At 40.0% G+C, this 72089-nt stretch overlaps 2 protein-coding genes across 4 annotated transcripts; one reads left to right on the forward strand and one right to left on the reverse strand.

Annotated features, from left to right (window-relative positions):
- The first annotated feature begins 4006 nt into the window (after nucleotides 1–4006).
- On the forward strand, nucleotides 4007–45951 carry slc38a7 (solute carrier family 38 member 7). 2 transcript variants are annotated; one of them, XM_034189574.1, is made up of 13 exons: nucleotides 4007–4080; nucleotides 21876–22291; nucleotides 22711–22764; nucleotides 27698–27842; nucleotides 29839–29965; nucleotides 30067–30165; nucleotides 30302–30359; nucleotides 30490–30604; nucleotides 31141–31288; nucleotides 33279–33478; nucleotides 37571–37622; nucleotides 38581–38685; nucleotides 45933–45951. In XM_034189574.1, exons 2-12 carry the CDS (start codon nucleotides 22037–22039, stop codon nucleotides 38681–38683), a joined length of 1356 nt encoding a protein of 451 aa, XP_034045465.1. In that variant the 5' UTR covers nucleotides 4007–4080; nucleotides 21876–22036; the 3' UTR covers nucleotides 38684–38685; nucleotides 45933–45951. The 2 variants fall into 2 exon arrangements, with proteins under 2 accessions (XP_034045465.1, XP_034045454.1); XM_034189563.1 differs by lacking the exon at nucleotides 45933–45951 and adding an exon at nucleotides 38804–40453.
- On the reverse strand, nucleotides 45133–57569 carry si:ch211-122f10.4 (lysosomal protective protein). 2 transcript variants are annotated; one of them, XM_034189542.1, is made up of 11 exons: nucleotides 57305–57569; nucleotides 56240–56351; nucleotides 56024–56161; nucleotides 55777–55935; nucleotides 55157–55248; nucleotides 47440–47524; nucleotides 47184–47348; nucleotides 46966–47111; nucleotides 45613–45775; nucleotides 45443–45532; nucleotides 45133–45344 (listed from the first exon to the last, which is right to left on the reverse strand). In XM_034189542.1, exons 1-11 carry the CDS (start codon nucleotides 57460–57462, stop codon nucleotides 45246–45248), a joined length of 1407 nt encoding a protein of 468 aa, XP_034045433.1. In that variant the 5' UTR covers nucleotides 57463–57569; the 3' UTR covers nucleotides 45133–45245. The 2 variants fall into 2 exon arrangements, with proteins under 2 accessions (XP_034045433.1, XP_034045441.1); XM_034189550.1 differs by having other exon boundaries at nucleotides 46966–47114; nucleotides 47199–47348; nucleotides 57305–57568.
- Nucleotides 57570–72089: the final 14520 nt, after the last annotated feature.

The raw sequence follows: 72089 nt of genomic DNA on the forward strand, positions 1-72089 counted from the left end.
CATGATTTAGACCTGGTTTGACTATGCATTAGAAATTTGGTGTTTGCGTTAATAAAAAAGAACTTAACAGTGTGTGTGGGGGGGGGTCTTCAATATGGCTAGTACCTAGGGCCCAGAATTTGGTGCTACACCCCTGGAGAGACCACACATGTCCTGTCTGAGCTGGGAATGTTCATGTGTGAAATCTGTTTGTGTATGGTGTCGTTGTCCTTACCATGTGGCTGAACGCCACAAACTGTATGACCAAAACTGTCAGATCTATGATTTTTATCTGAGAGACCACACGCAAACAGATTTCACACATGAACATTCCCAGCTCAGACAGGAAATCTTGCAAACTCTCTCGTGATTAAACGTGACTTCAGAGTAAACAAACGGAGATACTTTGTGGACTATTTAAAACAGAGGGGGAAAAATACAAAGAGAAAAAGAAAAGGCGTTCTTTAAACGAGTGGAGACAGCACGACCACCGGACTTTCTGGTAAGTCAGAACAGCTGTTTTGATTTTATTTTCCACTCCATACGTCCGTCACCTCGCTTTCTGGTTGGCTGCACATCACTTTCAGCAGGCTGCGTGCTTGTTTTGGTCAGAGGACACAACACACGTTGCGATATCGGGCCAAAAAAATCCAACATATATCCCCGATTTGCGATCGGAGCCCTCCTGGCATCCTTCCGAGCAGATCAGACCACTCTTAACACACCACACATGGCAGGAATATCTGATAAGATTATCTTTAGCACCATCACAATTGTTGGGGCATCCTTAAGATTGTCGGAAAGGGAAAATCGGGTCCGAATTATCCTGCCATGTGAACCAAGCCTAAAGAAGGTCCTCAAAGAACCCTCCATTGTGACTTGTTGCTACCCTATGGTTTTCTTCCCACCAGCACAAAGGAGACAGAACAACCAATCAGAGACAAAACCCCGCGACCCAAAACACATCAACAAACAGAAAGTGCTGAACAAGAATCAGATTGTGAAGAATCAGATTCTGGGTACTAGCAGAGAGACGCAGAGCACAGAGCAGCAGTTTGCTATTAAAAACACTCAGAAAACTACAAAAGTAAAACCTGGCCTGTACGGAGGAGGAGTGCACTCTGGTTTTTAAGTAGCCTTTTGGAGGCAATTTGGTGAGTTTTGTTTAAGGAATACCACTTTTCTCAGAGTTTTCTGTTAAGTAGCTTACTTTAATATGTGTCTTTGAACAGCGGTGTCGCTGCACTGGTTACAAAGAGGCACTTAAACCTCCGTCTGAGACTGAGGAGAGCATAGAAATGGTAAAACATTATTTGCCCTTTTATTTTCTGCTGTGAAAGTTACTCTGTAAATCTATTTTATGTGAAGAGAAACTTCATTTTTATTTAACTGTAAGCAACTAGTTTACCGTTAACAGCTACAGTTGCTACCTAGCAACCGTAGCTTGTGAAGCGGCTTGATTTAGGTTTTATCTCAGATTTATTTTATTTTTGTACTAAGAGTAGTTTGTTTGTTTTGTGTATTTATTTATTTTGGCCTGTTTAGCAGGCCAGGTTTCTTACTCCACCTGAGAACCACCTCATTCCCTGGACTTGCACTCGGACCTGAGTTGATGAGCAAGGCGAGCCAACGGACAAATCCCTGGATCCATTAACAGACAAGGCACAACGCACACGCGCTACCCTTTGAGCATCAGAAAACCTTACTCATTACAGGACAAAGGTTTGGGTAGAAACAAAAGGATTCTGCACTGGATTACAGAACATTTAAAGAGACAAGTGAGACCTTGCAAGCTTTTGGACATTTACGGAAAAGTATTTATTTGTTTTTGCTCTGCAATAACTGGTATCATTTGAATGTTTCTGATTGATTGTTTTGTGTACTTTAAAGGGTACATAAGGTGTCATTTCAAAGTGACAAATACTGTTTTGAAATTGATACAATCAAATAGTATAAACCTAAAACAAAGCTTAAATGTAAATTAAAGCAACGTAAAATGGGTTTAAACTGCAAAAACTTGAAATAAAATGACTGGTCATACATGAAAGCTAAACATCTTTGACTGAAACAAGAAAAAGAAACAAATTAAAACCTTAACAGAACTTTATTTCAAATAGTGAGGTAAAAAAAAGTTTTATAAAGGAAACTTTGATTTTTAAGTTTCATTAATGTTAATGATGTGTCTCTTATTGCTTGTATTACATTTTGCTGGCTTTTCTGTTTAAAATTTCCTGTCATTGGCTCTATCTTTGAATTGCACACCACTGCATTAAGAATCTAGAACTGGTCCTAACCCATTGCCCTTGCCTAACAGCACAGGTGTTACAATTGTCTCCTTCAGGTCAGGTGACAGTTATTTCCCAAAGTGGAGGAGTTCAGCTTTCTCAGGGTCTTGATCATGAGTTGGGGTTAAGTTGGAGCATAAGATGAATAGACTGATTGGGTTGTGTCTGATGTTCTGTGCATGCTGTAACAGACCATCATGGTGAAGAAAGAGCTGAGAAAGAAGGCAAAACCAGTCGATTTACACACCTATCCTCAACTACGGTCATTAGCTTTGTTTAATACCCTGCAAGAACAAGGTTGTGGGTATCTAGGCTTAGACTTGGGGACGGGGTGAGAAGCGCCGATATCCAGGGGGGACTGAGTAGAGCCACTGCTTTGCCTTGAAAGGAGCCAGGTGACGTGGTTTGGATATCTGGGGAGGATACCCCCTGGTTGTCTCGCTCGGGAGGTCTTCAGACACTTCCACCTGGGAGGAGGCCTTGAGGAAAACCAAGGATAAGCTGGAGGGATGATGATATTTACAAACTGTGTATGTGGCTTGCAGCTATGTTTGTCAGATCAGCCTCAGCTTTCGGATATGGCTTGTGCATGATGTGCATCATTTATTATGAAAATTTTGGGGATTAATTTTCAAAACCTTTATTTTGAAGTCATCATTATTGGCATAAGGCGGAATGTTCTCGGGTGAGACTAACGCATGGGTTGAGTGTGCAGGGTTGGCACAAACTATTCGGAGGAAGGGGGTGTCAGCGGTTGGTAGGCGAGTATGCTGTGGCCGAAAATAGCCGGTGTCAGGGGCTCAGCACTCATACCGTGTCCGACAAGATGAGCTACTTGTCCCAACAAAATAGCTAGAAAGATCTGTGGAGAAATATCTCCTTTCTTGCTTATTTGAAATATACCCAAGATTTTAATTTCTAGATAGTCCTTTCATTTTCTTCTTTTTGTTTTGTCATTATTACTTTATATTTCTCTGTATTTTGACAACACTTTTATTGTATGAAAATGTATAGTCCCTATAAGATGTACATTTTTCTATATTGTTTTAATGTGTTCAATAAAAAATCGTCTTGCCGATGGCCACAAGCATCAGGAAAGAAGAACCAGGCTGTGAATCCTCCAGAATGACATGAACAGTGCCATAAACTTATGTTAATTCACATTACAAGGGGAATTTCCCAACTTAAAAATTTTACTGTATTGTTTGTGCTGTGTTTCTAAGAAAAAAAATCCCTTATCACTTTCTTTCTGACATCAAGGATGATAAACTATATCCTTGACGTCAGAAAATGTCATGAGGGAGGTATTATTATTTCGTTAGAAACAGCTTCATCCATCATCTGAGAAATATGCGAGCCACAGACACACAGATGCTTCTTGCTTTATCATCAAAATGCAGAACGTTCTCACATGGCTTCGACAAAGATCATCAACAAAGCTCCGACTTTTCAACGGGCACTGCACTGCCCCAGTGTAACAAAGTAGGAGTCCACAAACTACTCTTATACATGGAGTATTTTATATATATATATATATATATATATATATATATATATATATATATATATATATATATATATATATATATATATATATAATTTTACAAAATTACTTTGGTAGAAATGGGCAGAGGCGATATTTATTACTTTCCTTGAGATCAGGAAAAAGGCTTTCGTCACACTTTGAGAGAACTACATTACCCACAAGTCTACACTGTCAGGTGATGGTGATGGAGTCATGTGCCCTTCTGGGCTCTCAACCTGCCAAAACAGACGCTCTGTCATTCTGATTTTGCTGGAGGCTGATACGCTGAAGGTACAGTCGTCTTTAAATAATCGACTTATCGGTAAATTGTGTGGAAGCAACTGTGAATATAAGTAATGGGTGTATTTGATTTGTGTGGGGTTTTTGGTGATTGTATTTTATCTTTATCTGCTTGTAACATCTGGCAGCTAGCTTAGCTACAAGAAGATATTCGAACAAAAGGGCTGAGTGCGCTTATTTTAACCTCAACGAAAAATATAAAAAAGTAACGCCTATTAGCCTGTCATCGGTTTTTATAAATCTCTGAAACGCTACCTCAGAGACATACGGTTTTTCCATTTGGAGTTCTGATGGTGGTGTAGAGCGCTCTTTGACGCCTCCATCCAAACCGGAGTGAAGTTGGTTACCACTTACTAGCTACTTATTCAGACACTTAATTCAGCCAAAAAAAAAAAAGTGAAGTTGGCTACCAGTTACTAATTACTTGTTCAGATACATACTCGGAAATTTTTTTGTTTGTTTGTTTTTTGGGACGGGGGGATTAATGACATCCAGTGGATCCATGCAGAGATGCATAATATAAGAAATCAGCCTGAAATTGCAAATATCTGTCTATTTGTCCAGTCTGATCCAGACACTTATTCGGCTGAAAAAAAGGTTTGTTTATTTTTTGGTCAAAATGGCATTCTTTTCATCCAAGAAGATGATTAGTATAGGTTTTGACTGAAAAAAATGGGGATACAACTGTAAATCGGGCTGAAATTGTGAATATCGGTCTGAACATCTGTCCACTGGACAGAAATTCAGACAGAATAATCTTTGCAATTTGAGCACATTTGGACCAGCGGAATGCCACTCTGACCAAATAAATCAATGGAATGTTTTTTTTTCCCGTTGAATAAGTGTCTGGACTGGACTGAACAGAAATTCAAACAGATATTTGCAATTTCGGCCTGATTTCCAATTGTACCACAATACTTTTCACGTAAAATCTATATAACTCATCTCATTGGACCAATTGAATGACATTCTGACCAAAAAATAACTGAATTTTTTTTTTTGTCTTTTTTGTCAGAGTAAGTGACTGGACTGTTCAGACAGATATTCACAATTTCAGTCCAGTTTCCTCTATTGCGCATCTCTGTGGATCCACTGGATGTCTGGACAGATATTCAGACAGATATTCGCAATTTCAGCCCGATTTGCAGTTGTTAGCTCAATTCTTTTCAGTCAAAGCCTATATTAATTATCTCCTTGGTCCATATTAATGCCATTCTGACCAAAAAAAAAACCCTTTTTTTCAGCCGAATAAGAGTCTGAACCGGACTGGACAGATATTCACAATTTCAGGCCGTTTTCCTATATTATGCATCTGTGTGGATCCATCAAATGTTATTCATACCAAAAATAAAATACAAAAATAAAAAAAAAATTTTGCTGAATAAGTGTCTGGACAGATATTGAGACAGATACTCACAATTTCAGCCCAATTTGCAGTTGTAACCCTTTTTTTCAGTCAAAATCTATATTCATTATCTCTTTGGACCAAAATAATGCCATTCTGACCAAAAAATAAAGGAAAATTTTTATCGGCCGAATAAGTGTCTGGATTGGACTGCACAGACATTCAGACATATATTCACAATTTCAGTCCAATTTCTTCTATTATGCATCTCTGTGGATCCACCGAATGTCATTCATACCAAAAAAATGTCAAATAAGTGTCTGAATAAGTAAGTGGTAACTGAATAAGTGTCTGGACACATACCCCAACAGATATTTGCAGTTTCAGCCCAATTTGCAGTCATAACCCAATTTTATCAGGCAAAACCTATATTAATTATCTCCTTGGACCAAATTAATGCCATTCTGACCAAAAAAAAATAAATAACGGTTTTGTTTTGTTTTTTCCGGCCAAATAAATGTCTGCACTGGACTGCATAGATATTCAGACAGATATTCACAATTTCAGTCCAATTTCCTCTATTATGCATCTCTGTGGATCTTTCTGTGTAGGCTCTCAGTTGTCCAGGTGGTTTCCATAGTAGAGAAGCTTGAATCTTCGACTGGACTGGGTTACTTGATGCGAGGACGTTTCGCTTCAAATCGCAGAAGCTTCCTCAGCTAAAATTCTTGCTCTGGTGGTCTGACTTCTGTCTTGATTCTTGTAGAGAAGAATAATCAAGAAGTCACAAAAGCTGGAGTTTTAAACTTAACCAGATCCCTCCTACCGAGAGGCAGACTGCTATAGGCTAGTGACTAAACAAAGCTCTAATTAGCACCTATTGTGCTCTAGTTAGCACCCTCCTAATGACAGGGCAGCTGTCCCTCTCCTGATGGCTCCCTTGATGACTCTGCTGATGATGTGAATGACTCATTACCATGAACAAAAGACTGAAACTGCTTTGATCTGAGTACCCCATTGTAAACAGGGGATAAAGCGTGTCTCAGACCCCCTCCCCAGTTAAGGGTGGGTTTCAGACGTTTCACAAAGAATGCCTCCTTGACCCCTCTCTCAAACCATTTCTTCTCTCTGGCTAATATTTTAACTTCCTTGTCCTCAAACGTGGTTAGTGTCTTTAAGGTGGAGATGAACTGCAGACTGAGGTCCACTGGCGCCCTCTCTGCGGTGCTAGTATAGCCTTTTGTGTAAAGGTTGCTTAGTCTCACCTATGTAGTGTTCGTTACAGTTTTCCTGACATCTGATAGAATGCACTACATTGCTCTGTTTGTAACTAGGGATCCTGTCCTTAGGGTGAACTAATTTCTGTCTCAAGGTGTTAACCGGTTTAAAGTAAACTGGGATTTTGTGCTGTCTGAAGATCTTCTGTAGTTTTCCCCCTACTCCTGCTAAATAAGGGAGAGACACTCCTCCTCTTCTTGTCTCCGTCTCCTGTCTATCTGGTCTCTTTGTTCTCTGGGACTTTTGCACTTTGTCCAGGGACCATCGTGGGTACCCACATACTGTGAGGGCTTTCCGGACAAGTTGTTGTTCTTTAGCCCTTCCCTCTGCAGTTGTGGGCACCTCAGGCCTATTGTATGTAGCACAGATTCCATCACGTACAATTTGGCCAAGCACCTCAAGTGGATCTTGGCTCCTCTAGTGGGTAACTCAGAACACCATGTGGAGAACACACAAGAATTTGTGAACAAGATCAAGGACCTGCAGCTGGAGGCAGATGAAACCATCGTGTCATTTGATGTGACTTCATTGTTCACCTGCATCCCCACCGCTGAGGCCGTCTCAGCTGTGAGGCAAAGACTGCTGGAGGATGTGTCTGTACTTGAAAGGACCAAACTCACACCAGACCACATCTGCCAACTCTTGGAGATCTGTCTTAACACCACGTATTTCCTGTTTAGGGGGAATTACTACAGGCAGATTCATGGTTGTGTGATGGGGTCTCCGGTATCCCCCATTGTGGCCAATCTGTACATGGATCGAGTGGAGAAGACAGCCTTGACGTCTTTCACGGGCATCTCTCCCAGTCACTGGTTCAGATATGTTGATGACACATGGGTTAAAATCAAGCAACAGGAAGTTGAGGACTTTACAGAACACATCAACTCGGTGGACGCCAATATCAAGTTCACACGTGAGGATGCCAGAAACAACCATTTAGCCTTCTTGGACTGTGATGTTACAGTTGGAGAGAACAGGCAGCTCCAGACAGGGGTTTACAGAAAACCAACTCACACTGACCAATATCTGCTCTTTGGCTCAAACCACCCCCTTGAACACAAGCTCGGGGTGATCAGGACGCTTCAACACAGAACCCTACAGGTGCCCACAACTGCAGAGGGAAGGGCTAAAGAACAACAACTTGTCCGGAAAGCCCTCACAGTATGTGGGTACCCATGATGGTCCCTGGACAAAGTGCAGAAGTCCCAGAGAACAAAGAGACCAGATAGACAGGAGACGGAGACAAGAAGAAGAGTGTCTCTCCCTTATTTAGCAGGAGTATGGGAAAAACTACAGAGGATCTTCAGACAGCACAAAATCCCAGTTTACTTTAAACCGGTTAACACCTTGAGACAGAAATTAGTTCACCCTAAGGATAGGATGCCTAGTTACAGAGCAATGTAGTGTATTCTATCAGATGTCAGGAAAACTGTAACGAACACTACATAGGTGAAACGAAGCAACCTTTACACAAAAGGCTATACCAGCACCGCAGAGACGGCGCCAGTGGACCTCAGTCTGCAGTTCATCTCCACCTTAAAGACACTAACCACACGTTTGAGGACAAGGAAGTTAAAATATTAGCCAGAGAGAAGAAATGGTTTGAGAGAGGGGTCAAGGAGGCATTCTTTGTGAAACGTTTGAAACCCAGCCTTAACCGGGGAGGGGTCTGAGACACGCTTTATCCCCTGTTTACAATGGGGTACTCAGATCAAAGCAGTTTCAATCTTTTGTTCATGGTAATGAGTCATTCACATCATCAGCAGAGTCGTCAAGGGAGCCATCAGGAGAGGGACAGCTGCCCTGTCATTAGGAGGGTGCTAACTAGAGCACAATAGGTGCTAATTAGAGCTATTGTTTAGTCACTAGCCTATAGCAGTCTGCCTCTCCGTAGGAGGGGTCTGGTTAGGTTTAAAACTCCAGCTTTTGTGACTTATTGATTATTCTTCTATACAAGAGTCAAGACAGAAGTCAGACCACCAGAGCAAGAATTTTAGCTGAGGAAGCTTCTGCGATTTGAAGCAAAACGTCCTCGCATCAAGCAACCCAGTCCAGTCGAAGATTCAAGCTTCTCTACTATCTCTGTGGATCCACTAGATGTCATTCATACCAAAAAAAAAAAGTTGAATAAGTGTCTGGATAGATATTCACACAGATATTCGCAATTTCAGCCCAATTTGCAGTTGTTATCCAATTTTTTTCAGTCAAAACCTATATTAATTATCTCCTTGGATGAAAAGAATGCCATTTTGACCAAAAAAAAAACTTTCAGCCAAATAGGTTCCGGGCTGGACAGATATTCAGACAGTTATTTGCAATTTCAGACCGATTTTCTGTATTATGCATCTCTGTGGATCTACTGGATGTCATTCATACCAAAAAAAAAAAAAATAGCCTAATAAGTGCTAGAATAAGTAACTGGTAACCAACTTCACTCTGTGTGTCGGGTTGAGATCTAGTTACTATAACGAACATAGCGTGTCATTGACATAATTTATTTGCTCATCAGTCCGTTCAGTGACACCCTTGTGTGCTATGGATGCAGCACAAATCCATCTACGTATCTGCCATTTATTGACATTTCTTATGGCATGTCTCCAGTCCCAACTACTGTACAGTGTACAAATGGAGCACTTGTGTACAGTTGATATTACTAAAATTTAAATAGTGTGAGACTATTTTCCATGGGGCACCTGCTGGGCTAGAAATCAGTATGTACTTGGAACCATTCAGTCAGTCATGCAATATTTCACTTGTGAGTGAGATTACCTCAGTTGTACTGGTCCAGTTCTCACCAAACTTAGTATGTGTTTTAGCTACAGTATATTGATCCTAAGACATCTTACTGTCTTTATGGTCAAGGTCACTCAAGCATAGTTTGTAATAAATACGAGGGCTGTCCGTAAAGTATAGGTCCTTTTTATTTTTTTCAAAAACTATATGGATTTCATTCATATGTTTTTACGTCAGACATCCTTGAACCCTCGTGCGCATGCGTGAGTTTTTCCACGCCTGTCGGTGACGTCATTCGCCTGTGAGCACTCCTTGTGGGAGGAGTCGTCCAGCCCCTCGTCGGAATTCCTTTGTCTGAGAAGTTGCTGAGAGACTGGCGCTTTGTTTGATCAAAATTTTTCCTAAACCTGTGAGACACATCGAAGTGGACATGGTTCGAAAAATTAAGCTGGTCTTCAGTGAAAATTTTAACAGCTGATGAGAGATTTTGAGGTGATTCTGTCGCTTTAAGGACTTTTCACGGTGCGAGACGTCTCGCAGCGCTCTCAGGCGGCGTCATCAGCCTGTTTCAAGCTTAAAACCTCCACATTTCAGGCTCTGTTGATCCAGGACGTCGTGAGAGAACAGAGAAGTTTCAGAAGAAGTCGGTTTCAGCATTTTATCCGGATATTCCACTGTTAAAGGAGATTTTTTTAATGAAAGACGTGCGGGCAGATTGCAGCGTCGGCTCGCAGCCGCCGCGACGCTCCGCCACAGGAAAAACACCTCTGTTGGAAGACTTGAGGAAAAGTTGGAACATCTCCAGCTGATAAACAATTTCTCATATACTCACTCCACTGAAAGCCATCAAAAGACGCCTGGATTTTACAAATGGTTATCAACACGGAGGTGTTTTTCCTGTGCCGCCGCGTCGGCTGCGTCCCGACACGCGGACCCGTCCGCACGTCTTTCATTAAAAAAATCTCCTTTAACAGTGGAATATCCGGATAAAATGCTGAAACCGACTTCTTCTGAAACTTTGTTCTCTCACGACGTCCTGGATCAATAGAGCCTGAAATGTGGAGGTTTTAAGCTTGAAACAGGCTGATGACGCTGCCTGAGAGCGCTGAGCGACGTCTCGCACCGTGAAAAGTCCTTAAAGCGACAGAATCACCTCAAAATCTCTCATCAGCTGTTAAAATTTTCACTGAAAACCAGCTTAATTTTTCAAACCATGTCCACTTCGATGTGTCTCACAGGTTTAGAAAAAAGTTTGATCAAACAAAGCGCCAGTCTCTCAGCAACTTCTCAGACAAAGGAATTCCGACGAGGGGCTGGACGACTCCTCCCACAAGGAGTGCTCACAGGCGAATGACGTCACCGACAGGCATGGAAAAACTCACGCATGCGCACGAGGGTACAAGCATGTCTGACGTAAAAACATATGAATGAAATCCATATAGTTTTTGAAAAAAATAAAAAGGACCTATACTTTACGGACAGCCCTCGTGTGTGTGTGTGTGTGTGTGTATATATATATATATATATATATATATATATATATATATATATATATATATATATATATATATATATATATATACACACACACATACAACCCCAATTCCAGTGAAGTTGGGACATTGTGTAAAATGTAAATAAAAATAGAATACAATGATTTGCAAATCTTCTTCAACCTATATTCAATTGAATACACCACAAAGACAAGATATTTAATGTTCAAACTGATAAACTTTATTGTTTTTATGCAAACATTTGCTCATTTTGCAATGGATGCCTGCAACACGTTTCAAAAAAGCTGAGACAGTGGTATGTTTAACACTGTGTTACGTCACCTTACCTTCTAACAACACTCAATAAGCATTTGGGAACTGAGGACACTAATTGTTGAAGCTTTGTAGGTAGAATTCTTCCCCATTCTTTTTTGATGTACGACTTCAGTTGTTCAACAGTCCGGGGTCTCCGTTGTCGTATTTTGCATTTCATAATGCGTCACACATTTTCAATGGGTGACAGGTCTGAACTGCAGGCAGGCCAGTCTAGTACCCGTACTCTTTTACTACGAAGCCACGCTGTTGTAACCTTGACCTTGAAATGGGAGGAACGGTGTTTGGTAAGATGGCGCCTGTGTGTTTGGCATGCCGTCAGCCCTGCCGCTCGTCGAGTTTTTTGCTATTTGTTGCTGTGTTTTTGCTCTGTGTGTTCTGCCGGGACACTTCAGCCTTGCTTGTGTATGGTCGCCAGTCTCTCTTGGACATTAATGCTCTTTATGAGCCACTGCTGTCGTCTGGGTCCGGGCTTGGAGGGCCCCGCCCTGCTCTGCCACCTGTGCTCGCGGACGTCCCACTCCACCTGCTCCGTTTTCCTTGCGTTCCTCTCCGGAGGAGGCGCTTTAGAAGGCGCAGAAAGCGGAGCGGTGTGTTGGTGAAACTTAAGTTTTACCTGGCAGCCTTCACTAGAGGGTCTGATCCTCACCTCCTCTGGGATGGACGATATTTTTGGGCGTGGGAGCGCGCGCTGCGCACGAGAGGCTGCTGGATTCGTCCTGTTCCTGAACTGATGACCGGACCGGCTCCACTAAAGCTGTGCCCGTTTGTGCCACAGCTTCCCGCTGCTGCCTCTCGCCAGGCTGCAGAGTTTTTACGCTGGTGCTGTCGTCTGTGGGCTCGCAGATGTGGCGTTTCACCTGAGCTCCTCCGGCCGTTGAAACGCGCTGCGTCACTCGCTGCTGAGGAGCAGAACTTCCGCATGACCGCATTAAAACCTGCTGATCCCACCGAGATCCTTAGTTTGGGTCTCATTAACATCAGATCATTGTCTCTGAAGTCATTGCTGGTGAATGACTTAATTGTGGATCATCGTCTGGATATGCTTGGATTATGTGAAACCTGGATTAAATCCACAGCTGTCCTTCCTCTGAATGAGGCCTGCCCACCGGAGTACACTTTGTCACGTTTCACGTGATGTGAAGAAAGGCGGGGGTGTTGCTTTTATTTATAAATCCAGGTTTACTTTAGTAACTGTTGGGGGTCAGAAATATAATTCATTTGAGCATCTGATTCTCCGTTATGCCCATGATGCTAAGTACTCTCAAGGTCATAAAACTGGAAATCAGCTATGTTATATTGTCACTGTCTACAGGCCTCCTGGCCCATATTCTGATTTTTTAGATGAATTTGGCACGTTCATCTCTAGTTTTTCAACTAGTGTTGACAACATTTTGATTATTGGTGACTTTAACATTCATATAAATAAGCTCTCTGATCCCCTCGGTAAATCATTTATGGAAATCATGGATGCACTAGCATTTCGGCAGTTCATTCATGGTTCAACGCATATCAGTGGTAATACTCTGGATTTGGTTCTTGCACGTGGCCTTGCTGTCACAAATATCGACATCCTGCCTCTTGCATCCACGGTCTCTGACCACTCGCTTGTTAGGTTTACAGTTACGCTGCCGCGTTTAGTGGAGCAACAACCTTGCCTATCATTGCAGCGACAAATTAAACCTTCAACTTTGACTGAACTCGAAGCGAGACTACCTGAAATCCTAACTTCAAGCTTGATGAAATTTCAGTCAGTAGACAGTCTTGCAGATAGCCTGAATTTAGTGCTAAAAACCACACTTGATAAGATTGCACCTCCTCTATTAAAGCCACGCCTTCCCAAAGCACAGACACCCTGGTTCAACAGTTATTTGCGTGACCTTAGGAAGAAGGCTAGAGGGTTGGAACGGAAATGGCTTAGTTCCAAACTAGAGGTGTTTCACCTTGCGTGGCGTGAAGCTATTTTAGATTATAAGCATGCTTTATTGGCTACGAAGCAGGCGTATTATTCTGAATTGATCAACAAAAACAAGCATAACTCAAAGTTCTTGTTTGATACGGTGGCATTTCTTATTCATGGACAGCCACCTGTTGGTCGTTCTCCTTTTTCAGCACAGGACTTTCTGGACTATTTCGAAAAGAAAATAGAAGATTTTAGGTTGAGCACATCTCAGCATACTTTGGTTGAATCATTGTATCCAGCTACTGAGCTGGGGACTACTACTGAGGTGCTACCTAGATTCACGGAATTTAACAGTATCTCACAAGGTGTGCTGACGAAACTCGTGATGTCTACTAGAAGCACAACTTGTTTATTTGATCCTATACCAACAAAATTTTTTAAGGATCTTTGGCCCATTCTTGGGCCGACTGTGCTGGAAATTAACCTTTCTTTAAACTCTGGATCTGTTCCAAATTGTTTTAAATCTGCAGTGGTTAAACCACTACTCAAGAAATCTAATCTTGATCCTGGTGAATTGAAAAATTATAGGCCGATATCAAATCTATCATTCTGCTCTAAAATTCTGGAAAAGGTGGTTTCACGGCAGCTTGTGGACTATCTTACTGAGAATGACCTTTTTGAGCCACTGCAGTCTGCTTTTAGCAGACATCACTCCAGAGAAACAGCACTTATTAAAGTAGTTAATGATCTTCTGCGAGCAATGGACTCGGATACTACTACAGCATTGGTGTTGTTGGATCTCAGTGCTGCGTTTGACACAGTTGATCATCATATTCTACTTGATAGGCTAGAAAACTGTTTCGGGATTACTGGAACTGCTCTTGTGTGGCTGACGTCTTATCTGTCTGGTCGTTCCCATTGTGTTTTGTGCAATGACACTACCTCTGACTTTAAGGGCATGAAGTTCGGGGTTCCGCAGGGATCCATTCTGGGTCCCTTGTTTTTTTCCCTGTATATGGCACCCCTTGGGAACATTTTGCAGTGTTTCGGGGTTGCTTTTCATTGTTATGCTGATGATACTCAGTTGTATATGCCGATAGCTGCTGGAAATCCTGTCCACATAAAATCTTTACAGGACTGTCTTGCAGCAGTGAGAAGTTGGATGTCTAGCAACTTTCTACTTTTGAACTCTGATAAGACTGAAATGATGGTTCTTGGCCCAGCAAGACATCGGCACCAATTTGATCAGCTGGCGCTTAGCCTAGGTTCATGTGTTATACATCATACTGACAAAGTGAGGAACCTTGGGGTAATCTTTGATCCTATGTTGTCCTTTGACCTCCACATTAGGGACATTACGAGGACTGCTTTCTTTCATCTGAGAAATATAGCAAAGATTCGCCTCATCCTGGCTATGGCTGATGCTGAGACTCTGATTCACGCATTTGTCTCTTCTAGATTGGATTATTGTAATGCTTTATTCTCTGGCCTGCCGCAGTCTAGCATTCGAGGACTTCAGTTGGTGCAGAATGCTGCTGCCAGAATTTTGACACAATGTAGAAGGTTTGACCACATTACTCCCATTCTGGCATCCCTTCATTGGCTACCGGTTTCTGCCAGATTGGATTTTCAAATTTTATTGTTGGTTTATAAAATTGTTCATGGACTGGCGCCTTCCTACTTGGCGGACTTGGTTAAGCCCTACGTACCTGCGAGGCCTTTGCGTTCGCAGGGTGCAGGGCTTCTGCGTGTTCCGAGGATGAACAAAAAGTCTGTGGGGTATAGAGCCTTCTCCTACCGTGGTCCGGCTCTTTGGAATGATCTACCTGCTGTTATTCGGCAGTCTGACACGGTGGAGAGTTTTAAATCAAGACTGAAGACCCACTTTTTTAGACTGTCTTATCATTAATTTTTTAATCTGTTTGTGTTTGCTTTGTAATTTCTTTTTATTCTACTGTGTTTTATCTTTTAACTGTGCTTTTCTTGCTTTTAATTTTGAATTTAGATTAATTTGTGTTGTTGTGAATTATGTGAAGCGCCTTGGGGCGACTTTGTCGTGATTTGGCGCTATATAAATTAATAAATTGAAATTGAATTGTAACACGTGCAGAATGTGGCTTGGCATTGTCTTGCTTAAATAAGCAGGGACGTCCCAGAAAAAGATGTTGCTTGGATGGCAGCATGTGTTGCTCCAAAACCTGGATGTACCTTTCAGCATTGATGGTGCCATCACAGATGTGTAAGTTGCACTAACACACCCCCATACCATCACAGATGCTGGCTTTTGAACTTTGCGCTGGTAACAATCTGGATGGTCTTTTTCCTCTTTTGTCCTGAGGACATGCCGTCCATGAATTCCAAAAACAATTTGAAATGTGGACTCATCAGACCACAGCACACTTTTCTACTTTGTGTCTGTCCATTTCAAATGAACCCAGGGCCCAGAGAAGGCGGCAGCGTTTCTGGATGTTGTTGATGCATGGCTTTCACTTTGCATGGTAGAGTTTTAACTTGCGCTTGTAGATGTAGCAACGAACTGTGTTAACTGACAATGGTTTTCTGAAGTGTTCCTGAGCCCACGCGATAAGATCCTTTACACAGTGATGTCGGTTTTTAATGCAGTGCCGCCTGAGGGATCAAAGGTCACAGGCATGCAATGTTGGTTTTTGGCCTTGCCACTTACATGTAGAAGGTTCTCCAGATTCTCTGAATCTTTTGATTATATTATGGACTGTAGATGATGGAATCCCTAAATTCCTTGCAATTGAATGTTAAGAAACATTGTTCTTGAACTGCTGGACTATTTTTTTCACACAGTTGCTCACAAAGTGGTGATCCTTGCCCCATCTTTGCTTGTGAAATGCTGAGTCTTTTGGGGATGCTCCTTTTATACTCATGACACCTGTTTCCAATTAGGTGTTCTTTGAGCATTTATCAACTTTCCCAGTCTTTTGTTGCCCCATCCCAACTTTTTTGAAACGTGTTGCAGGCATCCATTTCAAAATGAGCAAATATTTGTACAAAAACAAAAAAGTCTATCAGTTTGAACATTAATTATCTTGTCTTTGTGATGTATTCAACTGAATATAGGATGAAGAGGATTTGTAAATCATTGTATTCTGTTTATATTTACATCTTACACAACGTCCCAACTTCACTGGGATTGGGGTTGTATATTGGGAGCGCAATAACCTCTTTCACAATTGCATGATTGTCACCAAACTCAATATCTGTGGAAAGCATGTTGACCCCAAGATTGATTTGGGGAGAAGGGGGACGTCAAAGGGTCAAAGATAAAAATCAAACTGTCTTTGTAAAAAGCCTTGTGCAGAAATAGTGCAGTGGATAAAAGAACAAATCTTTCAAATGGTGATGCAAGCACAAATATGGTAATGTGGCACAAATACACCTTAAACCAGTGGTGTCTAAACTATTCCAGAAAAGGCTGAGAGGGTGCAGGTTTTCTTTGCAGCCACTGACTCCAGCAGGTAATTTCACTGATGAACTCATCCCACCAAAAATTGATGCAAATTATTGGTTGTGTTAGGGTTAGGGTTTTAAAAAGGAATAGTTTGCATCATGTGCTATGCTTAGTTATCATGTTACGGCAGGGGTATTCAACTCATTCCAGAAAGGACTGAGAGGGTGCAGGTTTTCTTTGCAGCTACCCACTCCACCAGGTGATTTCACTGATTAACATCACTTTGAGCAGATGGAATCAGTTAATCACCTTCTCAAACCTTTCTGGAGCGAGTTGGATACCCTTGTGTTACGGGGTTGCATATGTCACACGCCATAGAATCCAATGGACGTCAACATTGTTTAACCTTTACTTTGCAGACCAAGCATTCAACACAGTCAAACTATTCCATTTATCATTCCTATTAGCTCAACCAATAATTTGCATCACTTTTTTACTAAGGCTGGGTATCGAGAACCGGTTCTTTTAGGGTATCGTTAAGAAATGATTCGATCCACCAACATCAATAACCTTTTTGCTTCATGATTCCCTTATCGGTCCTTCAGAGCGGCTGTTTTTTGGGGGGTGTTTGTCGGGAAAATGATCATGTCTCTACGTTGATTACAGAACTCCTGCAGGGTCAACACGTTAGCATGTCTATGGCATTTTCAGTGTTAAAGTTAGCATTAAGCTGTTCACATCTCAGCACGTTTGTGTGCATTTGTTTTCTGTATAATAATTAATTGCTCAGCGTTTGTTGTCGTAAAAGAATCGAATGTATTACAAATTGTAATATATTTTAAATTTATTTTTGTTTATATTGTAATAATAATAGCAACTACAACAATAATAGTAATAATAACTAATAATGCTACAATACAGTTTTAGAGAAAGACAAAAAGAACCTGATTAAAAACACAACAAAATATAAAACCAACTAACAATGATCATAAATAAATATAGAAATAACTGTTTCCTGTGAACACCTAGTGACTCTTACACCTCCACTTCATCCCTGTCTAATTTTTTTTATTTGTTTTTTCATTCATTTAAAAGAAAAAACAGAATAGCAGAAATAACAAAACTTTACAAACTCTTGAATGAAAAGGAGCAGATTGGAAGAACAAGTCTTATATTTTCTGCCCCTTTTTCACAATACAATCTTACAATATCAAGCATCATTAATCAACATAATTTAACAGATTACATTTCTATGACTTTGTCACATGCCACGACTTATTTCATAATTTTAACCATTATTTATAAGATTACATCCCTAACAGATTACATTTTAAACTTCAAACATTCAAAACATTATTAACAGATTACATTTTTGGCTTTGTCACAGCCCACTGACTTATTTCATAGTTTCATATTTACGAAATACATCTAGTTTAATACGTTTTTTTAAATAATTTAAGCGACCTTGATTCTTTGATTTCTTTGTTGAGGTTGTTCCATAATTTTACACCATTCACTGCAATACTCCATTCCTTTATCTTCGTTCTGAATCTTGGTTTTTTAAAGACTTCTATGCCTTTCAAATTATAACTACTTACTCTTTTTTCAAACATATTTTGAATGTTTATTGGTAAGGTATTGTTATTCGCTTGGTACATTGTTTGTAATAATTTCAAATCAACTAAATCATGAAATTTAAGTACCCTATACTTAATGAACAATGGACTAGATGGGTCTCTAAAACGACTGTTGCTAATCACTTTTAAAGCTCTTTTCTGCTAAATAAATAAAGTTTGCGTATAAGTTGTACATGTTGATCCCCAGATTTCTACACAATAAGTCAAATATGGAACAATCAATGAATTGTACAATGTTAATAATCCATAACTATTTAATGAATATTTATCTTTATGCAAAACAGCAATAGCTTTTTGCTATTTTTCCTTTTATGTAATTTATGTGTGACTTCCATATAAAATCTTCATCAATCATAACTCCTAAAAATTTCGTTTCTTTTACCCTTTGAATGTGCATTCCATCTATTTTTAATGACACATCTTTTTTTTTTTTACTCTGTCATTAAACAATATGAAATTTGTTTTATTAAGATTAAGTGACAATCTGTTTATATCAAACCAATATTTAACTTTTTCCAACTCTGTATTTATCACTTGTGCTACTTCCTGTATATCTGATCCAGAGTAAAATAATGTTGTATCGTCAGCAAATAAAATGCTACCAGGTACATTAGATACATTCACAAAATCATTGATATACAAAATAAACAGTTTGGGTCCAAGTACCGACCCTTGTGGTACTCCACACATAATGTTAAACAATTCTGATTTAGTATTATTTATCTGAACAAACTGTTTTCTATTTTCTAAGTAGCTTTTTTATTATATTTATATATATATATATATATTTAAGTTTAATGACAATTTGATTCGGTCAAACCATATTTTCAATTTGTTAATTTCTTCAGTGATTTCTTCCAGAACTATCTGCCAAGTTAGAAATCTGCTACATCCTAGTAAGAGCTGAATACTACTGGAATGAATTTGAATAAGGAAAGTTGGATTTTTTTCTCACCAAAAATGGATGCTGCACTCACTGCAGTTTATTGTCTGGAATAGTCCCATATTGGATTTCAGAGCTTCTAGAATTCAAACATTTTCATGCGGGTGGTGTTGGGGGGGTCATTTTGGGTTTCACCACTTTCATCCCTGAATTTGTCAGTCGTGAGTCACTTTTGTGCAGATTAATGTCACTAACTGGGACTCCTGTCTTGTTGCAAGAAAGACACAAGAATCGCCCTCCATTCTGTTCACACAGCTCCAAACACTGCACAGCTCTCTGCCGAGTCAAGTTAGAATGATAGAGTCCAGTTGGAATTAATAACGTCAAAGCGAAACACTGTTTAAATTAAATGACACCTCTTTCCAAATGTTGTAATACAAACAAACTGAAATCCATCAAAACATTTTTTTTCTCCCAAAATGAGACGTCCTGCGCTGATGTGCAGCAGCTGGCTGATCTCAGCTCAGAGATATGAAGAGACATTCATGCCAAAATGTGTGAAAGGAAATGCTTTTGACAAAAACTACAGATTTTGTTTATTTTTATTTATGTGCAGAGATCAAGGATCCAGTGACCAATTTCATATTTATTTACTTTAAGACTCAATAAAATGTTATTGACATAGAAAAACCTGTAAAGCCTACTGTTAGTACACAGAAAATTCACAAGAGGAATCGATGAAGGAATCGATAAGGAATCGGATCAATAAGCAGAATCGATAATGGAATCTATCGATAAAATCTTATCAATACCCATCCCTACTTTTTTACTGAAATTGGATCAACTTTAACTTTTAACCCTTGTACAAACTGTAATTGACCTTCGTCACCATTTTTGCTTTTTTTTTAACCCCATAACTCCATGAAATTCAGTCATAGATAGTCCAAACTATACCTTTGTGAAATCTTTATGATCAGACAAATATTATGGAATACCTTTCAATATGATTGGAGCATTTTAAAATATTGATGGGGGTAGCAGTCAACTTTGAAGGTCCTCCAGCCACCCTTTTGAAGCAGCCTGTGCCTGCTACTTATGGAAAATATGTTGTGTACAGCTTATATTGACTTGTGGCCAGTTTGAGGCTGTCTCTTTTACAGCTCACTGATTTATAGTGGTGGTCATGCTAAAGTAATCATGGTTTGGTTTGGTGAAGGTACATTTTCCTCACTGAGTGTGAGTACCCTTTGAAGTACCTTAATCAGTTGTCAAAGTGTGTGTACTTGTGCAAGTACTGGCAAAACATTTCATTAAAATTTCCAGTGAAATTTTTTATAAATTGTCAAAGCTTTAGAGTAAGGTCAAAGATAAAATGTTGCTTTTCGTATTTCCTCGTCTTCTAATTTAAATTATCAAAATGTTTTTGTTCATTAATTTCTCTCATCAAATGTGATTTTGTTGTTCAGTTTCTGTCATATAAAACTGTACTTGTGACTTACCTCTAGGGTGGTAATAGCTATAGAGTGAGCTTATGGGTCGGAGGTGTGTGTGTGTGTGTGTGTGTGTGTGTGTGTGTGTGTGTGTGTGTGTGTGTGTGTGTGTGTGTGTGTGTGTGTGTGTGTGTGTGTGTGTGTGTGTGTGTGTGTGTGTGTGTGTGTGAAAAATCACATCATTGAGGCTAACGAGCTTTTAATTTCTAAAAATTTTAAAACTTTTTATTTTTAATTGTGCAGTTTGTAAAGATCCACAGAAGATAAATCCAGTGTTGCAGACCGCATAGTCCGCCCCTAAAAATTGGTCTTCCCTACCTTCACTGCGCATGCATCATTTGGGACCACGGCAGCTCATCTGAGACTGACTCTCTGCACCCAACCCGATCAAAGGGAATAATGTGATTAAAGTTTTTTTAAGCAGAACCAACCAATCTGAGCTGAGCTCTTGCAGCTGGCTGTGCTGCACGTCAGGATGTAATTCATAAAGAATGCAGGACATCTCATTTTGGGAGGGAAAAAAAAATGTTTTAGTCGATTGTCGTTTGTCTGTATTACAGCATTTGGAAAGAGGTGGCAATTTGTTTTGAAGTTATTAATTCTGACCGGACTCTGTCTCGGCAGAGAGCCGCGCAGTGTTTGGAGCTGTGCCAACGGAACGGATGACGATTCTCTTTTCTTGACTGCAACAAGACAAGAGTCCCAGTTATTCATTTCTAATCAATTCTTAACGATACCCAAAAGGAACCGTTTCTCGATACGCAACCCTACTACTGATGTTTTGAAAAGATGGAGGCACAGTGAACGCAGCAGCAGCAGCTTGTCTGGCTGTGGCGCTCTGATCGCTTCCCCCATCTTTTATTATGAAATAATGCTGAATTTATGTGGAAATGATTGTTGTACAAAAGCTTCAGATATCTGCCGCTGAGATAGATGATGACTGGCGTGCAGTTTTTAAGCAGAAACGAGGTAATAATCGGTGAACCGCGGCTGACGCATAGAGATGATGCATGCGCAGTGAAGGCAGGGCAGACCAATTTTTTTAGGGTTTGGTCGGCGTCACGGTCTTTGACATCCAACAACTAAATGAGGCTGCATGAATAAGAACTGAGAAAGTGGAACTTGTTGTGACCTACCTTTCACATTTTGACACCCATCCATAATTACTTTTTACAAAAATCCAAACAGTAGCACTAAGCTCAATGACAACTTTGTATTTTTTCTCAATGCAACTAATTGCTAATTCAAGCATTTTTTTTTCTCTTTATAGGGCATAGAATCAGAAACCTCCTTTGACTCCTGGGAGAAATTAGACATTGGGTTTAAAATTTTTAAACATGAACTCTTGTCCTACCCAAAATTTGTGATCTGATCTCCCTGAGTGGATCCAGCATTAATCATTTTAATTTTGGAAGCTCAGCTCATTGCCTCATGGCAATTAACACAGATGTGGAAGACTGGGGTGGAGTTGGGAGTAATGACTCTGGTGAAAGAGCGTGGCTCTTGCAGAGTCCCAGTGTGGATTCTGTGCAGCATCTTGAGATGGAGAGGGGGACGAGCGGCGGTGTGTCATCTATTGCAGCTGTCTTCATTGTAGTTAATGCAGCACTGGGAGCAGGTCTCCTTAATTTCCCAGCAGCCTTCAGTATGGCGGGAGGTGTAACTGCAGGAGTGATGCTTCAAATGGTGAGGAGATCCCAGCTATGGACTGTACCCTTTTCTGTCTAAGTCATTTCCTTACTGCATGATATGTGCACAAAGAAAGCATGCTGGTTTAATGTCATAATTTGGGCTGTAACCCACAAGTATATTTTTTTCAATAAACTTCTATATCATTCTGTTTGTAAAATTTTAGAATTAATGCCAAATCAGAACCCAACATGTTGCTTTAAAATGATTTCCCTCTGACTGCCAGACAAACCAAAACACCCTCAAATGACCCTGACTGATTACCCCTGGTGCGCTGTGCTTGCACACTGTTCAACATTAGTACACGTGGCATCCTGACATTGGCCACTTTCCTGTGACTCGCATAGAAACGTGCTTGTAGACAGTATAGCGGAATGGAGAACTATAATATGATGTGTCCTGTTTCTATGTTTCAGTTTATGCTGATCTTCATTATCAGTGGGCTGGTGATTTTGGGCTACTGCTCACAGGTTTGTGTCACTTCAACATCATTTGGTCCTGACTTTGAGAAAAAGTTTGTTTTATTGTGTCCTGCTGGTGCGTTTGCCATCCACTGTTACTCTCTCCATATGTTTTTCTTACTTTTTAAAGTAGTTTTCTGTAACAATTGCTAAATATGTCAGAGTAGTGATGTATAACTTTTTAAAAATGATCATGTTGGGATTTTTTTTTATTCTGTGGTTATTTGTCTCAGCAAATGAAGAAGAATGCAAAAGAGTCACAGACTTTTCACTTCCTGAATATGGAGTGAAAATGCTGATGCGTTAATACTATACTCACTCTGCATTACATACAGTGCATCTGAAAAGTATTCACAACACATCACTTTTTCCACATTTTATGTTACACCGTTATTCCATAATGACAACATGAAAAAAGTTTTTTGTTTATTTGTTTTTGTTTTGCAAATTAAAAAAAACAAAGAAGTCACATGTACATAAGTATTCATATCCTTTGCTCAATACTTTGTTGATGCACCTTTGGAAGCAATTACAAGCCTCAAGTCTTCTTGAATATGATTCCATAAGCTTGGAACACCTGTCTTTGGGAGGTTTTGCTCATTCCTCTTTACACCTCTCAAGCGTCTCAAGAGTCTTGGTTGATCTGAACTTCTTCCATTTATGGATGGATGATGGAGACCACTGTGCTCATTGGGACCTTCACAGCAGCAGAAATGTATCTGTCCCCTTCCCTAGATTTGTGTCTTGAGACAATCCTGTCTCGGAGGTCTAGAGACAATTACTTTGACTTCATGCTTGGTTTGTGCTCTGACATGCACTGTGAACTGTGGGGCCTTATATGTAGACAGGTTTGTGCCTTTGCAAATCATGTCCAATCAACTGATTTTTCCCCAGGTGGACTCCAGTTAAGCTGTAGAAACATCTGTAACCTAACAAATTGTGGAAAAAGTGAAGCGCTGTGAATACTTTCTGGATGAACTGTATTTCTTGTTTTGTATTTGATAGATGTCCTGACTCAGAAAAGTTCCCCAAAATGTTGCATTTAAATTTAAAAATCATCAGTATGCGTAAGTGTACTCATTCACACTACTGTGATGCGCAACCAGCTAAATTGTTCTAATTGTACACGAGTCTGTGTCGCAAGATACGTCAAAGCATTTTCATGGGCTAATTGTGTAATCTTAACTTTTATGTCAGACTATTGCCCGTCTGCATTATGCCACCATACTTTGAAAGATATGTATTTAACTATGACTCCTTCTGTTCTGTTAATTTCTCTCTTCAGTGGGTGAGATTTAGGCTTTGGTTTTGCTGAACGGTTACTGAAATCCAGTGAGGGTTTTTTTTTTTTCAGCTGGATCAAAACAAGGATTTTGTTGTAATTTTCATTGAAAGTATTAAGTGGATCACAACACAACACAAAATCTGCTTTCAAGTCTAATTGATGACTGAGAAACAGAGAGGGGTGATTTTCTTGACATCAGTGGTTAAACAGGCATTTTCAGGAAAACTACTGTAATTCAGTGATCTGCTCTTAATTTCTTACTGAATACTGAGATACGAGAATTAGATTAATGTTGGTGTTTTTAGCTCTTGGCTGTTTCACATTTCTGTTTCCTTGTCAGAAACTGAAGCTGTTACCACGGCAACAGCCAAAAACAGTACAGTGTGACCATTGCCAAGATCTGAGGCTAGAGAGAAGTAGTGCAAGAGAAGTAAGCCCTATACAGGTCCTGAGGCCCGTGCTCATATCTGGAGTCCACAGCATGAAGCAAATGAGGGTCAATGCCATCCCATGGATGGGGGGCCCAGTTCAGGTTATTTACCCAGCGAAGACTGTTGCCCTTTTATAGTGGGGTGGTCTGAAGCGATATAGATTGGGGGCCTTGTCAACAACACAGACAGGTAGCAGCATGAGCATGGATCAGACCCACTTCTACATATTTACAGGCCAACTCCCTATCTGCTGGGCTACCTGTTCATAGGACCTCCCTCCAAATAAGAAGTTGTCTTGAATTAATCAGGAATGATTGCATTAAGGTGCTTACAACAAGCTACAGTAGTGTTCAGAATAATAGTAGTGCTATGTGACTAGAAAGATTAATCCAGGTTTTGAGTATATTTCTTGTTACATGGGAAACAAGGTACCAATAGATTCAGTAGATTCTCACAAATCCAACAAGACCAAGCATTCATGATATGCACACTCTTAAGGCTATGAAATTGGGCTATTAGTAAAAAAAAAAAAAAAGTAGAAAAGGGGGTGTTCACAATAATAGTAGCATCTGCTGTTGACGCTACAAACTCAAAACTATTATGTTCAAACTGCTTTTTTAGCAATCCTGTGAATTGCTAAACTAGTATTTAGTTGTAGAACCACAGTTTTTCATGATTTCTTCACATCTGCGAGGCATTCATTTTGTTGGTTTGGAACCAAGATTTTGCTCGTTTACTAGTGTCCTTGGGGTCATTGTCTTGTTGAAACACCCATTTCAAGGGCATGTCCTCTTCAGCATAAGGCAACATGACCTCTTCAAGTATTCTGACATATCCAAACTGATCCATGATACCTGGTATGTGATATATAGGCCCAACACAATAGTAGGAGAAACATGCCCATATCATGATGCTTGCACCACCATGCTTCACTGTCGTCACTGTGAACTGTGGCTTGAATTCAGAGTTTGGGGGTCGTCTCACAAACTGTCTGCGGCCCTTGGACCCAAAAAGAACAATTTTACTCTCATCAGTCCACAAAATATCCCTCCATTTCTCTTTAGGCCAGTTGATGTGTTCTTTGGCAAATTGTAACCTCTTCTGCACATGTCTTTTATTTAACAGAGGGACTTTGCGGGGGATTCTTGCAAATAAATTAGCTTCACACAGGCATCTTCTAACTGTCGCAGCATTTACAGGTAACTCCAGACTGTCTTTGATCATCCTGGAGCTGATCAATGGGTGAGCCTTTGCCATTCTGGTTATTCTTCTATCCATTTTGATGGTTGTTTTCTGTTTTCTTCCATGTGTCTCTGGTTTTTTTGTCCATTTTAAAGCATTGGAGATCATTGTAGATGAACAGCCTATAATTTTTTGCACCTGCGTATAAGTTTTCCCCTCTCCAATCAACGTTTTAATCAAACTACGCTGTTCTTCTGAACAATGTCTTGAACGTCCCATTTTCCTCAGGCTTTCAAAGAGAGAAGCATGTTCAACAGGTGCTGGCTTCATCCTTAAATAGGGGACACCTGATTCACACCTGTTTGTTCCACAAAATTGACGAACTCACTGACTGAATGCCACACTACTGTTATTGTGAACACCCCCATTTCTACTTTTTTTACTAATAGCCTAATTTCATAGCCTTAAGAGTGTGCATATCATGAATGCTTGGTCTTGCTGGATTTGTGAGAATCTACTGAATCTACTGGTACCTTGTTTCCCATGTAACAATAAGAAATACACTCAAAACCTGGATTAATCTTTTTAGACACATAGCACTGCTGTTATTCTGAGCACTGCTGTATATGATGTGGTTTGTAGCATCCATGGGCTTGCGTCCTGACCTGAGTAACCTTTGGTACATTCCTCTATCTATCCTTTTCTGTCTTTTCCTCCTTCCTAGTGGTTTAGTGGTTAGCACTGATGTCTCACAGCAAGAAAGTCGTGGGATCAACCCCTCCCCCTTTCTGTGTGGAGTTTGCATGTTCTCCCCGTGTGTGTGTGGGTTTCTTCCGGACACTCTGGGTTTCGTCCCACAATCAAAAACATGCATATTTAGGGTCTATTCCTTTTTGTGAAGCAAAGCCATAGTTTTTGTTTTTGTTTTTTTTTTATCTTTTTTATAGTCTTATTTTAAAGTCAAAAGAACCGAGACATCAGGCCAAAACACAGAAGAGTGTAGAAATGTGTGTCAGGAGCAATGATCCAAGTGTAGAGATCTCTGGCACCCTGTTTTAGCTGCCCTGGATCTGTTCAGTAATTCTGCCCTACAGCATGTTTCTAAAATAAAAATACTAGTCTATCATTCTGGGAGGAGGATTGGTCCTTGCCATTTTCACCAATCTTATAGCCATCATTATTAACTACCAATACTTCATTAATTTGCTGTAAGATATTACTATAATACTAGTATTAATATGTTGCATAACTAGACAATCAGGTAACAGGTCAAAAACTGGTTTTAATAACACTATATTGATATCTGATCTAATCGAAATAATCAATTCTGAATCTTAAGAATCGGAATAGAATCAGTTCTTGAAATTTGAATCGATACCTAGCCCTGTGAGGTGACTGTGTGTGAACTCCTGCTCACCCCTGCCTCTGGTTGGCTTACCATGAAATATTACTCTAACGGGACCAGCATTGTAATGATGGAAACAGTAACTAGTTAGATGACCCGTTACTGAAAAAATAAGTGTTTATTTTAACGCCGTTATTCTCATCAGTGCTTCTAACTATCAATATGTTTGGAAATCCAGTTTTGACCTTTGTGATCATTGAAATGACCCCTTGCTGAGTTTCAGTAGTACGTCAGCAAAAGTATATCATTGATAAGATGAACTTTGCAGAATCTAAAGAGTCACAGTTGAATATCTGTCTTGTGTTGTTCTAATGTAGAAGGAAGGTGGGAATATGTTGGGAAAAGTTTGACTCCAAAATCTGGGCTATACAAATTGACTGCTTTTCTGCAGATGCTCAGTAATAAAGAACAGATGCTCAAAGTGCATTACAATCATACTCAACTAACCTTTAGGTAACTTAACTCCTCACTCCAAAAGTCTGTTTAGGGAAGCATGTGACTCAGTGAGTCAAATTAAAATTCACTTAATAATAGATTAGCTTTTGTGTTGTTCCCCCCAGACGTGCATAGGAGTTTGAATACACAATTGGCACATTTACTGATGTCTTCTCTGTGTTTTTGCCTGTCTGGTTTTTTTAGGTCAGTAATGAAAGCACCTATCAGGAGGTTGTTCGGGCAACTTGTGGGAAAGTCATTGGGGTCTTGTGTGAAGTAGCCATTGCCATCTATACTTTTGGAACATGCATTGCATTTTTTATTGTCATTGGAGACCAGCTGTACCGCTGTGAGTATTTGAAATGATTGCAGTGAGTAAAATCTATAATGGGGAAAAAATACCTGTATTGTATCATATTTATTTAGAAAATGTTAATTGCACATGCTGAGCAATTTTAACCCTTTAACACCTATTGTCGCATATATGCTACAATATTTGACTCAAATATGCAACATACCAGATTGACCAGTTTGCAACATACCATTATTATTATTATAACATTATAACATAAATTATTACCAAAATACCAAAATTACTATTTATTTTTTCTGCAAAAGTGAAATTAATAATCTCAACATTATTTACCATCTACTTAAAGGCAAAAACACACACACAACATTTTTTTATATACAGCTATATAAATTCAGGCGTTAAGGGGTTAAATGTCGTCTCTACAATCTTTACTAGTTTTGTTTATGGCACAGTTGTTTGTTTGTTGCTCTATATTCTGCTCCGAATTGTGTGCATGTGTGAGTGCGCACATAAAAGGAGATAGCTGGTTATCATGTCCATTACCCTTTAGAAAAAAAAGGCTTTACTGCCAACTGCCATTAAAAATGGCAAAGACCATCACAGATGGCTCGTGCATTTAGCTGAGTAAATGTCTTTCATGTGATCTGCACATTTCTGTGACCTCAGACGCTGATGGTGTAGAAACTTACTTCTGCCTCTTTCTGAAAATGGACTGGCCCTTCTCCTCTGTGATGTTTCTGTGTAGACTCTCAGTTGTCCAGGTGGTTTCCATAGTAGAGAAGCTTGAATCTTCGACTGGACTGGGTTGCTTGACGTGAGGACCTCAGTCTGCAGTTCATCTCCACCTGAAAGACACTAACCACACGTTTGAGGACAAGGAAGTTAAAATCTTAGCCAGAGAGAGGAAATGGTTTGAGAGAGGTGTCAAGGAAGCATTCTTTGTAAAACAGTTGAAACCCAGCTTTAACCGTGGAGCGGGTCTCAGACACGCTTTGTCCCCTGTTTACAATGTGGTACTCAGGTCAAAGCAGTTTCAGTCTTTTGTTCATGGTAATGAGTCATTCACGTCATCAGGAGAGTGTCGTCAAGGGAGCCATCAGGGGAGGCTTCCGTCCTGTCATTAGGAGAGTGCTAACTAGAGCATAACAGATGCTAATTAGAGCTATTGTTTAGTCACTAGCCTATAGCAGTCAGCCGCTCGGTAGGTGGGGCCTGGTTAGGTTAAAAAACTCCAGCTTTTGTTGGCTTCTGGTTTATTCTTCTCTACAAGAGTCAAGACAGAAGTCAGACTACCAGAGCAAGAATTTTAGCTGAGGAAGCTTCTGTGATTTGAAGCGAAACGTCTTCACGTCAAGCAACCCAGTCCAGTCGAAGATTCAAGCTTCTCTACTCCTCTGTGATATTTCCAAATGAATAATGTGCTTGTGACTTCAGCTGTCTTGATTGTTGTGTTGTGCTGCCTGTACATCTGTGGTTCTCTCTGCTCCAATTCTGTGTAAATTTCATTTCCTCCCTTTCAGACAATATTATTATCTTAAAAGTAAAGTGGCCTCTGTGTATGCCTGTGTACATGCATATGTGTCAGTACTCCCTAGAAACTGGGGAGAGCTGATATTTGCCGTTTGGTATGGTTATGTATTTTGGGCCAAGGATGAACATCGTGAAAATGGAAAGTTGATAGGACTAATATTTTTGGAGAAATTAGGGATAGAATGGATATTGATATCACCATTAATCAGTCCCAAAGTAACCAGACAAGCTCTGAACAAAGGAAATATCTCATTCTTGCCAGTTGTAAAACATGACATCAACTAAATGTGCAAAAATTATTATTCACATTATTCACAAAACTTTCCCACTTTAATTTCCTGCACTTTCAGTTAAAATCATTATTGAAACTTTTGCTTAGTATATTACCACCCTTGAAAAATGTCAGCTATTATTTTGTAGACACTACCCAATCTCGAACAGGCAACATGCTAGGTATTATTTTTATTATTAGTGTACTGTTTTTTGTTTTTTTTTATTGCAGTGATCCCTGATGATGTTGTTCATGGCCACTGGTACACTGACCGCAAATTCACCATTGTTGTTACTGCAGTCCTGGTTATTCTTCCTCTCTCTATCCCAAAAGAAATCGGCTTTCAGAAATATGCCAGGTACAAATCCAACATACACTGTGTTGTTTTCAACATAATTTCATAAGCAGGAATATTTGTTGTGACATTGCCCATGATGATGATGTTCTCCTTCACTGTAGTGCACTGAGTGTCATGGGAACCTGGTATGTTACCATAGTGGTCATTGTCAAGTACATCTGGCCTGACAAAAAAGTGGATCCGGTTTATAGGCCCACAGGGTGAGCACTCCACACAGGTTAATTTAGGTGAAACTCAATGTTCAAACAACATTTTGTGTTGTTGACCACTGTTTCAAACATCAGCATCACTGTCACATTTCCTTTGAGTTGTTCTAAATAGTTATATTTATTACAGTGCTGCTTCCTGGACTGCAGTTTTCAATGCCGTACCCACCATATGCTTTGGTTTCCAGGTATATCTTCATTCTGTTTGTGATCACATCAACAAATAGTTTTGTTATGGTTTGAATTTAGAACTGGTAGTTTGTTTGTTGTTGGGTTTTTTCTTTAACTATTGTTCCTCCAACTGTTTTCTTCTCATAGTGCCACGTCAGCTGTGTGCCAGTGTTCAACAGCATGAGAAAGAAAAAGCTCAAACCTTGGGGACTTGTTGTAACTTTGGGAATGATCATTTGCCTCTTTGTTTACACGGGCACAGGTACTGTCATTTCATGTTTACTCTTTTTAAATACTTTTGTCTCACACACACACACGCACGTGTGTGTGTGTGTGTATGTATGTGTATTTATATACACGTGTGTGTATATGTGTATATATGAGTGTGTGTGTGTGCAAATAAAATCTCAATGTTTATACGGTAGCGGCCTGTCCAGGGTGTACCCCGCCTCTCTCCTGTCGACCACTGGGATAGGCTTTAGCACCCCCGACCCTTAACTTGGATTTGCTGGTTTAGAAAATGGGTGGATGAATCTTTATACTGTATTGTGCAGTAGTTTTAAGCACATTTAATGTGTAATATTTTAAATCCAAATTCTGCAGTGCAGAAAACATTTGCAGAGAACTTTACAAGCTGTAGATCTTTTTCTTTTTAATGCAGCATTACCAAGGTTGTAATAACTTGATAGATCTAAATATTTGTTGAAATAACACTGACAGTAAGATGCACGTGTGTGGTAATGCAGCTGAGAAAAGAAAATTCTCAGTAATTAAATACTTGATGTTGTGTTTGATCAGGCGTCTGTGGCTACCTGACTTTTGGTGCAGATGTTAGCCAGGATGTGCTAATCTCATACCCCCCTAATGATATTGTGGTGGCCATTGCAAGAGCCTTCATTGTCATCTGTGTGGTCACTTCCTACCCTATTTTACACTTCTGTGGCAGGTAAGAGGCTCTGACAATAACATTTGTAATTTATTACAGTTAACATGTCCAGTTGTGACCTGACTTAACCTACTTGTTTATCACAATAGGTGGAGCTTCACTATTTAAGTACAAAGTATGCTTGACATACCTGACCAAGAGACTTTCAGTCCAAAAAAAGTTATTTACCAGAACAGCACATCTCTGCTAATACTGACTTTAAAGCTATAGGGCCTTTCAATTTTCACAAACTGAGAAAATTTAGTTTCTTCTGAAATCCAAGCATTATGATGTAGATTTATTTTTGTGACATACAAAATTGCAGTTCATTTTAATGAGGACATATTTATCTGGGGGGAAATTCCATAGTGAATATTGTCTTTTCCTTCATCGCCATCATGCAGACCGAAGCGCATATGCACATGCATAAGGTTTTGAGATTACCTGTGACCCATTTTAAGTTAACATCCATAAGATTTCTTGTAAATCACTTCCAAATCTACCAAATGTTGGTCATAGCATTTAATCCCTTGAATTTTTCCCCCTCAGGTGTTGAAATTCTAAATTGTGTCCAGACAGCATGAATTTTATTCATATTGGCAATATAATATAATGATTCCCTCATCTAAATGCTGAGGAATAAAATTATAGTGGTGTCAAAGAAAATTCTTTTTATGACTTAAATCTTTTAAAAGAAAAAAAATAAACAATAGCACTATACCTTTTTTAATTTATCAGCAGCCTATGAAGAGAAACGGTTTATTAATAATATTTACCATTGTATAAGATAGCAAACAAATAACTACTCACCTTGAAGAAGTGTATACTTATTTCATAATGGCAGTTAATTTGTGGTAACCAGAAGGGCACCTAAATCATAAGACACACGCAAAACCTCATTGGGAGTCAATGACCCAAGGCAGTTTTGTGTGTCTCATACCGTCGACGTCGGCCTTTTTTCTCTTTTTTTTTTTTTCTTTTTTTTTGCTGATTCAACGTGTTGAATGTTAAACGTGTTGAACGGGTGTTGGCAACCATGAGTGAGAGAGCACAGTCTGATTGGCTGATTAGCTTTTAGAGAACCAGTGAATGAGAAGAAACAAGTGATGAAGTCAAGAGAGCACACACCGTATTGGGTATATAAAGATTTTGACACGGTGATTGACAGATGTGTCAGAAGCTGTCAGTCACACCAAAGCTGTGAGTAAAGTCAGTAGAAATGTTGAGGAAACACAGCTTTGATTACAGTTAATACCGTATTCATTTCATTAAGGGCCCCCTCCCTATTAAACACTCCCCCTGATTTTTTTTTTCATCACATTGCATGTAGTGAAATTGTGAATTCCTGAGAGAACAGAAGAAAATGAAAATTAAATAGTCATACCTCATTGCCACAACAAAACATAAGTGATCCATGAAGTTCACAATTTGTGTTATATCAGTAACACAAATTGTGTTATATGATGTTACTGATGAGATAACATCACAGCTCTGAAGCGTCACGAACTGTGGTCTTCCCATCAGATAGTCAGTGATCCATGTGACCAGGGGAGCATCCACCTGCATTTTCTCCACTTAATAATAATAATAATAATAAAAATTATAATATGCTGCCCGTCATGGGAGGAAAATAATTTGTGGCTTTGTACTCTATCATTCTCACCATTATCCTTAGTTCTGGGAGAATATTAACATCAGGTTTTTCAGCAGTTTTATGTGCAATATTTATTTACATATTTTGTAATAACACTTTTCACTACTACGGAGACCAATTTCTCTGAAAAAACATTTGTTTCATCTGTGTTGCCAGACAACTGTGTGTGAATTTGAATGTCTTAATACACATTCAAAATTTAATTCATCTTGTGTGTTGTATTCACAATGCCTTTTTGTTTACAATAATGTTTACTAATGTGTTTATCATATTTGTATAATGAAGAAAAGCTATTTTACAATGTAGCCTACAATGTAGCTTACATTGTTACTACATTGGTGTATTTGTTTCCATCAGAGCAGTTATTGAGGGACTTTGGCTGCGTTTCCATGGGGAGGAGGTGGAGGTGTGTGTACGTCGTGAGCAGAGGCGGAGGATCTTGCAGACACTTGTGTGGTTTGTTGTCACACTTGTTCTCGCCCTCTTCATCCCAGACATTGGTCGAGTGATCTCACTCATTGGAGGATTGGCAGCCTGTTTTATCTTCATCTTCCCAGGTACCACCATTTTGTTCTCCAGTGTCTTTCCTGCTTACACTGAAAGCTTTGTGTCCTCTTTCAATATTCATTTTTGTAATTAATGCATACAGCGCATCCAAAATGTATTCACCGCGCTTCACTTTTTTCCACATTTTATGTTATGTTACAGCCTTATTCCAAAATGGATGAAAATTTTTCCCCTCAAAATTCTGCGCACAATACCGGATAATGATAATGTGAAAAAGCTTTTTTGAGATTTTTGCAAATTTATGAAAAATAAAAAACTAAGAAATCACATGTACATAAGTATTCACAGTCTTTGCCATGAAGCTCAAAATTGAGCTCAGGTGCATCCAGTTTCCACTGATCATCCTTGATGTTTCTACAGCTTAATTGGAGTCCACCTAGGGTAAATTCAGTTGATTAGACATCAGTTGGAAAGACACACACCTGTCTACATATGAGGTCCCACAGTTGACAGTGCATATCAGAGCACAAACCAAGCATGAAGTCAAAGGAATTGACTGTAGACGTCCGAGACAGGATTGTCTCGAGGTACAAATCTGGTGAAGGGTACAGAAACATTTCTGCTGCTTTGAAGGTCCCAAAGAACACAGTGGTCTCCATCATCTGTAAATGGAAGACTGTCAAATCCACCAGGATTCTTCCTAGAGGTGGCCACCCGTCTAAACTGAGCAATTGGGAGAGAAGGGCCTTAGCCCAGGAGGTGACCAACAACCTGATGGTCACTCTGTCAGAGCTCCAGCATTCCTGTGTGGAAGGAGGAGAACCTTCCAGAAGGACAACCATCTCTGTAGCAATCCACAAATCAGGTCTGTATGGTAGAGTGGCCAGACAGAAGCCACTTCTTAGTACAAGGCACATGGCAGCCCACCTGGAGTTTTCCAAAAGGTACCTGAAGGACTCTCAGACCATGAGAAACAAAATTCTGTTGTCTGATGAGACAAAGATTGAACTCTTTGGCATGAATGCCAGGCGTCATGTTTAGAGGAAACCAGGCAACATCCTGACAGTGAAGCACCTTGGTGGCAGCCTCATGCTGTGAGGTGTTTTTCAGCTTCAGGAACTAGGAAACTAGTCAGGATTGAGGGAAAGATGAATGCAGCAATGTACAGAGACATCAATTTTTCAATTTCAATTTATTTTCATTTATATAGCGCCAAATCACAACAGAGTTGCCTCAAGGGGCTTCACACAAGTAAGGTCTAACCTTACTAACTTTATTAACCCCCAGAGCAGCAGTGGTAAGGAAAAACTCCCTCTGAGGAAGAAACCTCAAGCAGACCAGACTCAAAGGGGTGACCCTCTGCTTGGGCCATGCCCCAGACATAAATTACAGAACAATTCAGAAAACGAATATACAGGAAATGATGTTGGTGTACAGGACAGGAGGGTCTCCAGCACAAATACCGCACCCATCTCTGGATGGAGCTGCACTTTAAACAGAGAGGGAAAAAAAACAGAATCAGGCATCAGAAAGACAAGAAATACAGTATAATTTGTCACCATTAAACAACAAGAAAAACAGGAAATACTAAGGTGATCGCCGGCCACTAGCCCCTAGCTTCACTAAAAGACCCAGAATTTAGGTAAAGTTGAGGCTGCGGCACGCTCCGTTTCCTAATAAGTTGAATTAAGACTAAAAAGCATAGAACAATATCTTGTCAGTATGATAGCCATATGAAAGGAAGTGTGTCTTAAGAAGTCTGGACTTGAAAGTCTCCACAGAATCTGACTGTTTTATTGACGCAGGGAGATCATTCCACAGAACAGGAGCACGATAAGAGAAAGCTCTATGACCCGCAGACTTTTTATTCACCCTAGGGATGCAAAGTAGTCCTGCACCCTGAGAACGCAAAGCCCGGGCCGGTACGTAAGGTTTAATTAGGTCAGCTAGGTAGGGAGGTGCCAGTCCATGAACAATTTTAGAGACTAGTAGCAGAACCTTAAAATCTGATCTCACTGGGACAGGAAGCCAGTGAAGGGATGCCAAAATGGGTGTAATGTGGTCGAACTTTCTGCTTCATGTCGAAAGTCTGGCTGCAGCATTTTGAACCAATTGGAGAGCCCTAATGCTAGACTGCAGTAAACCAGAAAATATAGCATTGCAGTAGTCCAATCTAGAAGAGATACACGCATGGATCAGGGTCTTCAGACTTCAGACTTAAGACAACTTTATTGACCCCAAAAAAGGGCAATTACTTTTACACTCCAATTACCTCAGACAAGATACAGCAATTTATCCACAATTATTACTTGTTTACCGTAATAATGGCACACATCAAAAATTAAAGACAACACATATACATTTGACATTGTTTATGTGCACTGAACTTGAAGTAGTCCGTCTTCCGAATTGAGGCAAAGTGGGTGAAGGCCGCCTGCAACTGTCAAGTCGCGCCGCCTGCCAGCTTGGGAAGGACAGAGGCCTGCCGCAGGGAGGGAGGGGCAGGAAGAGAGGTAAGGGGAGAAAGCTGGGGCATGCGTCAGTCCATGTGTAAGTCTGTCAGTTTATTGTCCTTGTGGGTTGAGATAAGAATGGAGCCGAATAATCTCACCAGAGCCTGGATAAAATTCCTCTGGAGGTAAACAGTGGGCAATTGACCTTGATGCTAGATAGCCTGTAGTGTTGCAGCCGAGCAGTGAAAAACACTTTTAACAGTTCCACTCGCTCAGCCAAATCCCAATTATGAATTAAGAATATTCCCAATTATGAAATAAGAATATTCACCGGCCTCCGAAACCTTCAGCTTCAACTGCAAGGCACGCATCAGCTCCAAGGTGTCATCCAATTTGCGTCTGAGTTCAAGAGTCAACACAGTCTGAGAATGCACTGCCTTGCCAGCCTCGTTAATCATGACGGACAAGCGAGGGCCCGTGGTTCGTGATGTTGCTGTCTTGCCAATTTTCCGTAGATCAGGGCAGCACATAAGCCAAAAAGTACCAGCCCTGCTGCCATGAGACCAAAAATAAATAAATCCTCGACATCCTCAACAGAGAAAGGCGCCAAGCATGCCACACGCTAGGAACTCCTGGACCCGAGGACATAGCCCGCAGGATATGTTCCATCTGGGCAGGCATGGTTAATCCAATAGTAGTCCAATAGATCCAGAATCCAATATAGTTTTGAGGAATTCACAGTCTGGTGAAGTAGGGACTTGAAGGTTAAAAGCAGAGAGATAAGGGAGAGTGGAGGAGATGCGACCGCCCTCGTCGGAGTCCCAAGCTGAAAGCTGGTCTCAGCATCAGCCATAGACAGGATGGGACGATCCTGGATGAAAACCTGCTCTAGATCGCTCTTGACTACAGACTGGGGCTACGGTTCATCTTTCAGCAGGACAATGACCCTAAGCACACGGCCAAGATATCAAAGGAGTGGCTTCAGGACAACTCTGTGAATGTCCTTGAATGGCCCAGTCAGAGGCCAGACCTGAATCTGATTGAACATCTCTGGAGAGATCTGAAAATGAATGTGCACTGACACTCCCTATCCAATCTGATGGAGCTTGAGAGGTGCTGCAAAGAGAAATGGGAAAAACTGCCCAAAGATAGGTGCACCAACCTTGTGGCATCATATTCAAAAAGACTTTAGGCTGTAATTGCTGCCAAAGGTGCATCAATGAATACTTACGTGCATGTGATTTATTAGTTTTTTATTTTTAATACATTTGCAAAAAAAAAAAAAAAAAAAAAAAAAACTTTTTTCATTTGTCATTATGGGGACTTATGAGTAGAATTTTGAGGGAAAAATAAATTTACTCCATTTTGGAATAAGGCCATAACATAACAAAATGTGGAAAAAGAAGCGCCGTGAATACTTTCTGGATGCTCTATAAGACTAGAACACAGCACCAACATAGTAACATCCAGTGTACATAAACATTACATTACATTGCTGTAGCAACATATTTGGCTGCTACACCCATATCAGTCATATTTTCACAAACTATATCTGAACTTGAAAACTGACTAATATAGAATATTCATGTGAAGAAAATCTGTGTAGAATTATTAGAAAGGAGCTTTTGTCACACAGATTTTTAATGCCATGCCGTCACGCCTTTACCTAATGTCTCTTTCACTTTACAGGTTTGTGTTTGATGCAAGTCAAACTGTCAGAAACAGGTAGCTGCTCTGCAAGGTAAGATTCTGATTATTCTGGCTGCTCCAGGGTTGATGCATTATTTGGGGATTTTGTTGAGTAGGTGGTTATTACCTCTGATCCAGTTAGTCAGACCAAATTATATAACGGCTAAACAGATCCTTGTCATTTGAGTGGTGGTTTGTATGTCACGTGATATTGATTATTTGTGGAGTTTGCCATTTTATTCCATTTACCGTGCAATTTTAGTTCTATATATTTTGTGCTATTGCACGCCGTTTAGCCGTTATATAAAACAGATAATGAATGTATTTTCACTCATTTAATGGAACACATATGTCATTCGGTGAAAGATGGAACTTGGCTTCGCCTTGTTGAATGGAACATTCCATCTTTTACCTCATGAAATATTCCTACCATTGAACACATAAACATTCATTATTTGTATATTATTCACTGATGAATAATCAATAGATTAATGGAATGGTCAAAAGGTTGGTAGAAAATGCTTAAAAGAGCATAAATTTCCTGACACACCCAAAGTGTTCAGATTAATTTTCTTCAATTAGTAGTCCAATATCCAAGGATATTAAGAAAAATGCTGTTTATCACAAAATTAGTCCATATAAAACAATGTATGATCTCACACCATTTCAAGCCTGTATATATTGATCTAGGATAAATATTAAACCAACATGTTTAAATCCAATTAAAACCACTATAAAGCAGCCTATTGTTAAATGTAGAACAATTTGAAATGAGTTAAATGCTGTTTACAGCAAAGCAGATTTTGAGCAAATCCTCACATTTCAGAATCTGGTGTCAGGATAATTTTTTTTTTTAATTGTCAATTTCCTTAAACAGTTAATGAACAAACCATATTGTAGTGTTGTTTCTGTGTGGATTAATTGTTTCAACTCTGGGTCAAACCCAGGTTTTAGCAACTTGTTTTCAGGTCCTTAATAAACACTGCTTTGCCATTTGTCCTCCTTTACAGCTGGCATGGGCTGGTGATCTACAGTGTTGTCATGATTACAGTTGGAGGTTTCATCTTTGGTCTGACTACAACTAATGCCATCTATCAGGATGTCATTAGCTAAAGGTAACATGCATCTGAGAGCCAGTAGCTGCCTTGGTTTACAGACAATACAGCTGCTTGGACTGTTTTTCCAATAGTCTGTAACTGGGAGAAACATCTTGTGATGTGTGCATTTGCATAGATCTCATCCTTCAGAGCAAGTCACTCAGAAGAAAGCTGTCAAGGATGCACAACAAAGGGGGGAAAAAAGAGAGAGAACTTTCAGAGGTGGTGGTTGTTTTAATGGTGCAGCTATTCCACAATGTTGCACATTCCTGAGCTGAGAGACTTTATTGGATTAAAACCATCTTAACCAAACTTTTACTTTTTTGGCAGCATAAATGTCTATGAACATTAGCATGCAGTGATTACTAAATCCAGCTCTCAGTCAAATTTAAGTCATGGGATTTTTTTGGTGCAGTAGTTGTTTTCCAAAAACTGTAAACTGTTTGTACACAGCATCATTGATTGATTGCTTTTTTTTGTTGTTGTTGTTTTGTTTTGTTTTTTTAGCTGTGTGGGTGGGAAGCTTGAAGCCTGTTATTTTAAATTGATAGCTCTTGATTTTTGTTAGAGAGCAGACTATCTGGTGCTTATGATTTAAAGGCAAAATCTTCTGTCCTTTCAACCGTGAAAACCCATCAAAAGCAAATGATTTTTTTGAAGCAGTTTTTATCATCCTTATACTCAGACTGTCTTGGCACAAAGTGTACAGAGAGCAGGGAGCTGTAGGTGTACTCAGTGATTAGTTTATTTTAAGCAATGCATGCAGTACTACAAGTGTACAAGCAGTACCACTACAATATACATGTAGTACCAATGAAGACTTTGATTACAGCCTAATGTCAACCAGATAGAAGTTATATTTCTGTTTGCTTATATTTCTGTTTGCTTAAAATAACAAATTAAAACAAAAAAATTGGTTAAGACCTTTTCCATTATTAGTATTATTATCATCTGTGGATGTGCATTACATAATACATTTTACAAGTCGGCTATGGTGAAAAAGTGAAATTACATTTATTTTTCCCCCCTTAATTTGTACTTAATATAGTTGACTTCCAATGATTAAAATGTTTTGAAACAGAAAAAGATAAAGCAGTCAGTTTATTGTGATTTGTTGAATTTAGACAAATCAGTCATCCAAATTTTTCAATTAACACAATGCTCAAAGAAATATGCAACAATTACACTAAGTTGTTTTATGTCGCATCTTAAGTTTTTAGTTTGAATTATATCACAGCAAATCATGAACAGGCATTATTGGTTTTTACAATTATTCCATTATTATTCAACTCTTGTTTTATTTGTATATTAGATTTGAGGGACAAAAAAGGTTTCTGCAACAGGTGGTGTAGAAGTGACACTACTGTGTACTAAAGATATTTGATCGCGTTTCATGAAATCAAAAAGGGAAAGAAATAAGTGAAAGCTTTTTTTAAGCAATCATTGTTGAAATACTGTTTTAATGGTTTGGAACTGAAATACTGCTGTCAACCTCTCTTTTCCTTATCTGTTTGCCAGACACTACAGAGTACCTATTCACATGAGTTAATGCTGATTTTAACTGTTGTATTCATAATTTCTGTGTTCATAATAAAGAACTGTACATTTTTCAGAACTATGCACTTCTCAAAGAAGCTGACTGCCAGGATCATAAAGATTTTAATGGTTATTTTTCAGGCCAGTGGTATCACAGCTAATCAACTGCAATCACGGCATTAAAAAACAGACAATCCATGTGTCAGTGGAAGTTTAATAGAACAACAAATAAAGTCAAATGATAGAAAAACATTCTGAGCAATGTCATTAATACTTGTCTTAATACACTTGTCCCTTTTAATTCTGCTGTCTGAAATTGCAGATCATTGTGACAGAATTTTTTAAGGGTAACCAGACAGTTATGTTTCCTACAGTGGCTCAGTATTTTCGATTTTAAAATTTAAAAGTTGAGGATGTTTGACCGTGTTTGAGGGTGTACACATTTATTTTGGGTTATTAACGCATGCTCTTGACTGTAACATGATCACCTGATTTTGATCCAGATACATTTTAGTCCATGGCCAAGCAGGTTTTCTGCACCACTTAAGGTAGTAAAACAACACACAGTCCAGCCTCAATGTACTATGGCCTACATAAAAATTTATGATGGCCATCCCAGGGTGGTAGCTATAGCCAAGTAGGGGTCAAAGAATAATTACAGAGTTCAAAATTTGAAAATGCTTCAATCATATTTAAAAGTATACCACATTATTTGATCATAATGATTCCTAAAATATATAGTTTGAACTATCTATGACTGAATGTTTTGGGGTAAAAACAGCAAAAATTGTGACAAAGGTCAATTTCAGTTTATATAGGGGTCAAACATTTAAGTTGCTCCAGTTGTGGTAAGAAGTCATGCAAATTAGTTTGAGTTAATAGGGTTTTTAAAAGGAATAGTTTGCACCATCTGTCATGAGAAATTATTACATTACAGGATATGTCATAGAATCCAATGCATGTTGAACTTGTTTGACCTTTACTTTGTAGACCAAGCATTCAGCACAGTCAAAACTATTCCATTTATTAATCTTTCTAGCTCCACCAGTAATTTGCATCACGTTTTACCAAAATTGGAGCAACTTTAACTTTTGACCCCTGTACAAATTGAAATTTGACCATTTTTGCTGGTTTTACCCCATACCATTCAGTTATAGATAGACCAAACTACACATTTTTGGAATTGCTATGATCAAATAATGTGGTATACTTTTAAATATGATGGAAGCATTTTAAATTTTATCTATGTAATTCTTTGTTAACCCCTACCTGGCTGTAGCTGCCACCCTAGGATGGCTATCATAAAGTTTTGTGTACACAGAGGCTGGATTGTAAAGCCTCTGTCACACATAGCAAGAATGTGCAGGAACCAGCCCGACACGGCAAATATTGCTATAATCTGACGCAGTTGGGAGGAAAAAGGCGTGGTCAGCAGTGTCAGAACACATCCAAATTACCTCGTTCACACCTACACGATGGCATCCAAAGCGCATGTAGACAACATGTAGATGGCACAGACTGCTGTCAGACAGCCATAAAAGGCGCTGAGGACTGCCCGATGTCCAAACGTCTGGATGGCAAACACAGGACCAGAGTGGGAGGGAATGCTGTGTTCCTCCCTTTGCACAGTCCCTGCCAGTACTGGACACCAGAGTACAACCAACATATGGAACGGACTCACGCCGTATGTGGGCGATTCTTAGACTACGGGCACTTATGTCCTTTGATCATATTGTATGAAAAACAGAAAAAAGGGGAAATTTCATACTTTTATAGTTATCTTTACAGGGTGATTCTTTAACTACAGGCACTATTGGCCTTGTAAATGTAATTTCCACCACACCATTGCCTTACAATATAAAGCGCCTTGGGGCAACTGTTTGTTGTGATTTGGTGCTATATACATGTGCTCTGATGTCACTGTTTATCTCCATAGAAACTACACAAACAATCTTTCATACAAACTGTTTTAAAGGGACATTACAGTGTTGTGGTGGAAATACGGCAGTAGTGTGGGACAACTACATTTTGTTTAAAAAAAAATCACAACAGTTGTATGACATTGAATACCCCAATTATGTTTTGATTATTTTTACTGATATTTTATTTCAGAGATATTTAAAACATTAGAAAAAATGTTTCTTACCATTCATTTTTATCATTGAAGATCAAAAGTTTGGGTGTGGGACAAGCACAAAATGGCAATATTTGCATATAATAATGCTGAAAAAAGGTGAAAAAGTCATCATAGACTACTAGAACAAATTTCTTAACACACTTTCATTGTAAAGATAACTATAAAAGTGAAATTTCCCTTTTTCTGTTTTTCATACAATATGATCAAAGGACATAAGTGCCCGTAGTCTAAGAATCACCCATAAAGACATAATGTTTTCAAGATATGTATCTGCAGAAGAAGGATAAGTTTTGTGTGTTGCCAATTGTAAATGTAAATTTGTTTGGTAGCATTCAGATTGTGTCCTTTAAGCTGAAGAGTTTGAAGTGGTTGAAAATGGGAGTGGGAATAGATTTTTTTTGTTTTTTTTACTTCTCTTTTCTTTGTTTGTTGTAAGTTTTTTGTTGTTTTTGACTGTGTGCTGAATAAATTCATTCACAAACTATAACCCTGCGTGTAAAGCCAGGCTCACACTGACGTGGTAACAGGAATAAGCTGATCGGGTAAGAATCTGGTCCAGCAGTGCCTCGTTTGGTTTTTGATTACTAAAACACAGTGAACCTGATTTCACAGCATGAATGTGCTGTTGTGAAGTTTTGGATATGTTCAAAACCCCAGAGGCCTTGCATGTATGTCAGCTACACTCACTTTTTTCCCCCTCCACGTCCAGGTACGTAGAATTTGTGTAGCTTGGAATATTATTGTGATCCAACTTGGTCATCAGCCATTCTGGGTGTCTGGTAATCCATGGGCAAGAGCCCACACTCTCGTGGGTGGGGAGGGTTCTTTGGTGTTACCACAGTTTACTCGTACAGTAAATGACAAGAACTGCTAGGGATAGTCTACAAACCAAAAGATGACTACTGGCAGTATTTGGTGACATCTATGTTGTCTACAGTTTCCTGTACTTAAAAATCAGATAATAATCTGTTGTAGCCACTTCATACATGCACCAAAGGGATCATACACATCCTAATCATGAAGGGTTCTTCTCACATCCAGTGGGCTTGTCCCATGTGAAGCCAGGTTTTGAACACACACACATATACATATGAGTTGAGTGCACATTTGCAACCCCTTACTTTGAAATGGCAAAAAGTAAATACTTTTTTCATTAAAACATAACAAAAATGTACAAAGTACATGAAAAGGAACTTCTAGTGAAATAATGTTTATAGCACAAAAGTTTGCCTCCCTCTTTATGAAATGTTCTCTAATACTCAGTTACAGCTTCATGCTTGAGTGGAACAGAGGATTTTAATCAATGAAAAGAGAGAAATCCATATAACCTGAAAGGTGCCAGAGGGCTGATTCACACCCTGCGTGGTCTACACATGATATAAATGCACAAATAAAAATACATATGTCTGTAATGCTGTTTTTGACTATGTATGAAGTCAATCAGAGAAATCAATCATATAGTTTACTGATCAAAATATCATCCACTCAGGCTTCTTGGTTGTTGAACTATACCAAAAGTGTGTTTTGTTTTTTTTTTGGAGCATGTTGTCTTTGATCTTTCACCAAACTACCCCAGAATCTAATCACCTCTTGATATCTATTCTAGTAATATTCACATAAAATCTCAAAAGAAATCTGTCAAGTTGTTTCAGAGTTATCCTGTCCACAGATAAACACTCCAGTGAATGGGTGATTCTTAGACAGGCACTTATGTCCTTTGATCATATTGTATGAAAAACAGAAAAAAGGGGAAATTTCACACTTTTATAGTTATCTTTACAATGAAAGTGTGTTAAGAAATTTGTTCTAGTAGTCTATGATGACTTTTTCACCTTTTTTCAACATCATTATATGCAAATATTGCCGTTTTGGGCTTGTCCCACACCCAGACTTTTGATCTTCAATGATAAAAATGAATGGTAAACGTTTTTTCTAATGTTTTAAAATATCTCTGAATAAAATATCAGTAAAATAATCAAACATAATTGGGTATTCAATGTCATACAACTGTTGTGATTTTTTTAAACAAAATGTAGTTGTCCCACACTATTGCCGTAATTTCCACCACAACACTGTAATGTCCCTTTAAACAGTTTGTATGAAAGATTGTTTGGGTAGTTTCTATGGAGATAAACAGTGACATCAGAGCACATGTATATAGCGCCAAATCACAACAAACAGTTGCCCCAAGGCGCTTTATGTTGTCAGGCAGTGGTGTGGTGGAAATTACATTTACAAGGCCAATATTGCCCGTAGTTAAAGAATCACCCGAACACGATACCCTGCTGTTGCCACTTTTCCAACACAGTGAGTACAAATCTAGGTTCATCTGTCACAAGTGCCTTCTGGGAAACTGTAGCTGAAATTTGTCTTAGGAAGAAAATCCTTCTCTTCCACTCCAACATGTAGCTGTGTAACTGGTGATGCTACAGAAAAACATTTGACAATGCACAGTTCTTTCAATCATGGCCACATAACTGTGCAACTCCTTCAGAATTGTCACAGGTGTCTTGGTGGCTTCCCTCACTAGTCTCCCTCTTACATTGTAACTCAGTTATTTGAGAAGTGTCTACTCCAGATAGATGCACCATACTGTTTCTAAGGTGTAAAGGAAAAGAGATGACTCGTTTCATAAAGGGGTGAAAACGTTTGCACAGATTTGTATTATTTCACTATAATGTTTTAGACCCTCTTCGCCCACTTTTGCCTTGGTTATGAATGAACATCTATATGATGTAAATGGGCATTAATAGTATGTGAATATATACAAGTTTTTTTTTTCTTTTTTTCCATTTTCTAAGTAAGGGGGCGCATACTGTTGCAAGCAACTGTGTATAATATCACAAAGTGCCTAACAATGAAACCCTGAGAAAAATGAACTGCCCAACAAGTGATGATTGCAGCTCTAATAAAGACCTGCTGACTCAGATCCATTTGTTATGAAAGACTGGAACATGTGGAACGCTGGGCCTGGGGCCCACTGAGGAACCATGTGACCTGCACCCTGCAACAACATAAGACAGCTGTAAATCACATCAGCAGCACTATATTACCAGTTTCAGACAGGTCTACCATAAATTCAGGGCTGACTTGAGTTCTTACTTTAACTGTCAAAAAAGTGATGTTTCCAAATACTTGGTAGAAGCCTGCAACCTGATCATCATAAGTCCAGATCTTGTACTCAGTGGTTGCCTAAAAGATTAGCTGGAAAATTAATCATAACTAAGCAAAATACAGATACTCAGAATCTGACCTAAAATCAGAGCACTGACCTTCAGGCCGAGGTCTTCAACAAACCACTGGTCTCCCAGGAAGTTGCAGGCCATGTCCGTGTCTCCATTGTAGACGAGTCCTTGAAGGCCCAGAGAAAGCAGCTTCAGATACACCTCCTTTACTGTCAGGTAAAGGTAGGTGTATTGTTCTCCAACAACATCACTACGTGAAGATAATCATACATTACAACTACGAACACTATGTTCTTCTAGACAGATTTGAGTACAGTCTGGCGTCTGCAGCCTGGTTAAATCAAATAATGTTCAACAAGTTGGAAACCAGTACTCATACAATCTAAATGTTTATTTTTTCACCACAGTGCATCGGCATCATGAGTGTCCTCAAACTGCAGATTTAATTCAAGAGCACTGACAGTCAAATAGGGTGAGCAATGCAATGGCACAAACTAAATCATTTATAATTCTTCATATTCCTGTTTATGCATCACTAGGTTTCCGCTGTAACCAAATGTCCCCTTTGCCATGTGCAGTTGCTGGGATCCTCAGCACTGGGGTGCCTCTGTGCTGTGCTCTGTGCTATCCCGAGAAAAACTAGCCACGCAGCCAAACTGCTGCAGCTAGCGCTCCATCGCAATACAAGCAATACTCCTCTTGAGTCTCTCTAACTGCATGTCTGATACAAAGTCCAGTCCAAGTCAAATCCAACGGAACTCAAGGATGTCCTACAAAGGTAACAATAAACACCTCCTTCTAGGGAACTCGCGACTCCATAAACTCTTCCCTGGTATCGCTTGAGCTCAAAGACCAGAGACCCAGACACATGAATGTCAGTCAGGAGAAGTGGATCTCTCAAAAGGTTTGGCACTTTTACTGCACAGAGATAGAATTCTGATAACTGAGTCCAGGAAGTCATTCTAAACCCAAACACTCCAGTTTTCATTCATTCATTTAAATTTTTGTTATCTCTCTGAGGACTTTGGTTTGTCTTGCTTTTTCATCCCAATGATAGCTTGCATCCCTCACAGGGACGTTCTCTGAGTGTCACTCTGACTGTTATCAGTAAAAGACTGAATGCAGCACTTGACATCAACCCTTGAATTTTTCAGGACTGCTTACTGTATCTCCCTGAAAAGGGAGACTCACACACACAATTTGGATGTAAAGTCCCTCTAGTTAGAGCTGATGATCTGGACTTTGAGCTCATTAATTATTTTCCTTTCACCTTTAATTTGTTGTGGTAGATAGCTAAAAGCCTAACCATAAAAATTGTAAATATGAAATTTTGTTAGACGTACATTTTAGTCACTGCAGAAGTTATTAATATCCTGATAACAGTAAACTAATTTGACTCTCTGAGGATGGTGCAGTGAGTTACCTGATTGCTAAATATACCTGCAAATGTCCCACTTTGGCAGAGTAGCTGGAATGTGTAGCGCTTTCCTCACATCGCCTCTGTTTAGCCAGTTTGTCTGAGCAGTGCTGTTGATACACGGTGGGACCCCCTTCAGGGACGCAGAGGGAGGGAACTTACCTAAAAACTGATGCAAACATCATTAAAATACCAAGGAAGTCTAATTAATTTGAAGCACAGGTGGAATGGGAAAACTTACATGGGTGTCTGTTATGTAGGTGTCTGGGTGTTTCCTGTAGTTCCTAAACAGATGGCTCATGGCCCTCTGATAGGCTTTGTTGGACCCGATGCCACCCTCACAGTCCAGGTACAGGGCATACTCATTAAGACCAGCGTTATACACAATATTAAAGGCCACATTTACCTGACGGGAGATGGCAAGTAAAATATGAATCAGTCATCCAGTCACAACTGATATGCTGAAATAAATACTGTACACTAGCGTGTCCACATACCAGAGTTTTGCAGGTCTCTGAAGTGCTATTGTAGAAATTACAGCTCTCCTTGTCACAGCAATTTGTGTTGAGATCATGCCACAATCTGCACATCAATAGAAACTTTAAATAAAACAACCTCTGCATTAAAAGGATAAGTTCACATTTTTACTACCCTGACCATCTTCACACACTGTTGGCAATCAAACCTCTGACTACTCCAGCGCTGCAAACAGCAACTGTTTTTACTATAGACTAATTTACAGATTAGTTGTTGAGTCCATAATATCTCTGAAAATGGTGAAGCCATCAATCTATGTCTTTTTCAAACCCTAAGAAGACATCCCCAAATGGCTTGTTTTGTCCACAACCCAAAGATATTCAGTTTGTCAGAGAAGAGTAAAGAAACTACAAAATATTAACATTTAAGAAATTGAAATCACAGAATTTAGGGACTAAAAAAATCTAAATGATTAATCTATCAAACTAGTTGGCGATTAAGTAATCACTAGCATGTTTGGATAGTGTTTATAGAATAAGTAGCTGACATTTTTCAAGGATGGTAATAAATTATGCAAAGTTTCTATAATAGGTTGGAATGGTGTGTGAGTCCCGAATGTTTTTAAAACCATAGACCAGTTTTTAGAAGAACTCAACCCTTTTATTTCCTGTTAAATATGTATTTTTTTATGTTAATTTACTGCCTTAATGTATTTATAAATTTTTAAGTTTTCATTATATACACACTATTATTATTACTTGTATTGTGTCATTTGATTTTTAAATGGACCACAATGGAAATAAAGTGTTTTCACTTTCTTGTGTCATCCAAGTATTTTTTTAAACTTATTTACAGTTATATTATGTACTTACATTGAACTTACAAAATAAAATCACGCACGCACATATGCTTTTAATATGTAGATAATTTACCACCCCCTACTGGAATGGCGCTACTTACATTGAACTTACAAAATAAAACCATGCACGCACATATGCTTTTAATATGTAGATGATTTACCACCCCCTACTGGAATAGCGCAAGTTCACAATGTAAATAACATCTATTGTTCTTTTTTTTCCGCTAATATCTGTAGTTTCTCCACAAATATTAGTCCTATCAACATTCCGTTTTGGCGGTGTTCATCCTTGGCCAAAAATACATAAGCATACCAAATGGAAAATGTCAGCTCTCCACAGTTTGTCTATGATCAAAGTTATACACGTACACACGCAGAGCTTTTTATCTAACCTGCATTCTTCCACAAGCAGCTTCTTTCATTTTTACACACCCACAGAGACGGTAACGGAAGACATCAAGCGCGTTACATTTTTCACTCATGGTAATGGCAACATGTCACTTAACTAAACTGAATAAACCAATTGAACTACACAAACACAAATCAATAACACTAACAACAGTGTTAAACTAATATTTAAAACACCGAACTCCCATGATGCATTGCAGTACAACGTCCATTGTTCACTGCTGTTAGGTAATATCGCTAATTTCTCCAAAAATACTAGTGCTATCAACTTTCTGTTTTCGCAGCGTTCATCCTTGACCCAAAATACATAAACATATCAAACAGCAAATGTCAGCTCTCCCTAGTTTCTCTGTGATTGAAACCATCCACACATCCAGGGACCACTAGGCTATTATAATATAGATTGCAGCTCTACTCCGTTTTAACAACTGCTTTGTTTGCAAGAAATCATATTTGAAAAACACGTCATCATTAACTAGCAATGAGATAATGCTAATAATAATTGTTATCTATACATTAGTAGTGTTACAATGACATATTAAGGAATCTGAAAACCTGGATGTATTCATTCAAATAAGAGTTTCAGGCTATTTATGACCCGCTAAATAGCCCCATCCAAGTTTAATAATATAACCAGCAATGCCTGGTTAAGTCATCATAAAAATAAAAAAAATGCATACTATGCAGTTTTAATGTTCATAAAAACAATCTGAGTTCATTGATGCTGCATTCTCATACTGGCCGCATGTGGCAGACTAAACTGGACAACCTGTTTTTTTTTTTTTTCAACAAGTAGATGACAGAAAATTCTTCCACCACTGGCTGTGAGAACCGCAGTGGCACAGTGTGATGGTACCTGCTGTTTAAATTTAAAGCATTTCAACTTTGTATGCATAACACAGCAACAAGGGCAGACCTGATGTTTTACCTTTAAAGATGGGGAAAGACAGGCAGCAAGAGATGAATTATTTACTGCAGAGACACCTGGTTTTATATCAGAAAAACAGGAAAGTCTTGCATAATTTTTAAGTAACAGCCAGAACTTCCTGTAGGAATGCAACATTATGCTACATGTGAAAACACTGTAGTGCCGTTCAGTTAAGTAAATGAGTGTCCCTCTCACTGATGGTGCCAAAGTGCCTTGTCTGAGGCATTTTTAATAAAACAACAGTCAGAAACAAGGTCTGAACCAAGATTCATGTTGTACACGTTTGATCCGGTTAATCTGGTTTTACATTGCAGTCGGACGAAAGAACTTTTCATGACATGCTTGCGTCCTGACATCATCTAGGCAGACTGTGTCTCCCCATACTTAACACGGATTGGCTCGTAGATGTGCATGCTACTGTCCATGTGTTCCTTTTGAACACATACACACACACAAAAAAGAGCTCGATTTAAGTGGAGAAAAATTATTGAACTGATTCTTTTTGTTGCAGCTACACTATTACTGTTCAGGTATTTTTATTAGTTTCATGGCACTTGTCATCAAATGTGAAATATTTCAAAATTTTACTACCTGCCACAAAAAAAAAAAACATGTTTTATCTTTAACAATGAGAAAAGATGGACAGCAATGCAGAGTTACATGCTTTGAATCACATAATTTATTTAAATTATTGTCCATTTCTTTTCTTCTGCTTTTTAATGGGTGACTATAACCTGCTTCAACTTCCTGTAATTTGTCTGAAACTCTGAACTATGAAAAAGTGTTCTCACACTGCAAACCCAGTGAACCATTCAGTTTGATCTAGAGACCAACTCTTGGTCAGAGCAAATTTTGGTTCCTGAGTGAAAAACAAGGGAACAGCGAAGGGACGTACTTTAATCTGGAGTGTGGAACAAGGCAGCATTCACACCTGATACTTTGGTTCGGACCAAACTGAAAAGTCTGAAGTTCCAGACCAAACGAGGCATTTATTAAAGCACACTTAACCTACCAACTGCACCACAGATGACAGTGATTCTTCTTGAACAACTGGTTCTACCGTCATCATGTGAACACAGCATTAGAGTGCTTAAAAGGGACCCTATTGACACTCAAGGAATTCTTTTCAGCAATTGGTGGAAAACATTGGTGGATACAACACTCAAAGGCGACTGGAGCACTCAGAGGATTGATTTTAAATCTTTTAGAATGACAGAGATTGTTATATATATACTCAACAAAAATATAAACGCAACACTTTTGGTTTTGCTCCCATTTTGTATGAGATGAACTCAAAGATCTAAAACTTTTTCCACATACACAATATCACCATTTCCCTCAAATATTGTTCACAAACCAGTCGAAATCTGTGATAGTGAGCACTTCTCCTTTGCTGAGATAATCCATCCCACCTCACAGGTGTGCCATACTGCCATGCTGATTAGACACCATGATTAGTGCACAGGTGTGCCTTAGACTGCCCACAATAAAAGGCCACTCTGAAAGGTGCAGTTTTGTTTTATTGGGGGGGGATACCAGTCAGTATCTGGTGTGACCACCATTTGCCTCATGCAGTGCAACACATCTCCTACGCATCATCCGTGAAGAGAACACCTCACCAACGTGCCAAACGGCAGCGAATGTGAGCATTTGCCCACTCAAATCGGTTACGACGACGAACTGGAGTCAGGTCGAGACCCCGATGAGGACGGCGAGCATGCAGATGAGCTTCCCTGAGATGGTTTCTGACAGTTTGTGCAGAAATTCTTTGGTTATGCAAACCGATTGTTCCAGCAACTGTCCGAGTGACTGGTCTCAGACGATCTTGGAGGTGAACATGCTGGATGTGGAGGTCCTGGGCTGGTGTGGTTACACGTGGTCTGCGGTTGTGAGGCTGGTTGGATGTAGTGCCAAATTCTCTGAAACGCCTTTGGAGACGGCTTATGGTAGAGACATGAACATTCAATACACGAGCAACAGCTCTGGTTGACATTCCTGCTGTCAGCATGCCAATTGCACGCTCCCTCAAATCTCGCGACATCTGTGGCATTGTGCTGTGTGATAAAACTGCATCTTTCAGAGTGGCCTTTTATTGTGGGCAATCTAAGGCACACTTGTGCACTAATCATGGTGTCTAATCAGCATCTTGATATGGCACACCTGTGAGGTGGGATGGATTATCTCAGCAAAGGAGAAGTGCTCACTATCACAGATTTCGACTGGTTTGTGAACAATATTTGAGGGAAATGGTGATATTGTATATGTGGAAAAAGTTTTAGATCTTTGAGTTCATCGCATTCAAAATGGGAGCAAAACCAAAAGTGTTGCGTTTATATTTTTGTTGAGTGTATATGTGTGTGTGTGTGTGTTCTCCACTCAGATTGCAATAGCCAATCACATTTTAGCCTTTCTGTCCATCATTTACCTGTATTTTGGCATGCTTGGCACCAGAAAGTTATGTTGGATCCAAAGGGATCCAAAAAGGCTAGGACCAAAAGTTATATTGGATTGGTTCCCACTGACCAATAGCGTTAGAGCTTACTGCCAACAGCTAGCCAATCAGAGCGCAGCATACAATTATTCATGAGATGACACCACTAATGACGTAGTGGAGGTCAGGAACTTGCTGACAGACGCTGGTTGAAAAAATGTCAACAACAGCAGAAAATCGTCTGCCAGCGAGGTTTGCTGAGTTCACAGAGGAGGAACTGGTGGAAACACTGAACTCCAAGGATGCCAAAAACACTAAGAAGGTAGACAAGCACGCTGCTGACGTTTTAAAATCATTCATATGCTGTTCACAACAAAATAAATTGATCTAATTTACTTGACTATTGTTGTTTGCTTAATTTGGGAGGGGGGCAGAGAACATAACAATTGATGGATGGCAAGTCGTCCAACATAGAGAAATATTGGATTCAGAAACGTTATATATATATATATACACACACACTCAACAAAAATATAAACGCAACACTTTTGGTTTTGCTCCCATTTTGTACGAGATGAACTCAGCATCTTGATATGGCACACCTGTGAGGTGGGATGGATTATCTCAGCAAAGGAGAAGTGCTCACTATCACAGATTTAGACTAGTTTGTGAACAGTATTTGAGGGAAATGGTGATATTGTGTATGTGGAAAAAGTTTTAGATCTTTGAGTTCATCTCATACAAAATGGGAGCAAAACCAAAGTGTTGCGTTTGTATTTTTGAGTGTATATATATATATATATATATATATATATATATATATATATATATATATATATATATATATATATATATATATATATATATGGAGGAGAGAGCATATCTCACCCATATTGGCCTCTCTTCATTGGCTTCCTGTTAATTCTAGAATAGAATTTAAAATTCTTCTTCTTACCTATAAGGTTTTGAACAATCAGGTCCCATCTTATCTTAGGGACCTCATAGTACCATATCACCCCAATAGAGCGCTTCGCTCTCAGACTGCAGGCTTACTTGTAGTTCCTAGGGTTTGTAAGAGTAGAATGGGAGGCAGAGCCTTCAGCTTTCAGGCTCCTCTCCTGTGGAACCAGCTCCCAATTCGGATCAGGGAGACAGACACCCTCTCTACTTTTCAGATTAGGCTTAAAACTTTCCTTTTTGCTAAAGCTTATAGTTAGGGCTGGATCAGGTGACCCTGAACCATCCCTTAGTTATGCTGCTATAGACTTAGACTGCTGGGGGGTTCCCATGATGCACTGAGTGTTTCTTTCTCTTTTTGCTCTGTATGCACCACTCTGCATTTAATCATTAGTGATTGATCTCTGCTCCCCTCCACAGCATGTCTTTTTCCTGGTTCTCTCCCTCAGCCCCAACCAGTCCCAGCAGAAGACTGCCCCTCCCTGAGCCTGGTTCTGCTGGAGGTTTCTTTCTTCTTTCTGTTGTGATTTGGCACTATATAAATAAAACTGATTTGAGATATATATATATATATATATATATATATATATATATATATATATATACTCAACAAAAATATAAATGCAACACTTTTGGTTTTGCTCCCATTTTGTATGAGATGAACTCAAAGATCTAAAACTTTTTCCACATACACAATATCACCATTTTCCTCAAATATTGTTCACATACCAGTCGAAATCTGTGATAGTGAGCACTTCTCCTTTGCTGAGATTATCCATCCCACCTCACAGGTGTGCCATACCAAGATGCTGATTAGACACCATGATTACTGCACAGGTGTGCCTTAGACTGCCCACAATAAAAGGCCACTCTGAAAGGAGCAGTTTTGTTTTATTGGGGGGGGGATACCAGTCAGTATCTGGTGTGACCACCATTTGCCTCATGCAGTGCAACACATCTCCTTCGCATCATCCGTGAAGAGAACACCTCTCCAACGTGCCAAACACCAGCGAATGTGAGCATTTGCCCACTCAAGTCGGTTACGACGACGAACTGGAGTCAGGTCGAGACCCCGATGAGGACGACGAGCATGCAGATGAGCTTCCCTGAGACGGTTTCTGACAGTTTGTGCAGAAATTCTTTGGTTATGCAAACCGATTGTTTCAGCAGCTGTCCGAGTGGCTGGTCTCAGACGATCTTGGAGGTGAACATGCTGGATGTGGAGGTCCTGGGCTGGTGTGGTTACACGTGGTCTGCGGTTGTGAGGCTGGTTGGATGTACTGCCAAATTCTCTGAAACGACTTTGGAGATGGCTTATGGTAGAGACATGAACATTCAATACACGAGCAACAGCTCTGGTTGACATTCCTGCTGTCAGCATGCCAACTGCACGCTCACTCAAATCTTGTGACATCTGTGGCATTGTGCTGTGTGATAAAAATGCACCTTTCAGAGTGGCCTTTTATCGTGGGCAGTCTAAGACACACCTGTGCACTAATCATGGTGTCTAATCAGCATCTTGGTATGGCACACCTGTGAGGTGGGATGGATAATCTCAGCAAAGGAGAAGTGCTCACTATCACAGATTTTGACTGGTATGTGAACAATATTTGAGGGAAATGGTGATATTGTGTATGTGGAAAAAGTTTTAGATCTTTGAGTTAATCTCATACAAAATGGGAGCAAAACCAAAAGTGTTGCGTTTATATTTTTGTTGAGTGTATATATATATATATGACTGGAAGTAATTACTTTTTTCCAAATATGGAAACACAACGTACAACACTTTCTGTAGTCATTTTAAGAATAAGGTTTTGCTTCATAGCACTTAGAAAAGAGCATGACATTTAAGCCAACATTTAGATGTTGTTGTCTTTTTCAAAATGACTGGTTAAAATGCAAAGTTCCTCAGACTACAACAGTCAGTCTCACAAATCATTACAACCACAAATTTAAAATATCATTGCTGCTAATTTCTGGTTTTCCTCACATTCCAGTGACACAGCTGAAAAGAATTAATAAAAGGAGGTTATGCATGTTTTACAACTTACTACAGAATACAACAAACAACCTACACCAGAATCTGATGGTGTCACCTTTGTTTATGAATATGATCTGTTGCTGTAAAGCTGAAATCAAAGGAGAGCAACTTACGTTTCTCCAAAGAGGCCGTAGTAGTATCCAAAATAGATCAAACTTTGGTCATTGAGGGCATAACTGCTGAGACCATTTCCTACTCCAAAGCCCTACAAACATGAGAAGCTAAATCTTAGATTTAATACTTAAATGAACGCATGTTTATGTGCAAATGTACAGTGCATCTGGAACGTATTCACAGGCGTCACTTTTTCCACATTTTGTTATGTTGCAGCCTTATTCCAAAATGGATAAAATTCATTTTCCCCTCAAAATTCTACACACAATACCCCATAATGACAATGTGAAAAATATTTTTTTTTAAGATTTTTGCAAATAATCTAAGAATCAACAGCATGTTGCAAGGTGCTTTACAATCTCAAGGAGTCCCACTGCAAAAGTTAAATATATACACACTTTTTAAAAACAACGATTCTGGATCCAGTTGACTTTTCAGTGGGACCATATATCTCTACTTTGTGCAAAAATTTTAAAGTCAGTCAGAAGTTTTGAGCTGCCCACGATCATTTCCTCTGAGTTGTACTGCTGAAGTAAGTTACTCCTACTGACCAGATGCTGGGACTGATGATCAAATAAGTTCAAGGTCCAGAAAGGAAATCCAGTTTGAAGCCTCTCACCTTAAATTTGATTTTGGGAGCTCCTGTAACCACACGCAAGCTCAGGGTTGGCACATAAATTCCACCATAACTTTCCCCGAAGATGAAGAACTTATTATCAGTGAAGTTTGGGAACTTGGCAAAGAAACTTTGCAGAGCTAGGAAATTATCTTCTGCAACCTAAGAAAGGAGGCATATGAAAGAGTAAGGTGATTTTTATTTATTTATTTATTTATTAAGTCACCCTTCACCCCCTTACTAAACTTGCCTGGTCATCATCAGTTTTGTACTTCTTGTCATCAGAATAAGAATAACCCACTCCTGCAGGGGCTTCCAGATACAGTACACTGGCAATCTTATTCCAGCTGAATTCATTCTCATACAGTGTAGCCCCATCATCACTTACCTGAAAAATTAAAAAATTAAAATTCTGATTCGTATTAGCATCAAGTCAGTGTCCAGTCCACACAATAAGCCTGCTTACATGAAAGGGTCCGTTCTCTGACAAGAACCCATCCAGGGAGCTGCAGCCTGGACCTCCATTCAGCCAGAGTACCACGGGATCCTTGACTGGATCCCTCTGAGAGCTCACAAACCTGAAGGACATCAGTGCACAAGTCATCAACTTCAAACTTTGTGATAATTTAAAGATAGTTAATACAGGTTCCAGGGTCATGCAATTCAATCATCTAACTGGATCCTGCTTCTAGACTACATCACATTAAAATAAACACCATGGCATATGGAATATCAAATCTGATCTGACTGTAACACAGATTCTCCATCTGGCAGCCATTCCCAAACTTTAGAACACCAGAGCCCACTTTGAAATCTGAACAACCTTTGTCGGCCACCCAAACATTTTATCACAATTTAATGAACACATAACACTAAGATAAAAGTACTTCCACATACACATTATGCCAAACTCTCACATGAATTAAGAATATCATCATTTAAATCCAATAGCTTGGGGGTTATTATTACATTTTTAAAATCATGTTTTTGTCATTTTAATCTTTATTACAAAATTGAAATTTAAAGATATTTTTATTGACCTCTTGCAGCCCAAATGGCCAAAGGACGGACACACACACACACACACACACACACACACACACACACACACACACACACACACACACACACACACACACACACACACACACCTAAAGCCTGGCTGAGGCACTGGTAAGTGGTTATTTTTAGGAGATTAGGATGGACCACCGGTCTGCTTGGGTGGCAGCCAGCTGAGATCCAGCAGTTTTATAAGGTGGTGGATGCAGTAATGCTGAGCAGCAGTACATGCTCCCAAACCTAACCTGAACTGGATCGGTATCAGCAGACCTTCCGGCTCCACAGGAACCCGTTTCGAGACAGGAAAAAAAACAACATCCCAACTGTTTTGAAATTGTCATCTCTATCACCGGCAATTTACCTCAAAACTCACCTTTACTTGCATTTTAAGTTTTCCAGTGTTCTTACAAAAATCAGTTCACAGAGTTCCTGGCAAGATGAAAATAAGTCCATCAAAAAAATAATAATTTACCAGTAATGCAGGAACTTCCCGGGCCGTGCCTGAAGGAATCCCGACCACTGGCGATAGTTTGGTTTGAACTTCATACCCGGCAGGTCGGTCACCTCATCCGGAATGTACAGGGATCCGAGGCGACATGCGGCCAGCAAACACACCAGAAAAACAAACATAACTCACCGCTGCTGACACAACTGTGAATTTACGTGCTTCTTAAAAAAATAAAACAAGTTAGTCGCGTTTTTGACTGTTGCTCAGCAGCTCCGAATGTACAGGAATCATGTGACTGCTGTTGTTTTAGACACGTGACCACGCCGCACGTGATCTACACGGTTACGCCCACTGATCTCTATACGAGTATATTACAGATCAGTGGTTACACCATAATGCATGGTTCTGAATTTCTTATACTATTTAATTTGAATGATTTAGTTCTAACGAATTTTATTTTTTGTTTCGTTTGCCGTTATATTTTTCATATCTGCCGACTACTTCCGGGTGACTGCTTGTTTCCCGTCGAGCAAACGTCGTCGCCGTCCGCCATGTTTCCACTCCTTTCTGAACTGAAGGGCTGCGACCATAAAAGTACAAACGTGGAATAAATAGATATTTTTGTGTCCTACTGTGCAACTTTAACTTTAAATTGTATGGGGAAAAAAATTTCCAAGATGCCGTATTGTGCTGCAGTGAACTGCACCAGCAGGCAGTTCAAAGGCTGTGGAAAAACGTTTCATCTGTAAGTACAATTAGCTGTAGGTTTATAGTCTTTGATCCTGCTAACTACGATGAATGTGTGTGGCAACTGTACATTAGTCAGTGGTTTTTACCGTATTGTCTGTATGTTCTTCGCCAACCTGGAAGAACCAGATGTAACCGCCATTTCTGGAAGGGCGCTACACGATTTCAGAATCTTATTATTATAACTTACAACTTTATTAAAAACTCTCAGTTCGCTAGCAACGTTGCAACCTTTTTCCTTAAGTGGGTTAGGATTAAGTTAAGGATTATAGTTTAATTGTTCTAATATTCGTTGCGGCTTTGAAATTATGAACAATACTTCCACTTCAGAACTCTGGCTTTGTGCATTTCCGGAAGTCCAAGTCCAAAAACCACATTGTTTTTAACTCTCTTTCTTTCTCTAGATAGATAGATAGATAGATAGATATCTTTGGCTGCCCCCTTGTGTTTTTTTTCCCACTCAAGGTCGCAACAGCAGATCCAAGGTGGATTTGGATGTTGCATTGCCACAAGTTTTACCCCGGATGCCCTTCCTGAGCAACTCCACATTACATGGAGAAAGGTGGCCTCTCTCTCTCTTTATATATATATATATATATATATATATATATATATATATATAGTCAGTGGTGGGCACAGATAACCAAAAAATTAACTTCGATAACAGATAATAAGATAACTGAAAAGTTATCTTTGATAAAGATAAACTGATAAACCACCCAAAAATATATCGGAAGTTACAGATAATCGATAAATTCCGGTGTTGTCTATAGGACATTTGCAGTTACTAAAGAGCTGAAACTGATTTTTAACACGATCGCTTTTGAAAGCATCAGAAGGGTTAAAAGACCTAAAGAATAAGCAAGAATGTTTGACCATGCTGCCCCCTGCAGGAAACAGCACAGACAAATCCTGAGAGCACCCACGAAATCAACTCTTTACTAATCATTATCATTTTTCTTTCAACATTCTGCCCCTGCTGGAAGCTCTTGTTTACAACAACGCCCCCACCACAGAAGCACACGAGAGGAGCCATAAGGCCAGCTCTTATCGATTTCAACACTCCGGTCAGGCGGAGGTCTTGAAAAATAGTCATACTAACTTATGGTTTTTTGAAAATACTGATAGAATAACTCCATTAATGTCAATTCTGTTATTTGTACAAAGTTAAAATATAACATATATCTTTTAATGTTGAATAAGGCACTAATTCTGAGGTTTTGTAACAAACACAGACCGGAAAGCATTCTGGGTAAAAGTGCTAAACAGTGATTGGTTCAGTAATCCATTATGTAAATCAACACGTTAATGTGACATGTGTTGGTTTAAAGATAAATGTGCTTTTGTAAAATATTCCATTTTTATTTGTAAAAACAGGCATTTTTACGGAGCCCTGGAAGTGTCATCGCAATTGCATGTTTTAAAACTTTTATGATGTTGTAAAACGTGCACTCAGTATTAGTAAGTAAGTAAATTTATTTATATAGTGCCTTTCACAGACATAAGGCCATGTACACACGTCGCGTATTTGTAAAACCAAATATCTTACCCTTTCAGTTTGGGGAAAAAACTTCATCCACACTACGTCGTTTAAAAAAAAATATCCATCCACATCGAACCGTATAAATGTGTTGTAATTAGTCTGCCAAACCTTTGGGTGGCGGTACTGATTAAAATTCTGTCCAATCAGGAGCCTTATTCTCTTGTCGTCACTTCCACAAAAACTAAAAACATGGCGCCAACCTCGTTCGTGTGGGTCGATAAGGAGTCAGAATTACTTCTAACCGTAGTTTTAGAATACAAAGTTAACAAATATATGCACACAAAAAGCGCCTGGACAATGGACAATACCAACACTTTGAGAGCAGCCATGTACCCAGACATTTAATACTGCCATGAACACTCCTGGCCAGTAGATGGCAGTAGCGGCCTTGAAAAAATGTCAAACAAAATTCCAGATAGACTAGAATAGAAAGCCTTTATTGTCATTATACACAGCAAACACAGTCTGCATATTACGAGATTAGGGGGGCTGCTCCTTAAAAAGTGCACGCTGTGCAATACCAGACAATATAACATGAATAAACAACAATATCACATAAGGAAACACGTGAAGTCCTTTGCTGAAAAGTAAAATTGTGTAACATGTGGACAGTGTAAACAGTGTAGCAATTGAGAGAGTGCAAAAGGAAATGTAAAACTGTATGACAACTATAGGCGATATAATAAACAATGGAACAACTGAAAAATGTGCAAAAGTCCTGTGCTACAAATGAGATAGATATGGTGCGACTCAGTACCTAATATAGTCCGTTTTTAGTGCAGATTATTGTTCAACATGGTGATGGTTTTGGGAAAGAAACTGTCTCTGAGTCTATTTGTCCTGGCCTGTATGGACCTGTAGCGCCTGCCAGAGGGCAACAGGTTGAAGAGGTGAAAGCTGGGGTGTCTATTGTCCTTGAGAATGTTCTTGGCCCTACTAAGACAGCGGGACGTGTAGATGGTGGAAATGGGGGGCAGAGGACAGCCAATGATTTTTTGGGCAGTGTTTGCTACCCTCTGCAGTCTCTTCCTGTCAGCTTCAGTGCAGCTGGAGTGCCACACTGACACTGCGTAGGTCAGCAGGCTCTCTATAGTGGAGCGATAGAAGGTCACCAGCAGGGGTGTGCTTAATTGCTCTTTCCTAAGCACCCTCAAGAAGTGTAGTCGCTGCTGGGTATTGACTGACCAGGAGAGGCCAGCAGAGATGTGAACCCCTAGGAACTTGAAGGACTCCACTCGCTCCACGCATTCGCCATTGATGTACAGTGGGGCAGGGGCAGTTTTCTTTCGACGGAAGTCCAGGATGAGTTCCTTAGTCTTTGTGATGTTTAGTGCCAAGTTGTTGGCTGCACTCCACTCGACCAGTTTTTGGACCTCATCTCTGTAGGCCGCTTCGTTTCCCCCTGTTATCAGCCCCACCACTGTTGTCATCAGCAAATTTAACGATGATGTTCTCCGAGTGGGTGGGGGTGCAGTCAGATGTGTAGAGCGAGTAGAGAAGTGGGCTCAGCACACAGCCCTGGGGGGAGCCGGTACTGAGAGTACGGAAGGAGGAGAAGTGAGGACCAATCTTCACCTGCTGTGGTCGGTTGACCAGGAAGTCTTTGATCCAGGAGCAGGTGGGCAGTGGGATCCCCAGGTTGGATATCTTGGGGATAAGATGTCCGGTATTATGGTATTAAAAGCTGAGCTATAGTCAGTGAAGAGCATCCTGACATAGCTCCCTTGTTTCTCCAGATGAGTCAATGCTGAGTGAAGGGCAGTTGTTATTGCATCTTCTGTGGATCTGTTAGACCGGTATGCGAACTGATGCTGGTCCAGGGTAGGGGGGAGACCAGCTTTGATGTGTCTTAGAACCAGTTTCTCAAAGCACTTGGTGATGACTGGGGTGAGTGCTACCGGGCGGAAGTCATTGAGGCTGGTTGTGGGTGATTTTTTGGGAACTAGGATGATAGTAGCGGATTTTAAGCAGGCTGGGATGAGGGCATATTCTAGTGACAGGTTGAAAATGACAGTGAAGACCTGTGCTAGCTGGTCAGCACATGCCTTGAGCACCTTCCCTGGTACTCCATCCGGGCCTGAAGCCTTCCTGGGCTTCACAGCCCGGAGCACTCGTCTCACGTCCTCAGCCGCTAGAGTAAGTGGGGGGGAACTGGAGGCTGGAATGGGTTGTAGTGGGGGTTGGGGGGTTGGGGTGTTGTGGTTGAGTGCCATGCCTGAGACTCAAAACAGGCATAGAAGCTGTTCAGTTCCTCTGCTAGTGCCAGATCTGAGTTCCCTGGTGTTACAGCACAGCCTCTGTAATTGGTGATCGACTGCATGCCCTGCCACACCTGTCGGGGGTTGTTAAGCTGGTCCTCTATCCTGCTCTTATGTTCCGCTTTGGCGGTATTGATGCCTCTCCTCAGGTCAGCACGGGTGGTGTTGTATAGTGCTCTGTCTCCCGATCTGAAGGCTGCGTCCCGGTCCCGGAGGAGCGTGCGGACCTGGCTAGTCATCCATGGTTTTTGGTTTGGAAACACCAGAATGTTCTTTTCCACAGTAACCATTTCAATGCAGTACTTGATGTAGGACAGTACTGTGTCTGTAGCCAAGCCTTCATGGTAAAAGGCTACCCACTGTGTCTGGTCAAAGCAGTCCTGCAGACGGGTGAGGGCAGCATCAGACCAGGTGTTAATGGTCAGCCGTTTAGGCTTTGTTTGTCGGTTGAGGGGGGTGTAAGCGGGGGTGAGAAACAGGGAGAGGTGATCTGACTGGCCCAGGTGGGGGAGGGGTATGGCTCTGTATGCTCTCTTGATGTTGGTATAAACATGGTCCAGAGTGTTTTCCCCTCTTGTAGGGCATTTCACGTGTTGGTGAAATTTTGGTAAAACAGTTTTAAGATTTGCCTTATTAAAGTCACCCGCAATGATGTGAACGCCGTTTGGATAGGCATTCTGTTGTATGTTTATGGCGTTTAGCAGCAGGGAGAGAGCTATGTTTACATTAGCATCCGGTGGTATGTAGACTGCTGTAATGACCACAGCAGCTAGCTCTCTAGGCAGGTAGAATGGTCTGCATCTTACTGACATAAACTCTAAGTCAGGAGAACAGTGTCTGACCAGAACAGTACTATTATTGCACCAACCTTCATGTATGTAGATGCAGAGGCCCCCCACCTCTGTTTTTCCCTGAGTCGCTGTTCCTGTCCAATCTGTGTAGTGTGCGGCCTGCTAGCTGCGCCGAAGCATCGGAGATTTGTGCATGTAGCCATGTCTCTGTGATTATAAGTGCGCAGCACTCTTGAATGTAGCGATTCCCAGCTAGCTGTAATTCCAAATCGTCCGTTTTGTGTACCAAGGATCTGGCATTGGCAGCGGTGGTTTGAGTGGCTGTTTCCTTAGTTTATGCAGCAGTCCAGCCCTGCAGCCCCGTTTTTGCTTTCTCTCGTGACGCCGCCTGCGTTGCTTGCCGGCCCCGATAACAATCCACGGAGATCCCGCTGGTCTCGCTATCTCGTCTGGGATGTTGTGAGTTCGCTGAAAGTCGCTGCGGATGGTAGTTTTCTGTTGAAAACCGATGTTTATTAAGTCCACCCGGTCGTACTGTTTGTAAAAGTCCGTAAGTGACGTACAAGATTCCAAAACAACACACAAAAGACACAAAAAGGTGCACAAATAGGGAGAGCTGTAAGGCGCTGCGTCTGCGCGCACCGCCATCTTGGATATAATCCGTGTGTATAATCCGTGTCTGCTACATTTAAGATGTGTGGAATTTAACAAACGCAAATACACTAACGTCTATAAACCCAGAGAATATATTCACAAGAGTTTTAGGCACTAGAGTTTAATGCTGTTATCTGTGGACCCTGAACAGAGTGTCTGAAATGCATTTGTCCTGTCGTGAATGTCTGAGATTACCTTATGCTACCCATAATGCATTGCTGCCTGGCACAGCATGTGCTCACAAAACCTTAAAAATTAGCACATTACTTTAAAACGAAAACATATATCTGATATTTTCACTTTATAAACTTCAGACATGACAATAATTTTAAATAACTTGTCTAAAATGAGTGGTTAAAATTTGAACCATAAGTTAAACATGTATGCTTCTAGATGACTTGGTGACATTGTGATTATATTAGTATGGTGTTAAAGGAAATTACTTTTTTTTTTTGGTCATCAGTTCTCCTTTGCTTACAGACGATAGAGTGGTTTCTGTTTGCAGAGGGTAGAACAACATGCCTATTAGGAAACTTTTAACAGGTAGGTCTCAACAGCTTTAACAGTTTTAAAAATGTTTTTCACTGTTCAACTTAGTTTAATACGTTATCTGTCTAAAAGTTATCGGACGGTAATTCATCGGAAGATAATTAGTCTGATGATGGTTTTTAAATTTATCTAAAAAGATAATCCGATAATGAAAACATTATCTTCGATAATTATCTATTATCGGAAGTGTGCCCACCACTGTATATAGTTATATCATGTAATAAAATGCAAATTATTTAACATTGTCCTGCTTGTGGAACAACTGAATGACTTCAGGGCTCTTAGCCAATCAGCACTTGATGTTCAGGTTAAGAAATGGCCGTGGCTACGGGTACGGACCCATATCTACAGAGACCGTTCTAAAGATACGGAGGGTGTCTTACCGACCAATCAGAATGCGCAAATATGTCCGTACCCGTACCATATGCGGCTAATGGTCCGGCAAGGCTTCAAAACTCATCCGTACGTTGTCCGTATCTTCAGTGAACCCATGGAGCTGTATATGAGAACTACACAGCGCACTTCCAATGCTGCACACCAAACAAAAACGTCTCTTGATCGACAGCAACATGACGTCTCCTAACCGGGCAAAATATTGATGAAGTACCCGGATGTTAATGCATTTTCAATGGGGATTCGCGATTGAACACACTCAGAAAAATGCTCGCAAAATACCTGGATATCAATCTGATAGAGAAATTATGCACCTGACTGTATATTAAATTACATTAAATTATGTCAGGAAAGTATTAAACTTACTCTGACACACACATTCCCAAATATTAGTGTTGAAAGTTACACGGATCTGCGCTGTTCAAGCTGCTGAGCTGAGGCGTCCTGCTGCAGCAGCTACTGTGTTTAACGCCGTGCGGCTCCGTTCCTTTAGCAGTCCCGCAGAAGATATAGATGTACATACCCGTAGAAATCAGTGGCTCAGTTACTGCCTCCTCACAGTACACACATTTCAGTGGTTCATTACCCTGTTTGTTGTTGTTTGTTTTGTTTTTTAATAATTATTATAACAGGGGTGGTGGCCAAGTGGTTAATGCGCTTGGTTTCAGTTCGGAAGGTTCTGGGTTCAAATCCCACCCCTGCCACATTTCTCCATGTAATGTGGAGTTGCGTCAGGAAGGGCATCCGATGTAAAACCTGTGCCAAATCAACATGCAGATCCACCTTGGATTTGCTGTGGCGACCCCGAGTGCAAACAAGGGAGAAGCCGAAGGGACTTACTTTAGGAAATAGGGGTATGGTGATCTGGCTCTCGGTGTCGCAGAGCCTAAAAATTGGTCCACCCTGCCTTCACTGAGCATGCGTTATTTCTGAGCATCAACAGCGATTCACCGATTATCACCTTGTTTCTGCTTAAAACTGCACTCCAGTCATCATCTATCTCAGTGACAGATATCTGAAGCTCTTGTACAACAATTATTTCCACATAAGTTCAGCATTATTGCATAATAAAAGATGGAGGACCAATCAGAGCACCACATGCATGCGTCGTTTTCAGAATGTCAGTAGCAATTATTGCCTCATTTCTGCATAAAATGGCCTCATTTCTGCATAAAAGTGACTTTAGAATGATTTAAGAGGTTTTACCTTGTCATTTAATGGTTAATAATCACATTATTCCCTTTGATCGCTTTGGGTGTAGAGCCAGACTCAGTCTCAGATGCATGCGCAGTGAAGGCAGGGCGGAAAAATTTTTGGAGGGGACTGTTCAGTGGGCAACACCGTCAATACCAGGTCGTTATTGTAAATAAGAATTTTTTTTTTTCTTAATAACTTGCCTGGTTAAATAAAAAAAATCTATAGCAAAAGTGAAACTCCACTCTAGACTACAAACGCATGACCTCCACTTTTCTGTAGTGGGAGAATGGCAACATTTTCATCAGGAATAGACAGGTTTGATAGACTTTTATCAAGAATGAAACAGTAAACAGATATCTGGTTTCTATGATTTCAAATCAGTTACTTCCTCATTATGAGTGTTGAGGTCACGTTTTTCAAGTTTAGACCCAATGGAGGTGATGTGTTTCCCTTAATTGTCAGTTTGAGCTCAAGTGGCAGTTATATGTTTCTGGTGTCAGGGGATCAGCACTCCCTCCTTCTGATTAGTTCCCCTGCCTTCACTGTGCATGCATCATTTGAGAGTGCTGTGCCCCTGACACCGGTCCAGAATAGAAGTCCACTTTCTTTACTATTCGTAGCCAGAAACCTTTGGACTGTACTGGAATTCTGACACTGCTCAAGAATCTAGAAGTGCACAAAGTTGTCATGTGAAAATGAAATGGTCCCTGCAAAATATCAGGAAGTGGATCAAGTGGAAATTATCATCTGGGATCTTTCTGAACATCCAAGTCACTCACAAGTGTAGCAACAACAAAGGACAAACAATATCCATCATAAATGTACTCTAGCATAGTAACATGAGCATGCTCGTTGTACTAGAGTGTGAATTTCCGAAGGTACTGAGCGTGTCAGCAAAGACAGAAGTAGCTGTGTAGTCACATGTGAACATAACAAGGCATGTCAGCCTCAGCTTAAGTTTAATTTAATTCCAAGGGATGCTGGAAAGTTGGCTGAATTTTGTTAATAAATTCAAATTAAAGCCTGTCTTATTGAATTCTTCCCTTCCCCCCAAGCACTTTTTTCAGGTAAGTGAGGAGATTGTCATGAGAAGATGGAGGGAGTACATTGAGGAGCTGATGAATGGACAACAAGGGAGCGAGAGAAGGCTGGATGATGTGGAGAAAGTGATTAAGGAAGTGCAACAGATTAATAGGGATAAAGGGAGAACAGCTTTGAAGAGGATAAAGTTTGCGAACAGGGTGGAGAAAGCAAATGCAACGCCCACATTTCACCTGGCTGCAGCAGATAGATGGTTATTTTCAAGAGGTGGGGATGGATCAGTTCTCTGCCCCAGTGGTTGCCATCCAGGATCCAAGGTGGTTCTGTGGTCTGGTGGATGCAACACCACCACATGCTCTTAGATTTGACCTGACGTATAATGGATCTTAAAACGATGCACAAGATGCTTAATGTATTAATTACTTCATAACTTTTTATTCATTCATTCTTTTCTCTTTTTTCTTAGATTCCCCTGTGGTCGCCCATCTCTGTTGAAAGTATGGTTGATGAACATGAGAAGGGACAAGTGGGTTCCCAGTAAAAAGGCTGTACTTTGCTCTGACCATTTCACAGCTAACTGTTTCGACAAGACTGGTCAAACAACCCGACTCAGGACAGATGCTGTTCCCACAGTTTTCAACTTTGGAGCTCATCTACTGAAGGTTTTTGCATTTCCTTATTTCATGTCTGATATATATATATATATATAGCGGGGTAAAATAAATATTGAACACATAACCGTTTTTCTTATTAAATATAAATCGAAAGGTGTTTTTGACATGAAATTTTCATCAGATGTCAGTATCAACCCAAGTAATTCACACATACAAAGAAACCAAAACAAGTTGAGAAAGTAAGTTATGTGTAATAAAATAGAATGACACAGGGGAAAAAGTATTGAACACGCTGACTGAAATTTATTTAATATTTTGTACAAAAGCCTTTGTTGGTAATGGCAGCTTCAAGACACCTCCTGTATGTAGAAACTAGTGTCAGGTGTGATTTTGGACCATTCTTCCACACAAACCGTCTTCAAATCTTGACGGTTCCATGGACCTCTTCTATGAACTCTGATCTTTAATTCCTTCCATAGATTTTCTATTGGATTCAAGTCAGCTGATTGGCTGGGTCACTCTATCAGCTTTCTTTTCATTGTCTGAGACCACTTAAGATTCTTTAGCTGTGTGTTTGGGATCATTGTCTTGCTGAAATGTCCACCCTCATTTCATCTTCATCATTCTGGTACATAGCAGCAGATATTTTTTTTTATCAAGAATGTCTTGGTACATTTTTCCATTCATCCTTCCTTTACATGAAGTCTGCCAGTGCTGGATGCTGAAAAACAGGAACACACCATGATGTGTCTTCCCCCTGAAACTTCACTGTTGGTGTGGTGTTTTTGGGGTGATGTGCAGTGCTATTTGACCTCCAAACATGGTGTGTATTATGGCATCCAAAGAGTTCAATTTTGGTTTTATTTGACCACCGTATTCTCCCAGTATTACACAGGTTTGTCTAAATGCTGTGCAGCAATCTTTAAACAAGCTTTGACATGCTTTTTCTTCAGCAGTGGAGTCTTGCGTGGTGAGCGTGCATACAGGCCATGGTGGTTGAGTGCATTACTTGTTGTGTTCTTTGAAACAATTGTTCAGTTGCTCTCCGCAAGTGGCCGTTGGGTCTTGGACAACTCTTCTGATATATATATATTTTTTTTCACTCCTCTGTCAGAAACCTTATGAGGAGCACCTGGATGTAGCTGGTTTATGGTGAAATGATGTTCTTTTCACTTTCATATTATGACCCCAACAGTGCTCACTGGAACATTCAAGAGTTTAGAAATCCTTCTGTTAACCAATCCCATGAGCATGTTTTGCAACAATAAGTTTGCAAAGATCTTGAGAGAGCTCTTTTGCTTTTACCCATCATGAGATGTTTCTTGTATGACACCTTGGTAAAGATACACCTTTTTATAGGTCATCAGTTGGGACTGAACCAGCTAATATTCATTTGCACTGAGAAGGGGTGGGACTGCTTTCTAATTACTGATAGAGTTCAGCTGATGCCTTTGTTTTCCTTGCCTTTTTGCACCTCCCTTTCTTAAGGTGTTCAGTACTTTTTTCCTGTGTCATTTCTCATTATTACACTTAATTTATGAAGATCTCTGTTTTTTTTTTTTTGTTTTTTTTTTTTTGTATTTGTGGATTACTTGGGTTGTTACTGACATCTGGTGAAAATTTCAAGTCAATAGCACTTTTAGAAATATATTTACAGTACTGAGACAAATGATGATGTATTCAATACTTATTTTACCCAGTATATATACACAACCCCAATTCCAATGAAGTTGGGATGTTTTGTATAATGTAAATTAAAAACAGAATACAATGATTTGCAAATCCTCTTCAACCTTTATTCAATTGAATACACCACAAAGACAAGATATTTAGTGTTCAAACTGATAAACTTTATAGTTTTTGTGCAAATATTTGCGCATTTTGAAATGGATGCCTGCAACATGTTTCAAAAAGCTGGGACAGTGGTATGTTTACCACTGTGTTACATCACCTTTCCTTCTAACAACACTCAGTAAGCATTTGGGAACTGAGGACACTAATTGTTGAAGCTTTGTAGGTGGAATTCTTTCTCATTCTTGCTTGATGTACGACTTCAGTTGTTCAACAGTCCGGGGTCTCCGTTGTCATATTTTGAGCTTCATAATGCACCACACATTTTCAATGGGCGACAGGTCTGGACTGCAGGCAGGCCAGTCTAGTACCCACACTCTTTTACTACAAAGCCACACTGTTGTAACACGTGCAGAATGTGGCTTGGCATTGTCTTGCTGAAATAAGCAGGGACGTCCCTGAAAAAGTCGTTGCTTGGATGGCAGGATGTGTTGCTCCAAAACCTGGATGTACCTTTTAGTATTGATGGTGCCATCACATATGTGTAAGTTGCCCATCCCTTGGGCACTAACACACCCCCATACCATCATAGATGCTGGCTTTTGAATTTTGCGCTGGTAACATCTGGATGGTCTTTTTCCTTTTTGGGCTGGAGGACATGACATCCATGATTTCCAAAAACAATTTGAAATGTGGACTCATCAGACCACAGCACACTTTTCCACTTTGCGTCTGTCCACTTCAAATGAGCTCAGGCCCAGAGAAGGCGGTGGTGTTTCTGGATGTTGTTGATGTATGACTTTCACTTTGCATGGTAGACGGACTTGCACTTGTAGGTGTAGTGACGAACTGTCTTAACTGAAGTGTTCCTGAGCCCATGCAGTAAGATCCTTTACACAATGATCTCGTTTTTAATGCAGTGTCGCCTGAGGGATCGAAGGTCACAGGCATTCAATGTTGGTTTTCGGCCTTGCCGCTTACGTGTAGAAAGTTCTCCAGATTCTCTGAATCTTCTGACTATATTATGGACTGTAGATGATGGAATCCCTAAATTCCTTGCAATTGAATGTTGAGAAACATTGTTCTTAAACTGTTGGACTTTTTTTTTTTTCATGCAGTTCACAAAGTGGTGATCTTCGCCCATCATTGCTTGTGAATGGCGGAGCCTTTTGGGGATGCTCCTTTTATACCCAGTCATGACACTCACCTGTGGAATGTTCTAAACAGGTGTTCTTTGAGCATTCATCAACTTTCCCAATCTTTTGTTGCCCCTGTCCCAGCTTTTTTGAAATGTGTTGCAGGCATCCATTTCAAAATTAGCAAATATCAAAACAATGTTTATCAGTTTGAACATTAAATATCTTGTCTTTGTGATGTCTTCAATTGAATATAGGTTGAAGAGGATTTGCAAATTATTGTATTCTGTTTTTATTTACATTTCACAATTTCCCAACTTCATTGGAATTGTGTGTGTGTGTGTATGTATGTATGTATGTATGTATATATACAACCCCTGGCAAAAATTATGGAATCACCGGCCTCGGAGGATGTTCATTCAGTTGTTTAATTTTGTAGAAAAAAAGAAGATCACAGACATGACACAAAGCTAAAGTCATTTCAAATGGCAGCTTTCTGGCTTTAATGCCGCGTTCACACCGGGCGCGACGCGAGCTACTGCAGCCACAGGTTGCCATGTAATCCCTATGTAAGGACGCGTTTTGGCGCCAAACCGCGCAGCACGACATATACGCGAGTGAAGCGATTTTGAGCATTTTGCGCGTTTGTGGTGCGATATTGCGGCACGTCGCGTTGTCCTCCTCCCCAACTTCAAAAATCAGAACTTTTTCGTCTCGTCGCACCGCGATGACCAATCAGGGACTGAATATGTAGTGACGTGGAGATGTCTGGAGATTGACTGAAGATGTGAACATGTCCTGTATCTGGTAGCAGCCTGTGAGCAGGACTTATGTCTCTTTTGTCCTTTATTTCACAATCATGACAGCGTTTTTGGAGTGAACAGCAGCACCACAGCAGCGGGGAGTGGAGTTTATTTTTATTTTACGTGCGCGCGCGAATTGTCCTGGAGATTATTTTACTTATTAACTACACAGCTGTATAATAAAGCAAATGGTAACTGGTTTCTAAACACAATTATGACAGAGTTTTTGGAGCGAGCAGCAGCCCTACTTGCAGCAGTGGGAGCGGAGCTTTTTCCTTTTCTTTATTTTTTACGTGCGCGCGCGCGAATCGTCCTGGAGATTATTTTACTTATTAACTACACAGCTGTATAATAAAGCAAATGGTGACTGGTTTCTAAACACAGTTATGACAGAGTTTTTTGGGGGAAGAGCCAGCTGCAGCAAGCAGCGGAGTTTTTTTTTTTTTTTTTTTTTTTTTTTTTTTTTATTGTTTACATGTGTGCGCGCGAACGGGACAGTTGATCCTCAAACTGGGTCCCGCAGAGGTGGAAGGACCGCTGAAAGCGGCCGTCACCTAGACACAGCTCCTGCAGCAAATAATGATACTCTCTGTATTGGGAGCTTTCCACAGCAACTCGCTCCATGTGATCAAGGTCCGTCATGTTAGCTTGACTGACAACCGGAGCCAGCGAGCGGAATGGAAGCTCTTCCTATTTGATGACGCACCAGGGCGAATTTTCGCAGCGAAAGTCCACCCAAGCAGAGCGACACACCGGGCGAAGGAGGCGCGTCCGTCGCCTGGCGACCCACGCAAATTTGTAGCGTCTGATCGCGCCCGGTGTGAATGCAGCATAAGAAACACTATAAGAAATCAGGAAAAAAAAATTGTGGCAGTCAGTAACGGTTACTTTTTTAGACCAAGCAGAGGGAAAAAAATATGGAATCACTCAATTCTGAGGAAAAAATTATGGAATCATGAAAAACAAAAGAACGCTCCAACACATCACTAGTATTTTGTTGCACCACCTCTGGCTTTTATAACAGCTTGCAGTCTCTGAGGCATGGACTTAATGAGTGACAAACAGTACTCTCCATCAATCTGGCTCCAACTTTCTCTGATTGCTGTTGCCAGATCAGCTTTGCAGGTTGGAGCCTTGTCATGGACCATTTTCTTCAACTTCCACCAAAGATTTTCAATTGGATTAAGATCCGGACTATTTGCAGGCCATGATATTGACCCTATGTGTCTTCTTGCAAGGAATGTTTTCACAGTTTTTGCTCTATGGCAAGATGCATTATCATCTTGAAAAAT

The sequence above is a fragment of the Thalassophryne amazonica genome, chromosome 2 (genome assembly GCF_902500255.1).
Source record: "Thalassophryne amazonica chromosome 2, fThaAma1.1, whole genome shotgun sequence".
In the NCBI taxonomy this organism is placed as follows: Eukaryota; Metazoa; Chordata; class Actinopteri; order Batrachoidiformes; family Batrachoididae; genus Thalassophryne; species Thalassophryne amazonica.

What these genes read in the sequence shown, in the direction of transcription:
- si:ch211-122f10.4 (XM_034189542.1), bottom strand. Translation starts at nt 57,462, where the DNA reads ATGTTTGTTTTTCTGGTGTGTTTGCTGGCCGCATGTCGCCTCGGATCC. An exon ending in CAGAGAACGGACCCTTTCAT is followed by an intron (nt 56,162 to 56,239) that starts GTAAGCAGGCTT and finishes TTAATTTTTCAG; the next exon opens with GTAAGTGATGATGGGGCTAC. An exon ending in CAGAGACCTGCAAAACTCTG is followed by an intron (nt 47,349 to 47,439) that starts GTATGTGGACAC and finishes ATCTCCCGTCAG; the next exon opens with GTAAATGTGGCCTTTAATAT.
- slc38a7 (XM_034189574.1), top strand. Translation starts at nt 22,037, where the DNA reads ATGGCAATTAACACAGATGTGGAAGACTGGGGTGGAGTTGGGAGTAAT. An exon ending in GGCTTTCAGAAATATGCCAG is followed by an intron (nt 29,966 to 30,066) that starts GTACAAATCCAA and finishes CCTTCACTGTAG; the next exon opens with TGCACTGAGTGTCATGGGAA. An exon ending in TTTTATCTTCATCTTCCCAG is followed by an intron (nt 33,479 to 37,570) that starts GTACCACCATTT and finishes TTCACTTTACAG; the next exon opens with GTTTGTGTTTGATGCAAGTC.